The 72,089-nt window shown below is 38.2% G+C and overlaps 1 protein-coding gene across 1 annotated transcript; it reads right to left on the reverse strand.

Moving 5' to 3' along the window:
• Positions 1-48,052: 48,052 nt before the first annotated feature.
• On the reverse strand, positions 48,053-54,745 carry LOC118837022 (protein Wiz-like). The gene is made up of 2 exons (XM_036744060.1): positions 54,232-54,745; positions 48,053-52,371 (listed from the first exon to the last, which is right to left on the reverse strand). Exons 1-2 carry the CDS (start codon positions 54,743-54,745, stop codon positions 49,208-49,210), a joined length of 3,678 nt encoding a protein of 1,225 aa, XP_036599955.1. The 3' UTR covers positions 48,053-49,207.
• Between the last annotated feature and the right edge of the window lie 17,344 nt (positions 54,746-72,089).

A 72,089-nucleotide genomic window follows, 5' to 3' on the forward strand; every position in this document is an offset into this window, starting at 1 on the left:
CCTGTGTCTGCTCTCTCTCTTTTACATATATATATATATATATATATATATATAACCACACACATATATATATATACATACATACACATACATACATATACACATAGATATATACATACATACACATTCACTTATATATATACATGAACATGTATATATGCATAGTCCCTTCAACTACCCTAATACTGAGGTCTCATGAATCATACACATCATCTTTCCATGTAGGAATGTAAACAAAACAGTTCAACTTTAGTAAGTCCCTTGCAATTTCCGTTTCTTGATTACCTTTTCATGCTTCTCTTGATTCTTGTGTTTGAAAGTCAAATTTTCTATTCAGTTCTGGTCTTTTCACTGAGAAAGCTCTTCTATTTTATTGAAAATCCATATTTTGCCTTGGAACATGATACTCAGTTTTGCTGGGTAGGTGATTCTAGGTTTTAATCCTAGCTCCACTGACCTCTGGAATATCACATTCCAAGCCCTTTGATCTCTTAATGTAGAAGCTGCCAGATCTTGGATTATTCTGATTGGGTTTCCACAATGCTCAAATTGTTTCTTTCTGGCTGCTTGAAGTATTTTCTCCTTGATCTGGGAGCTCTGGAATTTGGCAACAATATTCCTAGGAGATTTCTTTTTGGGATCTATTTGAGGAGGTGATCAATGGATTCTTTCAATTTCTATTTTGCCCTGTGGCTCTAGAATATCAGGGCAGTTCTCCTTGAAAATTTCTTGAAAGATGGTATCTAGGCTCTTTTTTTGCTCATGGCTTTCAGGTAGTCCAATAATTTTTAAATTATCTCTCCTGGATCTATTTTCCAGGTCAGTGGTTTTTCCAAGGAGATATTTCACATTGTCTTCCATTTTTTCATTCCTTTGGTTCTGTTTTATAATATCCTGATTTCTCATAAAGTCACTAGCTTCCACTTGCTCCAATCTAATTTTTAAAGTAGTATTTTCTTCATTGATCTTTTGGACTTCCTTTTCCATTTGGCTAATTCTGCCTTTCAAGGCATTCTTCTCCTCATTGACTTTTTGGAGCTCTTTTGCCATTTGAGTTAGTCTGTTTTTTAAGGTGTTGTTTTCTTCAGTGTATTTTTCAGTATTTTTTGGGGTCTCCTTTAGCAAGTCATTGACTTGTTTTTCATGGTTTTCTCGCATCCTTCTCATTTCTCTTCCCAATTTTTCCTCTACTTCTCTAACTTGCTTTTCCAACTCCTTTTTGAGTTCTTCTATGGCCTGGGGCCAGTTCGTGTTTTTCTTGGAGGCTTTTGTTGTAGGCTCTATGACTTTGTTGTCTTCTTTAGGCTGTATGTTTTGGTCTTCTTTGTCACCAAAGAAAGAATCCAAAGTCTGAGACTGAATCTGGGTGTGCTTTCGCTGCCTGGCCATATTCCCAACCAACTAACTTGACCCTTGAGTTTTTCAGTGGGGTATGACTGCTTGTAGACTAATGAGTTCTATGTTCCATGTTTGGGGGGGAGGTGCCAGCTCTGCCACACCAGCACTGCTCCTTCCCCAACCCCCAACCCGCAGTGGGCTTAGATCTTAGGCAGGCTGTGCACTCCTGCTCTGATCTGCCACTTAATTCCTCCCACCAGGTGGGCCTGGAGCCGGAAATAACAACAGCTGTAGCTGCCCTACCTCCGCTGCCCCTGGGGCTAGAAGCTGAACCTCAAACTCCTTCCACTCCTGCAGCTTTTCCCACTAACCTTCTTCGCAGTCTTTGGTGTTTGTGGGTCGAGGGGTCTGGTAACTGCTGAAGCTCACATATTCAGGGCGCTAGGGGCCCCATCCGCCCGACTCCAAGTTTGGTTGTTCCACACCGCTCAGGCTGGGCTCTGCTGCACTCCGTCCCCAGCTCCCAGCTCCCAGCTCCTTGTGGAATAGACCTCACCCAGAGATCATCCAGGCTGTCCTGGGCTGGAGCCCTGCTTCCCTCTGCTGTTCTTTGGGTTCTGCCATTCTAGAATTGGTTCAGAGCCATTTTTTATAGGTTTTTGGAGGGACTTGGTACGGAGCTCACTCTAGTCCCTGCTTACCTGCTGCCATCTTCAGGGAGTTCTTTTTCTAAGATGGTTTTATTTAGGCATACCTGATCTGATTATTTAAATAATTAATATTTTGTAAATATTCATTGACTTCACCCAGATTATCAGATTTATTGACACATAATCAGGCAAAATATTTCCTAAAGATTGTTTTAATTTCTTCTTCATTGGTGGTGATTTTACCCTTTTAATTTTTATACTAGATATTTGGTTTTCTTTTTTTTAATCAAGTTAACCAATGGCTTACATATCTTATTTTTTTTTCATAAAACCAGCTCCTATATTTATTTATTAGCTCACTAGTTGTTTTTACTTCCAATCTTATTAATCTCAACTTTGATTTTCAGGATTTCCAATTTGGTGCTCAACCAGGGATTTTTAATTTTAATTTCCTGATCTACTTATTATTTTGTTGATGTAAGAATTTAGAGAAATAAATTTCCCTCTAAGTATTGCTTTGGCTGCATCCCATAAATTTTGGCATATTGTCTTATTGTTGCCATTCTTTTTAATGAAATTATTGTTTTTATGATTTGATTTTTGCTTATTCTTTAGTGTTAGATTACTTAGTTCCCAATTAAATTTTCCTCTATTTTTCCACTGTTCCTTTGTTGAATGTATTTTTTTTATTGCGTTATGTTCTAAAAAGAATACATTTAATATTTCTGCCTTTCTACATTTGATTTTGAATTTTTATGCCCTATTACTTGGTCAATTTTGGCTTAGATGCCATGTGTGGCTGAGAAAAGTTATATTCCTTTCTGTTTCCATTCAGTATTCTTCAAAGGTCTGTCATATCTAACTTTTCCAATATTCTGTTTACCTCCTTAGCTTCTTTCTTCTTTTTTTTTTGGTTTATTTGAGTTTATTGATTTATTGAGTTCTGAGAGGGGACCATTGAGGCCCCCCACTAGTATAGTTTTGCTGTCTATTGCTTCCTGTTATTCACTTAACATTGCTTTTAAGAATTTGGATGTGAGAAACACCTAAGACGACTTAGCACTTAGTAGGTGGGTAGGAAAATTCTGTTGGACTTGGGTGAGAGATGGTGCTGTCCAGCCCCAGTGCAAGGGCAGTGGAGGTGGCTATGGCAGCTGCAGCAGCAGCAGTGGAGGTGGCAGCAGCAGCAGTGGTGGCACCTACTTCTGGAGCTCCATACCCACAGACTGTGGGGGGAAGCAAGTGGCTGATCAGAGCAGGAGTGCAGGGATCTCTTTGCTGGCACTGAGGCAGTATTCTCTTGCTTTTCCCTGCTTGGATCTGGGCCCTAGTCCTCGTTGATGGGTGGTCCTGGGGGAAGACTTTGGTGTGGCAGAGCTTGTGGTGGCTGTGGAGAGAGAGTCCTCCTGGTAGTTATGAGGAAGAAAAGAGTGCTCTAGCTCTAGATCACTCATAGACCACAGCACAAGCCAGGAGAGGACTAAACACCTCTCATTGGATCATACCACCTCAGAAGAACTGAAAATTTACAGGTGCCTAGAAGTAGCTCTGAAAAAAGCAGCACAAAAGCCCTGAAGCTTGAGACAGAGCACTCTCCACTCTGGAAGCTGAGTTCTACCTTGGCAAAGAGCTAAAAAGCCAAGTAATAGGCTGGGAAAATAAGAAAAGAGTATAAAAGGACTCAGACCATAGAATCTTACTTTCATGACAAAGAAGATCAAAACATACAGTCAGAAGAACACAAGAAAGTCAAAGATCCTACATCGAAAGCCTCCAAGAAAAATATGAATTGGTCTCAGGCCAGGGAAGAGCTCAAAAAGGATTTGAAAAATCAAATAAGAGAAGGAGAGGAAAAATTGGGAAGAGACATGAGAGTGATGCAAGAAAATCGTGAAAAATGAGTCAACAGCTTGCTAAAGGAGACCCCAAAAATACTGAAGAAAATAACACCTTAAAAATAGACTAACCCAAATGGCAAATGAGGTCCAAAAAGCCAATGAGGAGGAGAGTGCCTTAAAAAGCAGAAGTGGCCAAATGGAAAAGGAGGTCCAAAAGCTCCCTGAAGAAAATAATTCCTTAAAAATTAAAATGGAGCAAGTGGAAGCTAGTGACTTTATGAGAAATCAAGAAAGTATAAAAGAGAACCAAAAGAATAAAAAAATGGAAGACAATATGAAATACCTCATTGGAAAAACCTACCAGCCATATGAAGTCAATTAGTTCCACTCAAAGCCTACTTATCAGTGCTTTTGAAAGCCCACAATTGTTTATTGTGGACCTGTAAGAGAAAAACTCTAGATCTGGTATAGGTATAAGATAAAAGGAAGTGTAGTGAGAGATTCAACTAAACAAAGTTATCACAAAGGCACTTAATAATGAAAATGTAAAGACAAGATACAGAAGAAAATTTGAAAACATTTGCAAATATTTTTATAAAATAAAACTTATTTTTTACCACCAGAGATAGTAGATCCATTGTCCTTGGTTTTAAATGTCAGTTTCTTATATGTATGATCATAGATTTAGAACTAGAAATAACCTTAGAAGCCATCAAGTCCAATCCTCAGGAAACTGAGGCTGAAAAAGATTTGATGACTTGCCCAGGGCCATACAACCAATAAGTATCTGACTTAGGGTTTAAATTTTTTTCTCCTGATTCCAAGTGAGATATTTCATATATTGTGCCACCTATATGCTTCTCTTTAAAGAATATGGTGATATTAAGTTGAACATAAGCAGATGGATTAGATTAATTATGCATAGAGAAAATTCATTCTAGTGGTAACATAGTCATTACAGCACCAGGGGATTGATTTACAAATTTCTTGAAGAACTGAAAAAAATTGTGGACCTTATTAAAACAAAAAAAGTTATTGAGAGACTATCAAAAAACTTTCAACTAGAATATCTACTTTCCCATCTAAAGGAAATTTTTAAGAGAATTAACTATATAAACACAGAAGACATTCTTGGAAGTTGGTGGTATGGAGCAAATACACTTTCAAAAATTATGTTCCATAAGACACTACATCTTTGCCATCCCATACTTGACTGAAAATTATAGAGGTCACAAGATCACCCCTTGCTTATTGTTTATCGATTATTAAAAAAAATTTTGGAATAATAAAATGTAGTCTTAAATATTTTCTTACAACAAAATGGCTATCTATGCAGTGAAATTGCTTAAGTTTCCTTGAAAGATAAAATAAGAGAGATAAAGTGGTTAAATAGAGTTCTGACCATAAATGTGCAAGATGAGTGAATTCCTCAACAAAGATATTCATCATTATGATGGGGGATAACCAGCACATGCTACCAGTTGGAAAGGGATTCTATAGGTATAGCTATTTACTCCAAATGCTATTGGGTGTATATAAAATCACGGTGTCTTGCATGTAACCCTAGAACATTGTAAAACTTTTAAGAAAAGAACCATAACCACGCAAAAAAGTTTTACCTGAGCAAATTGGCACAGAATAGAAAGAGTGGAATGACTACTGGATTAAGAGTCAGATGATCTGAGTTCAAATTACAACTCTGACACTCTGAGACCTTGCTATCAACCTATCTGGCCCTCATAATTAAAATTGTGTTTGTATGTGTACATATACACATTTTTGCATGTGTGCATGTGTGAATTAGATGGCCTCTAAGGTTCCTTGAGCCTATAAATCTATGATTCTATGATTAAAAACTTTAAAGTTTGGATTCTATCTTTAAATCTATGATACTGTGATCTACACTTATATACATTTATACAAGCAACCTATATAAGAATAAAAATCAATATACACATTAAACAATAGAAGTAACAATGAGATGGGCCTAGAATTGAGCAAGAGGAAAAATGTAGAGTAGAACACCTTTGGGAAGTTGTGGAGCTCACTTAATAACTCCAAAATTCTTCAAGAAACACAGATCCAGCATTTGAATACAAATATTTCATCAGTATTATATACCTATGAGACATGGAACATGACAGTCCATGAAAATTAGAAATGAGCATACTCAGAAGACAATGTTGGGACATATGGTGGGTATGAACATAGTACAATATGTAACAAATGAAAACTTTGAAGAAAATGAGAGGAAAGGATGTCATTGGGGAAATACATGATTGACAAAGATAGGCTAGTTTTGTAGCAACGGTGGGAGGTAGCCATTGTACAATTCATGTGCACCATTGGTACTCGGACAGCTTGATGGTGCAGTGAATAGAACACTAAGCCTGGAATGAAGAAAATCTGATTCCAAGTATAGGCTAAAATATTTACTAGTTGTGCAACTTGGGTAAGTCACTTAACCTCTCTTTTTCTTAGTTTCCTTAATTGTAAAATGGACAATAACAGCACCTACATACCAGGCTTGTTGCAAGTACCTAGCAGAATCTCAGACACATAGAAGGTATTTAACAAATACTAGCTGCTATCAGCATCATCATCATCATCATTGTCATCAATCATTATTACAATGCCAGAAGAAAGAATGGAAGGCTCCCTTCCTGTGTGAATATCCTTTGGTGAATTTTTACAGGTAAACATGGACAAGACTGAGAAAGGATACTCAGACATAGATATGTTGGAATCTACACCACCAGAAAGAACATCCATATTGATGGCCATGTATCTATATTACATGTGCAGAATTAAGGATGATATACATCATATGTGCATATAAATGCATATGTAGTATACATACATAAATATGCATAAATATTTAAGGATTATCAAAAGTCTGGATGAAGATGTGCTGGTCAAATGATGAGAGTTAGGAATGACCATTGTACAGCCTGTGTACTCCATTAGTATCCTCATGACTTCAAGAGGAAAAGAGTAGAACTCCTAGTACACTGAGAGGTTGCAAGCCATGGATGGTTTATGATCTGCATAGTTGGAGGTAATTCTTACATTCTTAAGATCCACAACCATTTTATCTGAATAATATAGAACATCTAGTGTAATTTTCAGGGATTTCAAAATTTTTCCCTGAGGGAGAAATGAAGGATGTTCTAGATACTCTTCCCCCTTTTCTATGACTTTGATTTGAATAACTAGGTATAAATAAGGTACATACTCAAGATATGCAAGATTATGATTAGGGCTGGTAACTGCAAGAAACTAAAAAAAGGTGAGGAGGCAACTGCCAGAAGAGTAAGAGGAGGGTAACGAGAGGAGAAGAGAAAAATTCTGGAGGGTTTTGTCCTTTTTCTTGAATGGGAGGAAAGAGAAAAGTTGCCTGAAAAGCTGGTTTAAGCAGATGGCAGTGCCATGGAACTTGGGAGCATGTTGATAACTTTTGGGAGGAAAAACTATATGAAAATTCAATCATGCCTACCCCTTCAACTAGCAGGAGTCAGTTAACCATTTGAAACAGTGCCAAGATGGAGATGAGGAGCCTTATAAGTTGCATACTCACAATTGGGAAAAGTGACTCTGGAGGCTTACATATATCTTTCAGACTAATTGCTGCTTTTAAAAGATCTCTAGGAAACTTAATTTAAATCCCAAATTTGCTGTTGGTCTTGAGAGAGACCAATTAACTGCTTTGTAAGACTCATTCTTCTGATCTTTGAACTATCTGCAAATGCATAGTCTATTTGACTCTTATAAGGATGGAATCTAGAGAATTGTAATAATTTCAATTTTAGCCAACTTTCAAGACCAGCTTTAGTGTTATCTCCTCTACAAAAGACTTCTCTGATCATGTAAAGCCAAAATGATTTCTCCCTCCTCTGAAATCCCATAGTAATTATGATTGGCAACATCTATTGACTATTTATAATCTACTCTTCTATTTTAAATTATCTCTTTAAAGTATATAAGTCTTTCCAGTTCTCAAAAATTAAAAAAAAAAGATTTAGAAATGAGTAGGTGGATAAGAGATGATAAGTGATGAGGTATTCCTGTAAGACAAAAGGGCATTGCAGTATGGATCTGAGATCAAAATAAGTACACTTTCTAATCTTGTACTACTGGAAAGAGAAGAATTGATAGAAAGCTCAGTTCTTCTATTAGAGAGGCAGTATGTTAGAGGGCAGATGCCACTAGACTTATAGTCAGGAGGAGCTAGATTCAAATCCTATCCTAGACATTAGCTATGTGGCCCTGGGCATATCAGTTCCCCTCTCAATGCTTCAACTCCCTAATCTGTAAAATGAAGATATTCAACTCATTGATATCCAAGGTCCATTTTGGTTCTAAATCTAGGATCCTATGATTTTATTTAAAGAGAGCAACAGAAAAGGTAAAGCCACTGTAAACCTGTACAATGTTCTACCCATAAGCTCAACAGTGATCAAAATGGAAATACAGGACTTCTGGTGCCAAGATGGAATAGTGAGGAAGTAACCCTCTGAAACTCTCCCAAATTCCCCTACAGACAACTAGAAAACCACCCCAAATTGGTCTAGGAGCAGGGAAGCAGCTAACCAGTCTAGAAAGAAAGGTCTGGCTCATTTGGGTGAGAAGGGAGAGAGGACCAAAAGCAGCAGCAACAACAGCAGTGAGCCTCATAGCAGGCAGCCTGCAGCAGGATTGCAAGCAGGGTCAATTCACCATTGAGGCCCCACTCTCTAGCAAACCAATAGTATCTTAGGCAAGTAAATACTCTGCTCAGCGCAGTAAGGCCGTACCCCAGTGACCCCACCCCCAGCACAAGTAAGGCCTTGACACCTTTGGGACCAGCAGTGAAGCTTAGCCCCAGGGTTGGCCAATAGTGAAACCCCACACCTGGGCCTACTAGCAGAGAAAACCTGTTTCCATAGCAACCCAGCAGAAGGTGCCCTCCACCCCCAGCAGGCCAGCAGCTAAATACCACATTCAGCAATGACCAACAGGGAGGTCCCACCCCACAGCAAAAGCAAGAAGGAAAGGCTTCCTTCCTGAGAAAGCAATCAACTGCCTCTGAAGGCCAGTAAAAGTCAACAGTAAGAACAAGGAAAAAAGCATGGGACCAGAGCAGGACCAGAGTCCAACTCTCATATAAAAACATCAAGTAACAATAAAAAGGCAGAAAAAATGAGTCCCCCCAAAATAAACTTGACTATAGAAAGTTGCTATGGTGATAGCGAGGATCAAGGCATATATTTAGAAGAGGACAATGGTGTCAAAATGGCTACATGTAAAGCCTCAAAGAAAAAAAAAATAATTTGGTCTCAGGCTTAAAAAGAATTCCTGAAAAAGTTTAAAAAGGAATTTAAAAATAAAATTAGAGTAGTAGAAGAAGAATTGGGAAAAGAAATGAGAGTAATGCATGTGAATCATGAAAACAAAAAGAGTCAATAGTATGAGGAAAGATATACAAAATTTACCAAGGGGGGAAAAATAGTACCTGAAAAAGTAGAACTCATTAAGTGGAAAAAGAAGTATAAAAGCTCACTGAAGAAAATGATTCCTTAAAAATGAGTATCGAGCAAGTGGAAAATAATGATTCTATGAGACATCAAGATATGATAAAACAAAATAAAAAAACAAAAGTTAGAAAAAAAATGTAAGATTTCTCAATGGAAAAACAACTGACCTAGAAAATATATTACAGGGGGGTGGAGCCAAGATGGTGGCTGGAAAGCAGGGACTTGCTTAAGCTCTCCCCCAAATCCCTCCAAACACCTGTAAAAAATGGCTCTGAACAAATTCTAGAGCTATAGAACCCATGAAGTAGCAGAGGGAAACAGGTCGCCAGCCAGAACAGAGCCTTGGGGCTATGAAACAGTGAGCTGTGGCAGTTACCAGACTTCTCAACCCACTAATGCCAAAGAGCAGATTAGGGAGAAACTGTGGAATCGAGTTCAGAGCGGTCCAATCACCAGCCCTGGGGGTGGCGGAGGTGGTGCAGTGGTGGTGGTGGCACCAGTGGGAAACTCCTGAGGCTGCTTCCAGAGCTATATCATCAGCTGCTTCCCAAAGTCCCTGGCTCACACGGAAGCTGATCTGAGTGGGAGTGCAAGGAGTGCTTTGTGGGCACAAAGGCAGATTTTCTTGCTGTGACCTGCTTGGATCTGTATTGTGGTCCTGGTTGGTGGTTCTTGGGGGAGGAGGAACACTGCGGTGACAGAGCCTGGGGCAACGGTGGAGTAGAAGTAGCTCTGAAAACAGCAGTGCTTGGACCCTAAAGCTTGGGACAAAGTACTCTCTACTCTACAAACAGTCATATCATGACAAAAAGCTCAAGGGTCAAGTAACTAGCTGGGAACATGAACAGATTCAAACGCAGACTCAAACTAAAACTCCACATTCCTCTTTTGGTGACAAAGAAGATCTAAACATACAGCCAGAAGAAGCCAACAAAGTCAAAGAGCCTACATCAAAGACTCCAAGAAAAATATGAATTGGTCTTAGGCCATGGAAGACCTCAAAAAGGATTTGGAGAAGCAAGAGAAGCTGAAGAAATGTGAGCGATGCAAGAAAAACATGAAAAACAAGTCAATGACTTGCTAAAGGAGACCCAAAAAAATACTGAAGAAAATAACACCTTAATGAACAGATTAACCCAAATGTCAAAAGAGCTCCAAAAAGCCAATGACAAGGAGAACGCTTTGAAAGGCAGAATTAGCCAAATGGAAAAGGAGACCCAAAAGACCACAGAAGAAAATGTTACCTTAAAAATTAGATTGGAGCAAGTGGAGGCTAGTGACTTTATGAGAAATCAAGATATTATAAAACAGAACCAAAGGAATGAAAAAATTGAAGACAATGTGAAATGTCTCATTGGAAAAACCACTGACCTGAAAAATAGATCCAGGAGAAATAATTTAAAAAATATTGGACTACCTGAAAATCATGATCAAAAAAGATCCTAGACATCATCTTTCAAGAAATTATCAAGGAAAACTGCCCTGATATTCTAGAACAAAAGGGTGAAATAGAAATTGAAAGAATCCACTGATTGCCTCCTGAAAAAGATCCCAAAAAGAAAACTCCTAGGAATTTTGTCACCAAATTCCAGAGTTTCCAGGTCAAGGAAAAAATACTACAAGCAGCCAGAAAGAAAAAAATTTGAATGTTGTAGAAACATAATCAGAATAATAGAAGATCTAGCAGCTTCTACATTAAGGGATCAAAGGCCTTGGAATATGATATTTTGGAAGTCAAAAGAGCTAGTATTAAAACCAAGAATTGCTTACCCAGCAAAACTGAGTATAATACTCCAAGGCAAAATATAGATTTTCCATAAAATAGAGGACTTTCAAGCTTTCTCAATGAAAAGACCAGAGCTGAATAGAAAATTTGACTTTCCAATACAAGAATCAAGAGAAGCAGGAAAATGTAAACAAGAAAGATAATTCATAAGGGACTTACTAAAGTTGAACAATGATGTGTGTAATTCAAGAGACCTTTCTCAGTATTAGGAGAGTTGAAGGCAATATAGACAGAGGGCACAGGATGAGTTGAATATGAAGGGATGATATCTAAAAAAATAAAATCAAATTAAGGGATGAGAGAGGAATATATTGAGAGAGGGAGGAAGGAAGAGATAGAATGGGGTAAATTATCTCACATAAAAGTGGCAAGAAAAAACAGTTCTGTTGGATGGGAAGAGGGGGCAGGTGAGGGAGAATGAGTGAATCTTACTCTCATGGGTTTCAACTTGAGGAGGGAATAATATACAAACTCAATTGGGTATCTTACTCTACAGCAAAGTAAAGGGAAGGGGATAAAAAGGGGGGGTGATGATAGAAGGGAGGTCAGATAGGGGGAGGAGGTAATCAAAAGCAAACACTTTTGAAAAGGGACAGGGTCAAGGGAGAAAATTGAAAAAGGGGGACAGGATAGGATGGAAGTTAACATAGTTAGTCTTTCACAATGTGAGTATTGTGGAAGTGTTTTACATAATGATACATATTTGATCTATGTTGAATTGCTTGCCTTCCTAGGGAGGGTGGGTGAGTGGGAAGGGAAGAGGGGAGAGAATTTTGAAATCAAAGTTTTAAAAGCAGATGCTTAAAAAAAAACATTGTTTTTTGCATACATCTGGGAAACAAGATATATAGGGAATGGGGCATAGAAATCTATCCTGCCCTACAATAAGGTAAGGGGAAAGGGGATGGAGGGGAGTGGGATGAAAGGAAGGAAGGCTGACTGGAGAATGAGGCAATCAGAATACATGCCATTTGGAATGGGGGTGGTAGAATTGGGGAGAAAATTTGTAACTCAAAATCTTGTGGAAATCAATGTTGAAAACTAAAATATTAAATAAAAAATGATAAAATTAAGAAAAAGAAAATATACACAGGAGAGATAATATAAGAATTATTGGATTACTTGAAAGCCATAATTAATTAAAAAGCCAGAAAAAACATCTTTCAAGAAATTATAGAAGAAAACTGCCCCAATATTTTAGAACCAGAAGGTAAAATAGAAATTGAAAGAATCCGTCCATCACAGCCTGAAAGAGATCACAAAATGAGAACTCCCAGGAACATCTGTAATGGTAAGAAGGGTGGGACTTTTTTTAATTGTTTTCTCTTTTGGAATGATAAAGTAATCAAGTACTTTTGAGTCTTGACTTTCAAATGTAATGGCAAGCAAAGTGGGACTTTTTGCTGTTTTTTGTTTGAGTGTTTCTCCAAGGTAATCAAATGCCTTTGATGAGTCTTGCCTTTGTTTCTTTGATTGAATCAAGAGTCTTTGATGACCTGCTTAAGAAACAAGGAAGCCTAGTTCACATGGGTTTGAGTGTCATGTTTGTGATGCCATCTGACGCTGAGAAGGGTACATAAGATTTGAGGTTGGCATTTTGTTTTGGGGCTCTGACTCACTGGAAGAGTGCCATGTGATTTGACCACACAAGACTTTGGGTAGCCGTCACAGGGTCCCCCAGCTTTGAAAACCCAGGTGTTGATGCTTCTCTCTTTGGTAACTATGTTGTATTGCTATAGGTAGACTGTTTTGTGTTTATTTGCTCTGTTTATGTAATGTATGCTTGTAATTTCCATTTGTATACTCTCTGAAGTTCAGGGTGCTGACTTTTTCCCCCTGAACTAAGTGAATGATATATGTATGTTTAATTAAAGTGAGATTGTAAACCCCTTAAAGTTGCTTTCCTTAGAAAAGCAGATCAAATAACCTGTGCTAGCAGCTGTCCAGTGTGCTGGTGTTATTGATCTTTCACCTCCACAGAAGCTGTTAGCAACATTGTTGTTACAACATCATAGCCAAATTCCAGATCTCACAGATGAAGGAGAAAGTATTGCAAGCATCCAAAAAGAAACAATTCAAATATTGTGGAGCCTCAGTCAGGATTATACATTATTTGGCAGCTTCCACATTACACAACAAGAAGATTTTGAATATGATTACAGAGTTAGGATTACAACCACCTACCTAGCAAACTTGAATTTAATCTTTCAGGGGGAAAATGGACATTTAATGAGATAGAGGATTTTCAAGCATTTCTAAATAAAAGACCAGAGCTGAATAAAAAAAATGTCCTCCAAATACAAGACTCAAGGGAATCATAGGAAGGTAAAAAAAAAAAAAACAAGGAAGAGAAAACAAGAATTTCAATAAGGTTAAACTGTTTATATTTCTATATGGCAAGATAATATTTGCAACTCTTAACAACTTTATTACTATAGGAGCAATTAAAACAACCATATATAGACAGAGGGTAAGGATATAAGGTGACTTTGATGAGATGATACATCAAAAACGAAATAAAGGGGTGAGAAAGAAAAAAAATCACTGGAGGAAGGAGGGAGGAGATTGAATGCAGTAAATTATCCTACATAAAAGAGGCTTTAAAAAGCTATTATAATGCAGAAGATGATGGGGAGTAGTGGCAAAGCTTTAACCTTATTCTCATCAAAATTGACTCAAAGCTGGAATAATATACACACTCAGTTGGATATGGAAATCTATCTTACCTTCTAAGGAAGTAAAAATGTGTGGGGATAATAGAAGGGGTGGGGGGACTGATAAAAAGGAGTATATACTAGGAAAGGTGGTGATCACAGATAAAACACTTTTAAAGAGGGAAAGGTTTGAGTGTGTGTGTGGGGGGGGAGGGGGGCAGGTGGAGATAACCAAGCAAAAATAGCATAGAGGGAAATACATAGTCAGTTATCATAGCTATAAGTGTGAATGGCATGAACTCACCCATAAAATAAAAACTGATAGAAGAATGGATTAAAAACCAGAATCTTACAATATATTGTTTACAAGAAAAATACCAGAAGCAGAGATGCATATGGGATAAAGGTAAGGGCCTAGAACAGAATCTATTATGCTTCATCTGAAGCAAAGAAAGCAGGGGTAGCAATCATGATCTCAGAAAAAGCAAAAGCACAAATAGAACTGATTAAAAGAGATAAAAAAGGAAACTATATCTTGCTGTAAGGTACCATACACAATGAAGTCCTAACAATACTAAAAAGATATGCACCAAATTGTATAGCATCTAAAGTTTTGAAGGAGAAATTGAATGAGTTAAAGGATGAAATAGATAATAAAACTATACTATTGGGGGACCTCAAATTTCCTTTCTCAGAACTAGATAAATCTAACCAAAAATAAACAAGAAAGAAGTTAAGGAGGTGAAGAAAATTCTGGAAAAATTAGATATTATAGATCTCTGGAGAAAACTGAATGGGAATAGAAAGGAATATACCATTTTATCAGTGGTACATGGCACCTACACAAAAAGTTGACCACGTGTTAGGGCATAAAAAACCCTCAAATCAAGTGTGGAAAGGCAGAAATATTAAATGCAGCCTTTTCAGCTCATGATGTAATAAAAATTACATGTAATAAAGGGACATGGAAAGATAGATTAAAAATTAATTGGAAAATAAATAATCTATTCCTCAAAAAACCAAGTCGCTCAAAGAACAAATCATAGAATCATTTGATAATTTCATTTAAGCAAATGACAACAGTGAGACAACAAACCAAAATTTATGACATACAGCCAAGTGGTACTGAGGAGAAAATTTGCATCTCTAATTGCTTACATCAGTAAAATAGAGGAAGAGGAGAACAATTAATTGAGCATAAAACTAAAAAAAAAAACTAGAAAAAATAAATTAAAAATCCCCAATTGAAAACCAATTTATAAAACCTGAAAATCAAAGGAAAATTAATAAAATTGAGAATAAGAAATCCATTGAGCTAATAAATAAAACTAGAAGCTGGTTTCATAAAAAAGAAACAAAATAGATAAACAATTAGTTAATTTGGTTTTAAAAGAAGGAAAGACAAAAACCAAATTAGTAGCATAAAGAGTGAAAGGAGTGAACTCACCACCAGTTAAAAGGAAGTTAAGGAAGTTGTTAGGAGTTATTTTGCACAATAACATACAAATAAATTTGACAATTTAAATGAAATAGATGCATATCTACAAAAATATAAATTACCCTGATTAACAGAAGAAATAAAATACTTTAATAACCCAATCTGAGAAAAGGAAATTGAATAAGCCATCAGTGAACATCCTAAGAAAAAAAATCCCCAGGACCACAAGCATATTCTATCAAATATTTAAATAATTAATCTCAATACTGTATAAACTATTTGGAAAATAGGCAAAGCTAGAGTCCTACCAAATTCTTCTTATGACACAAAAATAGTGCTGACACCCAAACCAGGAAGAGCCAAAACAGAGGAAGAAAATTATGGACCAATTTCACTAATGAATATTGATGCGAAAATTTCAAATAAAATATTTGCAAAGAGATTACGGCAATATTTTACAAGGATCACACACTATGACCAGATTTGGATTTACACCAAGATTACAGGGCTGATTCAGTTTTAGGAAAACTATCAGTGTAATTAACCATACCAATACCAAAACCAACACAAATCATATGATTATCTCAATAGATGCCCAAAAAGCCTTTGACAAAATAAAGCCCCCATTCTCATTAAAAACACTAGAGAGAAGAACATAAGAATAAATTGAGCTTTCATTTAAATAAGTAGCACCTATCTAAAACCATTTAGCAAGCATTTTCTAAAATGAGGATAAGCTAGAAGCCTTCTCAATATGATCAGAGTGAAGCAAGGAAGCCCATTATCACCTCTGTTTTCTAATATTGTACTAGAAATGTTACCTATAGCAACAAGATAATTAAAAGAAATTAAAGGAATTAAAATAGGCAAGGAGGAAACAAAACTATCACTCTTTGCAGATGACAGGATTTTATACTTAGAAAATCAACTAAAAATATTTGAAAAAAACTAACAAATTTAGCAAAGTTGCAAGATACAAAATAAATCCACATAAGTCATTAAAATTTCTATATGTTACCAATAAAGTCCAGCAGAAAGAGCTAGAATGAGAAATTCTATTTAAAATAACTCTAGATAATATGAAATATAATATTGAGCATGTAATGCATATAATGTAATATAAATATAAAATAACTATAGACATTATAAAATACTCCAAAGCTAAAAGTCGACTTGCCAAGAGAAACCCAAGAACAGTATGAAGATGATTACAAAAATCTATTCACACAAATAAAGTCAGATCTAGACAATTGGAAAATATTAATTGCTCATGCCTAGACCAAGCCAACATACAAAATAAAACAATTCTACCTAAATTAATCTATTTGTTCAATGCCACACCAATTATACTGTCAAAAGTTATTTTATAAAACTAGGAAAAATAATAACAAAATTCATCTGGAAGAACACAGTCTCAAGGATATCAAGAGAACCAATGAAAAAAATGCAAAAGAAGGTAGTCTAGCTATATCAGATCACAAACTGTATTAGAAAGCAGTAATTATCAAAACAATCTAGTACTGGATGAGAAATAGAGTGGTGGACCAGTGGAATAGATGAGGTACACATTACGTTATAGTAAATGACCATAGTAATCTAGTGTATGATAAAGCCAAGGATCCCAGCTTTTGGAAAAGAAACTCATTATTTGAAAAAACTGCTAGGAAAACTGAAAAACAGTATGACAGAGACTAGGTATCAGCCAACATCTCACACTGTATCACAAGATAACATAAAAATGGGTACATTATTTACACATAAAAGGTGATACTGTAAGCAAAGAGAGCATGGAATTAAGAGAGCAGGGAAAGGACCCACCCACATGTACAAAAATATTTACAGCAGCTCTTTTATGGGGGAATGGCTGGACAAGTTGTGGTATATGAATATAATAGAATACTATTGTACTATAAGAAATGAAGAGCAGGCAGATTTCAGAAAAACCTGAAAAGACTACATGAACTGATGCTGACTAAAGTGAGCAGAACTAGGAGAACATTGTAAATAGTAACAGAAACATTGTGTGATGATCAGCTCTGATAGTCTTAGTTCTTCCCAGCAATACAGTGATCTAAGATATTCCAAAAGACTTGTGGTAGAAAATGTTAACCACATCCAGAAAAAGTACTATGGAGTCTGAATGCAGAGCAAAACATATTATTTTCACTTTTTTCTCCTCTTGGTTTTCCCCTTTTGTTCTGGTTCATCCTTCACAGCATGACTAATGTGGAAATGTGTTTAATATGATTGTACATGTATAACCTATATTAGATTGCTTGCTGTCTTGGGGAGGTGGGAAGGGAGGGAGAGGGGAAAAATTGGAACTCACAATCTTACAAAATGAAACATTTAAAACTATCTTTACATGTAATTGGAAAATACTAAGAAAAAAAGAAATGACAAGCCGGATGATTTTAGAAAAAACCTGGAAAGATTTCCATGAGCTGATTCATAGTGAATTGAACAGAGCCAGGAGAATATTGTACAGTGTAAGAGCAATATTGTTCAATGAAGAACTGTGAATAACTTAGCTATTCTCAATGATACAATGGTCTAAGACAATCCCAAAAGACTAATGATGAAGCATACTATCTACCTCCAGAGAAAGAAATGATATTAATACAGACTAAAGGATGCTATTTTTCACTTCCTTTTATTCGAATCTTCTGGTACAAAATAACTAATATGGAAATGTTTTATATAGTTGCACATGCATAACCTACATCTGGTTGTATACTGTCTAAGGCATGGGGAGTGGGAGGAAGGGAAGAAAAGAAATTGGAGCTCAAAACTTTAAATTTTTAAAAAAATATGTAAAATGGCAACAGAACTTATTAATCAATGCCTTTTATTTCAACAATACATCATAACTTGATACTTCATTAATTCCAACTTAAGCAGTCACTAAAATTTGGTGCTGAACCTGCTTTCAAGTTTGCTGCCACTGAATAATCTTGTGCTCCAAAGGATGCGATTTTCAGGTTCAGTCACATAGGATATAAAACTCAGTCTTCATTTTCAAGAACTGCATTTGCATATGGTAGCATCCCTTGTTGCAAAAATAATTGGACGGGTCTGCCAAAAGTGTATTGTGCAATCAATTGCTTTCACAATTGCCTAATTGTGCTTGTATGTATCCAATTATCAGTGTGATTGGCCACTTGCCCCTTTATTTGACAGCACAAATGGTTAGCCCCATGTGCAATTAACTGCATGCTCAATTCTGAATACCGAGCGTTCCTTCCCATCAGATTTCTTAAAGCTGTCACCTAAAAGGCAAAAATGAAGCACAGATTATTAGAAGCAAAGCTCTAGCAGTTATCACAAAAGAAGCCTTAAATTTGGTTCAGTGATTAAACTCACTTCAAAAACAGTGAAAATAGTTTGCACTTATCCTTGAATTACATTAAATAATCAGTTCAATTAAATTCTTGTGATCAATTAAGTTTCAAACCAGCACATGAAAACAGATTATACTTAAATGATTGGAGAGAGAGGAGAAGGCATGAGAGTGAATTTAGAGATCATCTACAGTAGTCCCCCCCCCACCCTGATTTAAAGATGAACAGAAGTCTAGATCACTTAAATAACTTGACCAAGGTCACTCTAGTAGCAAAGCCTTGGTATGTTAAGTAAAGTTTAATATTTATGGAATATCTACTCCATGCACCATGTTGACAAAACCAAGAACATGGTTGTTTTTGTTCTCAAGGAGCTCACAGGTTAGACACCGAAAAAAATAACAACCAAGGAACAGCAAATCAATAAATGAAATGGGCATATGATTATACCCTAGATGATCCCTATTAGATGTGTGAATAGCTGGGTATAGGATACATGCTTTGGAAGGGATAAGTGGCAGCAGGTTGTAATGAAGAAAAGTAGGCCTTCCTCAGAGGCAGAAAGATCCAAGTTCGAGTTCTGCTTCCTACACACACTAGCTATATGATTGGGGGAAAGTCATTTAATTGTTCAGTGTCCCCTTGCAATTTTCTAAGAGTAAAACTCATAGATGATTTGCAAAATGGAGGGATTTTCTGCACTGGGAGTTTACCACATTAATGAAAAATCAAAAGGCAGGGAGTGGGGAAGTTGCAAATCAATAGAGGAATGACAGAAAAAAATTCCTTGCAAAGCATGTAATCTATACAGAGGAGAAGACATGGGAGTAAAAAAGTCCAGTATGTTACAGATGAAGATGATGATATCTTTGTGGCACCAGTTTTCAGTCACTTCCCCAGCTGAGCAGTAATAGGTTTGCTTGTTGGGTCTGTCGATGTGGAGAATCCCCCCAGGTTCAAGAGTTACACTGTGGCTCCCTTTCCTAAAACTATAGCTCATAAACTTCAACTAGTGAGTTTGCCTTTACTAGTCAACTGGCACAATTATCTCAAAGCAAATATGTTTATGGCAAATAAGAATGATAGCTCCCCACGAACTTGGAGTGTATTCTTTTTACAAATATACATGACATTTCACAGCAAAGTAGGAACAAACTTAGAATATACCGGTAGTAAGGCACACACAAAAGGAACACATGTAACCAAGACGACATGTGCCTACACTGACCTGAAAACTTTTTTCTCCTGGTGAAATCCTTATACTGCTCTATGATAAAGGCAGCATTTCTGCTGGATGTGACACTCTCTTGGACTCCCTGGGCCTGCTTCTCTCTATATCTCTGCTCTTAATTGTCTCGGTTAGTTGTTTCTGGAATCTAGTTGGCTTACTTCTCTGCTGCCAGAGTTTAAGTGTCTTAAAGCTGCTTCAAGTCTGTAATGCTGCTCCTCTATGTCTATGTCTCCACAAAGAGGGTGTTTTCTGTTTCCTCCTGTGTATATCTCATTTATGCCACAAACTCTCAAATTGTCCAATTGTCTCTAGGAGTTAATAGGTATAGTTCTGTTAAATGTCTCTATGGGTACAGCAAATCTACTACCTAGACAATTGCCCTTCCAAATAACTCAGAAAATTACATACTGCTAGGTAGGGCAGTAGTTAGAGTACTGAACCAGAAGTTAAAAAGACTAAATTTTTAGCAATCTATCCTGAGTTATTTATTAGGTGCATGACCCTGGGCAAGTTGCTTAATGCATACCTGCTTTAGTTTCCCCATATTTAAAATAGGGATTAAAATAATAATACCTAACTCACAGGGTACTTTTGAGGATCACATGAATAATATTTGTAAAGTATTTTCCAAACTTTAAAGTACTATTAAATGATCAATAATATACAGGAGAGATGGGGTATATGCACACACACATATACATGCATATATACATACTTGTGTGTGCCTTTCAATTCATTAGCCATTAGTAATGCTTTGCAAGTGCCCCAATGTGTCCCTTCTGTTGTTCTTGGATTACTTCAACTAGTTATTGAGTGGAACTAAGTCCCTCCCTCCCCCTATCAAAACCACCATAACATCTTTAAAATTGCTGAAGTTGGCAAAATGATCCAAAATGGACTCTTGAATGTTTGAAGGAAATATCCCAAACTCCTAAATTGAATATTAAAGAAGAAAACCATAGCCTCTGAGACAACTTCCTTTTGTCATTTTGTCACAATAACTACTTGACTGAAGGAACCATGATCTGGTCTATTTTGACAATCTCAATTTTCAAAATGTTCCATTGTTAGGTTCTCATGTTGGCTCAGCTAGAGCAGAAAGGCCATGTAAACATAGATGAGAACAATAAAATAATTGTGGAAAATCTTGAATGTTTATCAGATTTTGGATATTGTTATGATAGGCAATAAGATATCACTTTGTTTTCTTGAGCAGGGGAGTGGCATGATGAAAATTGTCAAACTAAAAACAATACACACATATACTAACTACATACCATATATAATATTTGTATATGTGTATATATGCTTGTGTATATGATTTCTGCTGTGTAGATTTATATATATATGGAAAACTATATACAGTTGAATATATAGTAGAAAGTTAGAGATACACATTATATATACTATTCTAGATATTATATATCATATATATGAGAGGTGAAGATTCAGATATATCATATAAACACATACAACCACACACATATATGTGTCTATGTATGTCTACATATACACAACCAGGCACACAGGCATACATAGACAAATATATGTATATATATATATATATATATATACATACATACATACATGTGTATGTGTATGTATATACGTGTGCATGTGTATAAAATTGTGAATCTTGGACTTAAAATGTATCTTCTTTTATTTGGGAATGAAAATAGAGGTTCAAAAGATATCTAGACTACGAATACCCATTTGAAAACAATTCTCCTTCCCCTATATCCATTAGAGATAAAATCACCCAAACAGATTAATGGGAAAGATGTAGATTTAATTATTCTCCCATGTGCATTAGCAAAAGCTATAAACTATACTTTATTTATTGGGAGTGTTTTGCAGTGTCACAGCTCTGCTGAGGAATTCTACTCATCAGCATTCTCTGCTGGAGAAGAGTGATGACTTTTCCACTGGAGTTAGGTAATTCTAAAGCTTGGCTTTAGCAAACACCTCTAGCACATTAATGAATAATATTTGTGCATTAGCAAACATGCTCCAGAGACAAAATCAAATCTAATGGGCTTGGGTGCTCATAAATTCTGACACTTCTAAGTTCTTAGTAAGATACTGCTATATAATGAATTACACAGGATGTATACATTCTACCAGGAGACCTGAGGTACTTCTCTCCTTGGGTGCATGGAGCTTAAGGTAGGAGGAAAACAGCAGTAACCTTTAATTCAGCCATTCTGTGGAGTCATAAGAAGTCCTAACCAATTATACTTTCATCTGCAATTGGCTTTATATTCTTCAAGTGAATTTCTGTGATACCTAGAATAAATACATAACCTTTACCTCTGTTCACTTGTAGCTAGGCAATACAATGGATAAAGTGCTGGACCTGGAGTCAGGGAAACAAACTTAAATCATACACCTTTGATTCTTGTTACCTGTGTGCCTACTGAGGCCTCTTAATCTCCAGTCTTCAATTTCTTCATCTCTGAAATGGTGATAATAATAACTATAGGTTTGCATACTGACAGGCAATATTACATCTGGGTTTTCAAAGCCAAGGGGCTCCTTAATAGGTAACCAGAGTTTTATCTGACCAAATCACATTAACACCCTTCAAATGAGTGAGCCTCAAAGCAAAAATGGTAACCTCAGAGTGTGTATATATATATGCCTCTATTTTTCTAGGATGCAGGGCCATTTAGACTATAAGGTCAAGGATTCTGGACAGGTAGAATGTTAAGGGCAAGCAAAGTGGAACTTTGTTCTTTTTTTTCTTTTCGAGTTCTAGTTCTCAGCACTAAGGCAGTCAAGTGCCTTTGATTAAGTCTTGCCTTTGATTGAATTGAGTCTTTGATGACCTGCTTAAGTCACAAGAAAGCCTAAATCACATGAGTTTAAGTCATGTGAGCCTGGGTCATGAGGGTTATGCTGCTCTCTGACCCTGAAGAAGTGTATATATACTCCGAGGTTAGCATTTTGCTTTGGGGGCTCACTCATGGGAAGAGTGTTTATGTGATTCGGCCAGATGAGACTCTGGTTAGCCGTAAAGGAGCCCCCTGTATTTAAAAACCCAGATGCTGGTGTTTCTCTCTGGTAACTACGTATGTATTGTTTTTGATCACACAGAAACTCTGTTGATTTGTGTTATTTTCTTTGTAATTTCTGTTTGTATCTTCTCTGAAGTTCAGGGTACTGACTTTTCCCCCTGAAATAAGTGAATGATATATGTATGTTTAATTAAAGTAAGATTGTTAACCCCTTAAAGTTGCTTTCCTTTCAAAAACAGATAAAAGAAACTATGCTAGCAGACTTCCTGTGTGCTGGTGTTATTGGCATTGCATCTCCTCAGCAGCTGCAAGCAACATTGTTATTACAATAGTGCTGGCCTAGGAATCAGAAAGATTTGGATTGGGGTGGAGTCAAGATGGCGGCTGGAAAGCAGGGACTAGAGTGAACTCCCTGCCGAGTCCCTCCAAAAACCTATAAAAAATGGCTCTGAACCAATTCTAGAACTGTGGAACCCACAAAACAGCAGAGGGAAGAAGGGCTCCAGCCCAGGACAGCCTGGATGGTCTCTGGGTGAAGTCTATGCTGAATGGAGCTGGGAGCAGAGCAGAACTGAGTGGAGCAGAGCCCAGCGTGAGCAGCGCAGACCAAGCAGACCAGGAGCCAGGCAGAACAGGCCCTAGCACCCTGAATCAGTGAGCTGCAGCAGTTGCCAGACTTCTCAACCCACAAACACCAAAGACAACAGAGAAGGTTAGTGGGAAAAGCGGCAGGAGTGGAAGGAGTTCGTGGTTCAGCTACCACCCCTGGGGCAGCGGAGGTGGGGCAGCTACAGAACTACAGCTGCAGTTGCTTCCAGCCCCAGGCGCACCTGGTGGGAGCAATTAAGTGGTGGATCAGAGCAGGAGTGCAGAGCCTGCTGAAGATCTAAGTCCAGTCTGGGTTGGGGGTTCTTGGGCAAGGAGGAGTGCTGGTGTGGCAGCGCATCTGCCCAAGCTTGGAACATAGTTCTCTAAACTCTAAAAGCAGTCATAGCCCACTGAAAATCTCAGGGGTCAAGTTGGTGGGCTGGGAATATGGCCAGGCAGTGAAAACACACCCAGATTCAGTCGCAGACTTTGGATTCTTTCTTTGGTGACAAAAAAGACAAAAATATACAGACAGAAGAAGTTAACAAAGTCAAAGAACCTACAACAAAAGCCTCCAAGAAAAACAGGAACTGGTCCCAGGCCATGGAAGAGCTCAAAAAGGATTTGGAAAAGCAAGTTAGAGAAGTAGAGGACACCAAATTCCAGAGCTCCCAGATCAAGGAGAAAATACTGGAAGCAGCCAGAAAGAAACAATTTGAGTATTGTGGAAACACAATCAGAATAATCCAAGATCTGGCAGATTCTACATTAAGAGATCAAAGGGCTTGGAATATGATATTCTGGAGGTCAAGGGAGCTAGGATTAAAACCAAGAATCACCTACCCAGCAAAACTGAATATCATGCTCCAAGGTAAAATATGGATTTTCAATAAAATAGAGGACTTTCAAGCTTTCTCAGTGAAAAGACCAGAGCTGAATAGAAAATTTGACTTTCAAACACAAGAATCAAGAGAAGCATGAAAAAGTAATCAAGAAAAAGAAAAAGAAAAAGAAATTGCAAGGGACTTACTAAAGTTGAACTGTTTTGTTTACATTCCTACATGGAAAGATGATGTGTATGATTCCTGAGACTTCAATATTAGGGTAGCTAAAGGGAATATGCATATACATACATATACACACACACACATATATACATATATGTTTATGTATATATATGTATGAGTGAATGTGTATGTATGTATATATATGTGTGTGTATGTATATATACATATATATATATATACATATATGCAGAGAGAGAGAGAGAGAGAGAGAGAGAGAGAGAGAGAGTGCGGGAACAGGGTGAGTTGAAGATGAAGGGAAGATATCTAAAAGAAATAAAATCAAATTAAGGGATGAGAGTGGAATATATTGAGAGAGGGAGATAGGGAAAGATAGAATAGGGTAAATTGTCTCGCATAAAAGCGGCAAGAAAAAGCAGTTCTGTAGGAAGAGAAGAGAAGGCAGGTGAGGGGGGAATGAGTGAATCTTGCTCTCATCAGATTTGACCTGAGGAGGGAATACCATACACACTCATTTGGGTATCTTACCCCGCAGGAAAGAAGAAGGAAGAAGATAAAAAAGGGGGCGGATGATAGAAGGGAGGGCAGAAGGGGGTGGGGGTAATCAAAAACAAACACTTTCGAAAGGGGACAGGGTCAAGGGAGAAAATTCAATAAAGGGGGAGGAAGGAGAAAAATATAGTTAGTCTTTCACAACAGGAGTATTGTGGAAGGGTTATACATAATGATACACATGTGGCCTATATTGAATTGCTTGACTTCTTAGGGATGGTGGGTGGGAAGGGAAGAGGGGAGAGAATTTGGAACTCTAGGTTTTAAAAACACATGTTCAGAAACAACAAAAAAAGTTTTTGCATGCAACTAGAAAATAAGATACACAGGAAATGAGGTGTAGAAATTTATCTTGCCCTACAAGAAAGGAAGGGAAAAGGGGATGGGAGGGGAGTGGGGTGACAGAAGGGAGGCCTGACTGGGGAACAGGGCAACCAGAATATTTGCCATCTTGGAGTTGGGGGGATGGTAGAAATGGGGAGAAAATTTGTAATTCAAACTCTTGTGAAAATCAATGCTGAAAACTAAATATATTAAATAAATTTTAAAAATATATTTAAAAAAAGAAAGATTTGGATTTAAGTCCTGCTTTTGCCTTATGTTGACTTAACCTCTATGTGTCCAGGCAACTGGCTAAGACTCTAAACTGCCAAGTGGTTATCTATCTGTTTTGGTTGAAGGAATTTGCTTATGAGAAGTTTCTTTCACCAATAAAAGGATTGAATTGATACAAAAATAGTTTTAGTTGCTACTTCATAGGTTTGTTGTGAGACTGGTGAGGTAATGTATGCAAGGTTTATGGTCTGAAAATCTTAAAGCCCTATATAAATGCAAATTATTATTATTATTATCACCATCACTGTGATGATGATGATGATGTTGATGAAGATTTTGATGATGATGATGATGTAACTATGGTGTGTAAGGCACTGAGTCCCTATCTCTGACAGAAAAGAATGATAGAGTCAGGCTGTATAGAAGAAAAAAAATGTACTTGAATGCCATAAAAATTAATTAATTAATTAATCATTTCTAGGAAAACTATACTTTAGGGAAAATGATGTTACAAAGATAGTTACTATCATAGAGAGAATGCTTCTATTTGGAGTTATGTTCCTGGGAATATTGAATAGATGTTATATATGGAATGTGTATGTGGAAGGGAAATATTAAGAAAGGAAGGCTTGGGTATGATAGCAGTAGATTCAGAGGCTGCAAGATCTGGGTATAGATTTCAAGAATGGATGCCACTGATTATATACATACATACATACATATGTATACACACATATACATACATATATATGTGTATGTATATTATCCATCCATATAGATATAGATATGTATTCCTATATGTATGGAGACCTGCTAGGCTGAGAAGGGTCAAGTTCTCCAAGTGGGGAGATATGTGGGGAGCAGGATAAAAGCAGCTGTGGGAAACTTAAATATAGGTAATGAAGAATAGTTTGGAGCTCATCTGAATTTAGATTAAACGTGCTAGAGTAGAGCCTGATAGCACTGCTTTACGATCAGTGGTAAAGTGGGAGTTGGGGACTTCAGGAAGTAAGATAAACTAGCTAGAATGGAGCTAGGTACTTGGAATGGTGGGAGAAATGGGGTGGACCACAGTGGAAGTAGGCATGAGCAGATCTGGGATAATCTCCAGTCACAGAATTAACTGTAATGGTTATAATGGTATTTCCAAAAGTTAAAATGGGAATGTGGTTATTGGCTGTTATCTATTTATGGCGTTTTCGTGTTAAGGAGTATTAGGGAAAATAATCATAATACAAAGTAGGATATGGTAAGTGTCAAATGATTCAATTAAAGTCTATTAGCCTATAAGGCCAATTAAAGCAGAAAATCATGCCCTTCTCTTTTGGGTATCCCAACTATTGCATCTCCTTAGCATCAGAGGAGAGGAGAAAACATCAAGAGCTAGAAATCAAGTGGTGAATTGAGACTAAATCTGCTTGATACAACAATGTCTTATGAACAGTAGATGTTTAATAACTTGTTGCAAACGAAATATAAAAGAAGGAAGGGAAGAAAAAAAATAGAATGCAAACAAAGAAGGACAGGAAGGGAAAATGAAAGGGAAGAAAGAGAACTGTGTGCAAAGGGAAATTAATAAATGTAAAAGCATTTAGTAAGTACTAAGTATATGCTATGTACTAAGTGTTGGAGACACTAATAAAAGCAAACAAGACGGTCCTTGCTGTCAAAGTGCTAATATTCTAAAAGGGGAAGACAACACATATAGGGGAGTGGTCACCAGAGAGGAATGTTTTGGACAAGGAATTAAGATGGAATGGTGATTGGAATCATATAGCAATTGTAATTGATACGAATTTTCCAGGAATGGTATTATTGATTTGATTATTGTTACTGAGGTGGGGGCGGGGGCAAACAATGTGGATGATAGTATTATAAGAAATCACAGAAGAGAGAGCATAATGCCAGCTGGTATGGTCGTGTGAGGCTGTCTAGGTAAAGCAAGATTAGAGATCAAAATTATATCATGGGAGTTAATTTTGATTTGTATCTCTTAAAATAAACAGGTGGAGGAAGAGGTTGATGTCATTGAATCATATTGAATAATTTACCCATGTTACTCCCTGCCTGCACTAAATTTCCAGTCTAATGTTTCATAGCCTCATGGAAGTGACTCTGAATTTTCAAGGACTATTCTAGTATAACATAAACTCTGGAAGTTCATACCAACTTGGAAATGCTAGACATAAAGGCAAAGTTGTAATGGTAAATGTTTAACAATAGGCTCTCTGAAAAAGAAAAAAAAAAGCACAAGATACTTTTAAGTTTAATTTGCATCATACACATTTTCCCCATCACTTTCTTAAGTATAGACAATCAACAAGAATTCAAGTCCTGATTTGTAGCATTTGCCAATTTCTAGTGTACATATTCCTATCAAAAATTTAATAATCTACTCTTATGAGCCAGTATGACCCAGCAATACAGGCATCATAACAGATTGTGTACCTTTTGTATGAAGACCAGTTCCACTAAGTTTACAGAAGCTCATGACTAGTTTGGCTTTAGGGAAATAGATATTTTAGACAGAAAATCTTGAAGACCATCTATGAATATACAGCTAGAATGTGAACTGTGTTGCTGGTGGAAGTATCTACACAAATGAAATCACAGAGCTTTGTAGTACCGAAGTGGGATTATGAGGATCTTGGGATCATACATTTAGAGCTAGAAGGGGCCTTAGGGGTTACTGAGCCCAGTCCTCTTATTTTTTTAGATGAGGAAACTGACACCCAGGGAGGTTAAATGATTTTTTCTCCAGATCATTTGCAGAGCAAATGGCACAGCCAGTATTTGAGCCCAATTACCCTTTCCAGATGCAAAACTCTCTTTCAATTAAGTGTCTTCCCATTCCCCATTACCATAGAACACTGAGAATTGATAGGAATTGTCATATGTGAATATGTTTTGGCTTGTGTGTGTTTGTAATTTTATGTTTTTTCACCCATCTCCAGTGTTTTTACCATGCCTCTCTGAAGAAACAATTGCAGTATTCTCCAAGAACAAATAGAATTTATTGATATCTGTCTTAATCAGCAGGCACATGGACTCCAGGGCATAGGAAAGCTCTTAAGAGCCCATAGTAGTAGATTCCACTCATATACTCTAAGCAGACAGCTAGGTGGCACAGTGGATAGAGTGCCAGGCCTGGAGTCATATTCCTGAGTTCAAATCTGGCCTCAGACATGAGCTGTGTGACCTTGTCCAAGTCACTTAACCTTGTTTGCCTCAATTTCCTATTGTCTAAAATGAGCTGGAGAAAGAAATAGCAAGCCACTCCAGTATCTTTGCTAAAATCAAACCAAACCAAATCAAAAGAGGTCATCAAGAATTGGACAAGACCAAAAACAACCAAACAACAACAACGAGCCAACATATCAACTACATTTTATCTAGCCTGAATTATAAATGCACATATTCATTCTATAGGATTAGAAAGGTTCATATGTTCCAGAAACATCCCCAGCCTCAATTAACTACACCTCTCCCCTCCTCACAGACTAAAGTAACAGAAGTATCACCAACTCATGTGACCATTGTTTTAAAACCTACAAATGATGAAACATTCTAATTCAATACTTGAGGACTGTACCACCATATAATTGGGCTGGGTGTTTAAAAACCAAGTTTTCTGACAGCTCTTAGATCAAGAAGTCATATGGATATAATTTGTTCTGTTAAAGTGGTATCTCTTGCAGCATTTAACAGTTTCCAACTTTCCAACTGTCAGACACTTTTCATTGTTTTCTCCACAGGAAACAATGTACATGCCAAAATGAACACCCAGTCTACCATGCTATCATGTTAGTAGGATGAAGCATGAATTGCAAACAAATGGATAAGCAATTGGTTCTTAATTGGTAGCATGTTTTGTGTCAGTTGCCTGTCAATTTATGCTTTATTTAGAAAAGAAAATTCTATTACACATCAAATTCCAGTGAAATAGAATTTAAGTATATGCTAATTTGTTAAGTGCCACACATTGTGTTGGCACTGGGGATACCAAGCTGTAATGGAAAAGTCCCTGTCTTCAAGGAGTTTACAATTCAGTGAGAAGAAACCACATGTATGCAGGTAAGTAAATATAAAATATAAACAAAGTACATATGAAGTAATGGACTGAGGGTGTTGACAGTTAAGGAGCATTAAGAAAGATCTTATGCAAAATGTAACATTTGAGTCTTGAATGGAACTAGGGATTTCAAGTGGAGGAGGAGAAGAGGAAGTACAATACTAGCTTGGGGAAGATGAAATATCCCACAGAAGGGGAAAATGGTATGTTAGGTATAAGGAAGGCAAAAAGTAAAATATGGCTGGTATATAGAGCGCATGGCTGGGGTGGAGTGAGATTAGTGGAAAATAGATCTTGAACATAGTTGAAACTAGGGTTTTGAATTTCCTACTTTCTGGAGCAGCAGAAGTCCCAGGGTGGGGCGTGGGGGGTGGAGGGGAAGAGGATATAACATGAAGACAGTTTTTCTTAATCTGTAGCTATTACTAATAAGGGCAGTTAGGTGGCACAGTGGACAGAGAGCCAGGATATTCCTGAGTTCAAATCTGGCTTCAGACACTTACTAAGTATATGACACTGGGCAAGCCACTTAACCCTGTTTGTCTTAGTTTTCTCATCTGTAAAATGAGCTGGAAAAGGAATCAGCAAACCACTCCAATATCTTTGCCAAGATAATCTCAAAATGGGGTCATAAAGAGTCGCACATTACTGGATATGACTGAACAACAACAATAATGTGCCAGAAAAAAAAAAAAAAAACAGTCCTGGTCAACTGTCCCAAGAGACCTGGGTTCAAATTCCACCTCTAACATTCACTAAGTGACACCTTTAAGTCTCATTTTTCTCATCTATAAAAGACAGATAATTATATCATATTTTAATTCCTTCCTTTGATTCCTTTCATTCAGGGATGAAATGAGACAATGTACGTAGAGTATTTTACAGTACTATATAAATGTTAGTTATTATATATTAAGTGCCTAGTACATGAAAGATATTATACTGGTGTTTGTTTCTAACGATCCAAAGGAAAAAAGAAAAGTAAGCAAGGGATTCTATTTGTTTGAGAAGTATGTGAATTCATCTTATTTTATTTGAAGTTCTGGTTAAAAGGAATGATTATTTTTTCCATATTAGGGTTTTTCAGATAAAATATTTCTAATTGGCTGATGGCCCAAATATGAGACCCATTTATTTGTCTTGTTTTTAGTGCCTTCTGCAGGTTTTTCTTTGGTAAATGATCAATGCAGTGGGTAAAAACGGTGTGTGAGAGAGACAGTATGGTATAATAGGAAAAGGGGACGTTGGCCCAGGAGTCTAGTAATGTGGATTTGAATTCCAGATATAACATTAATTCATGTATAAACTTGATCAAGTTCCTTCTAGGTTTTAGACCTCAGTTTTCTAATCTGAATAATGAGGAGGTTGAATAAAGTCTCTAAAATCCTTCCCTGTTTGAGATTCCATGAAATGCTTGCAAGTACTTGCCTTTTGTATACCTAGTCTGGGATATATGGAAAACAGTTCACATATGGACAAACAGAACAGTGATCTCTCACAACAATCCTGGGAATTGATTTTCTTTTTATACATGAAGAAAAGAAGACCCAGAGAGCCCTTAAGCAAAGAGTTAATAAGTAAATCTTTCTGACTTCTATGTTCAATGTGCCACTTTCAGGTTGATGGTTATTCACTGGTTCACTAGTGTATGGAGAATGTGTCATTGCTCCTTCTCTAGTTGAATTTTCAGTATTCCTCCCCATACCTTTAGCACCTTCAGTATGCGTTAGCCATACAGAAACCTCTCTTACCTTAGTCCACACTATTTGAGAATGCCCCATAATCTGGGATCTTTATCACTTCATTTTTTTAAAATATAAAATGTTGCCCATAATTGTGTCCCATTCCCTCAGGGTCTTCTGTTTTCCTGATAAAGTAATTTATGATAATAGTTATCAGTGGCATAATGTTGTATCCCTTCTGGGTTACATATTTGCATTTATATGGGAGCCTTTTGTAGAAATACTTCAGAGAAGCTCCCCTCAAAATAATAATGGCAAAATTTTCAAGCACTGTGGGAAACCAATAAGAGAGAGTTCTCAGAGCACACACTTCAAATTTGTGTTCTTTACTAGAAAGCTATTTCCTACTCTTTAAAATTCTCCCTAGAGAGGAGTGGTATTAACTGATTCAAAAGAATGTGAATGATCATTAATGATTAAGAAATTTAGCAATGCATATATTGGGAAGGCAGCTATATTGTTAACTTGTTATCATAGTTTTGCTATTTCTATCAGTAACAGTTTTTCACGGTTGAACCTTTGGTTTTATTATTAACTCTTTTTCCTCCTTCATCTCACAATGCATCAATTACTAAGTCTTATCACTTCCCCCTTTGCAATATCTCAAACTCCTAAGCCTCCTCTCTATCTGCATTGTGGACATCCAAGTACAGGACTATAACTGTTTTCTAACAGGTTTCTCCATCTCTATCCCCCCTCTCAGCTCTCAAATCCCTAACTCTTAACTTACATAACTCCCAAATTAATCTCTTTTATGTAAAGTTTGTGATATGCTAACCCTTTACTGACTCCCTATTGCCTATTGTGTAAAGCTTCAACTTTTCTTTAATTTATTTAATATATTTAGTTTTCATCATTGATTTTCACAAGAGTTTGAATTACAAATTTTCTCCCCATTTCTACCCTCCCCCCACTCCAAGATGGCATATATTCTGGTTGCCCCGTTCCCCAGTCGGCCCTCCCTTCTGTCACCCCACTCCCCTCCCATCTGCTTTTCCCTTCCTTTCTTGTAGGGCAAGATAAATTTCTATGCCCCATTGCCTGTGTATCTTATTTCCTAGTTGCATACGAAAACTTTTTTTCGTTTGTTTTTGAACATCTGTTTTTAAAACTTTGAGTTCCAAATTCTCTCCCCTCTTCCCTCCCCACCCACCTTCCCTAAGAAGGTAAGCAATTCAGCATAGGCCACATGGGTATCATTGTGTAAAACCCTTCCACAATACTCATGTTGTGAAAGACTAACTATATTTTTCTCCTTCCTAACTTATCCCCCTTTATTTAATTTTCTCCCTTGACCCTGTCCCTTTTTGAAAGGGTTTGCTTTTCATTGTCTCCTCCCCCTGTCTGCCCTCCCTCCTATCACCCCCCCCTTTTTATCTTCTTCCTCCTTCTTTCCTGTGGCGTAAGATACCCAATTGAGTGTGTATGGTATTCCTTCCTCAGGTCAAATGCTATGAGAGCAAGATTCACTCGTTCCCCCTCACCTGGCCCCTCTTCCCTTCCTACAGAACTGCTTTTTCTTGCCACTTTTATGCAAGATAATTTACCCCATTCTATCTCTCCCTTTCTTGCTCTCTCAGTATATTCCTCTCTCATCCCTTAATTTGATTTTATTTTTTTAGATATCATCCCTTCATATTCAACTCACCTTGTGCCCTCTGTCTATATATTTATAGAGACACATACATATATATATGCATACACATACATATATATGTATATACACACACATACACATATACATATACATATATATATGCATATTCCCTTCAGCTACCCTAATACTGAGGTCTCATGAATCATACACATCATCTTTCCAAGTAGGAATGTAAACAAAACAGTTCAACTTTAGTAAGTCCCTTGGGATTTCTTGTTTACCTTTTCATGCTTCTCTTGATTCTTGTGTTTGAAAGTCAAATTTTCTATTCAGCTCTGGTCTTTTCACGGACAAAACTTGAATGTCCTCTATTTTATTGAAAATCCATATTTTGCCTTGGAGCATGACACTCAGTTTTGCTGGGTAGGTGATTCTTGGTATTAATCCTAGCTCCATTGACCTCCGGAATATCGTATTCCAAGCCCATCCATTAGAAGCTGCTAGGTCTTGTGTTATTCTGATTATATTTCCACAATGCTCAAATTGTTTCTTTCTGGCTACTTGCAGTATTTTCTCCTTAATCTGGGAGCTCTGGAATTTGGTAACAATATTCCTAGGAGTTTTCTTTTCACGATCTTTTTCAGGAGGCAATTGGTGGATTCTTTCAATTTTCTATTTTACCCTCTGGCTCTAGAATATCAGGGCAGTTCTCCTTGATAATTTCTTGAAAGATGATATCAAGGCTCTTCTTTTGATCATGGCTTTCAGGTAGTCCAATAATTTTTAAGTTATCTCTCCTGGATCTATTCTCCAGGTCAGTGATTTTTCCAATGAGATATTTCACATTGTCTTCCACTTTTTCATTCATTTGGTTCTGTTTTATAATATCTTGATTTCTCATAAAGTCACTAGCTTCCACTTGCTCCAATCGAATTTTTAAGGTAGTATTTTCTTCAGTGGTCTTTTGGACCTCCTTTTCCATTTAGCTAATTCTGCCTCTCAAGGCATTCTTTTCCTCATTGGCTTTTTGGAGCTCTTTTGCCATTTGAGTTAGTCTAGTTTTTAGGTTGCTGTTTTCTTCAGTATTTTTTTCAGTATTTTTTTGCTTCTCCTTTAGCAAGTCATTGACTTGTTTTTCCCAGTTTTCCCACATCACTCTCATTTCTCTTCCCAATTTTTCCTCTACTTCTCTAACTTGCTTTTACAAATCCTTTTTGAGTTCTCCCATGGCCTGAGACCAGTTCATTTTTTTCTTGGAGTCTTTTGATGTAGGCTCTTTGACTTTGTTGACTTCTTCTGGCTGTATGTTTTGATCGTCTTTGTCACCAAAGAAATATTCCAAAGTCTGAGACTGAATCTGAGTCCATTTTCGCTGCCTGGCCATGTTCCCAGTCAACTACTTGACCCTTGAGTTTTTCATGAGGGTATGACTGCTTGTAGAGTAAAGAGTACTTTGTTCCAAGCTTGAGGGGATGTGCTGTTGCTTTCAGAGCTATTTCTATACAGCCTGCTCTGCCACATCAGCACTCCTCCTTCCCCAAGAACCGCCAACTAGGACCTGACTCAGATCTTAAGCAGGCTCTGCACTCCTGCTCTGATTCGCCACTTAATTCCTCCCACCAGGTGGGCCTGGGGCCTGAAGCAACTGCAGCTATAGTTCTGTAGCTGCACCACTCCTGCTGTCCCCGGGGCAGTGGCCGAACCAGGAACTCCTTCCACTCTGTCCCCACAGGTTTTCTCACTAACCTTCTCTGTTGCTTTTGTTGTTTGTGGGTAGAGAAGTCTGGTAACTGGCACAGCTCTCTGATTCAGGGTGCTAGGGCCTGTTCTGCCTGGCTCCTGGTCCAGTTGGTCCTGCCGCCGCCCATGCTGGCCTCCGCTGAGCTCCGCTCACCTCCATTCCCCTTTGCTCCTAGCTCGGTGTGCAATAGACCTCACCCAGCGACAATCCAGGTTGTCCTGGGCTGGAGCCCTGCCTCCGACTGCTATTTTATGGGTTCTGCAGTTCTAGAATTTGTTCAGAGCCATTTTAATAGGTTTTTGGAGGTACCTGGCAGGGAGTTCATGCAAGTCCCTGCTTTCTGAGGCCTATGTTGGTTCCACCCCCCCCCCCCCAAGCTTCAACTTTTTAATATAGCTTTGCAGTCCCTTAACAATCTTGGACTACCCTAAATTTTTCACACATTTTAACTTCTTAAGCCCTTACTTCAACTAATGACTTATGGCTTTTATCAAGGTCTCCTTCAAGAGGAAAAAATGAAAGAGGTACTCATTGTGCAGTATGTGTCAGGATAAGAAACATTTCTGCATACAAAAGGAATGATAAACATAGAGCTTTATGGAGTACTCATTAACAAAAAGAATTAAACAGGATTCAGTAACTTATAACTACTCTCAGAATTTGCTGGGAGGCTGGTACTTAACCTCATCAGAACATAAAGAAGTTTATGGTACTTGTAATTATATATTTTATATTTCACCTTAGCTCAACACTGTCTTTGCAAATTAGCCATGATCAGTTCTTTTCATGTCAATTACCATCTACTTCGAGATTTCTAGAATAGTTGCTAAGGACTCCCTACCTTCCTCCATTTAGGTTGAACCACCTGTGTACCCCTTCCCCCACCAAAAAAAAGTTTTCAACTCACAAGAGCACACTTCTAATGTCACCTTGGTAAACAAACTCATTCACTTAAGATATGGGTACAACAAACACAAAAGAAGCAGAGGCGACAGAGTTGTCTGTACAAAATTACCTAATTGCAGCTTTCCGTACCGGCTTGGAAACTAACCTGGAAAACTAACAGGTCTAATTCAAGGGCCTGATTCTTTTTTTGTGGCAATGACACCTAGCAGGCTGGTGAAGCCTATGACATCCTTCTCAGAGTAATGGTTTTTAATGCAAAAAATACAAGGGATTAGAAAGGAAACCAATATAGTGAAATATAATAATGAAAATAATTTTTAAAAGTTCACAACTCTCCAGAGGTAGGATCATTTGGGATTGTTCCTGTTCCAAACTCCATGGATGAGTGCAATACAGTGAATCATCCCCTGTAGGACCAGCCAAGTGACACCTTAAGTTTAGATTAGGACAGATATAGACAAGGAGAAATGGGTAAACAGCACATTAAAACAATTTAAAATACAAGGCTCATTTGAAGGTGCTAGTATTTTGATTAAAGCATTGATGAACTTGTCATGGTGAAATTAGACTTCTGCTTAGTAAGATACAGGCAATGGCTAGAATGTTAACCAAGTAGACTTAGTGTCAAGCCAATTTTTTTTTAAAGTTCCTAAAAATTAGGGCTATCCAAAAGTGGAATGGGCAGTCATGGGGAGGAGGGAGGCTGGAGTGGGGTTAACAGATTGACCCTCATGGAGGTTGTCTAGTGGAGGCTGAATGACTAATTAATAGAAATGTAGGGAGAATTGTTGGTCAGGATAGATTGAACTAGGAGGGCTGAGGTTGCTTTCGGTTGAATTGTTCTGCTACTTGTTTACTTTGCAAATCTGTCCAAGTCATCTATTTCTCCCTCTCTGTGATTTCTGTTGCTTTTAAACAAAGTGGAAAAAAATCCTAAGTAACCATTTACACGTGTCATACTTGATTGCTGTATAAATGTTAGTTGATTTTTTCATAAGGTGTTGGCAAGCCTTAAACTAATTAGGCATTTATATATATATTTTTTTCCTTTTACTGATACTTCAAGGGTTGGGAAAGTGAGGAGCAAGTTTAAAGCTTATATCACTTTCTGCTTGATAGCAAGCTATCTTTTTTTAAAAAAAGAATTTTTATTAAGATTTTTTATTTTTAGTTTACAACACTTAGTTCCTCATGATTTTGAGTTTCAGATTTTCTTCCCCCGCCTCCCCTCTTCCCACCCCAAGATGGAATGGAATCCAATATGTCTTCTACATATAACTTCACATTGAACTTTTTTACACAATAGTCAAGTTGTAAAGAAGAATTATGACCAATGGAATGAATCATGAGAAAGAAGAAACAAAACAAAACAAAACAAAACCAAAACCAAAAAGAAAAGAGAAAAAAAAAACAAAGGGAAAAAAGGGCGAGCATAAAGTGTGCCTCAATCTGCATTCAGACTACGTAGTTCTTTCTCTGGATATAGATAACTCTCTCCCTCATGAGTTCTTTGGAGTTGTCTTTGAATCTTGTATTGCTGAGATGAGCGAAATCTATCAGGGTTAGTCATCACAGAATCCATATGTCTGTGGTTGTGTACACTGTTCTCCTGGATCTGCTACCCTCACTCAGCATCATATCACGGAGATCTTTCCAGGTTATTATGAAGTCTGTATCTTCCACAGTATATTCCATAGTATTCCATTACATTCATATACCATAACTTGTTCAGCCATTCTCCAATTGATGGGCATCCCCTTGATTTCCAATTCTTTGCTACTACAAAAAGAGCTGCTATAAATATTTTTGGACATATGTATCTTTTTCCCACTTATATGGTCTCTTTGGAATACAACACTAGAAGTGGTATTGCTGGATCAAAGGGTATGAACATTTTTATGGCCTTTTGGGCATAGTTCCAAATTGCTCTCCAAAATGACTGGATCAGTTCACAACTCCACCAGCAGTGTAACAGTGTTCCAATTTTCCCACATCCTCTCCAATATTTATCATTTTCCTGTTTTGTCATTTTAGCCAATCTGACAGGAGAGATGTGGTATCTAAGAGTTGTTTTGACTTGCATTTCTCTAATCAGTAGTGATTTCGAGCTTTTTTCATATGCCTATAGATATCTTTAATTTCTTCCTCTGAAAACTGCCTGTTCATATCCTTTGACCATTTCTCAATTGGGGAATGACTTGTATTCCTATATATTTGGCTCAGTTCCCTGTATATTTTAGAGATGAGGCCTTTCTCAGAGACACTAGTTGTAAAGATTTTCTCCCAATTTTCTGCTTCCTTCTTAATCTTTGTTGCATTGGCTTTTTTATACATAAACTTTTCAAATTAACATAATCAAAATTATCCATTTTGCATTTTGTATTGTTCTCCAATTCTTGTTGTGTCATGAATTCTTTTCTTTTCCATAAATCTGATAGGTAAACTATTCCTTGCTCTCCCAAATTGCTTATAGTATCATCCTTTATTCCTAAATCATGAATGCATTTTGACTTTATTTTGGTCTATGGTGTAAGATATTGGTCTATACCCAGTTTCTGCCCTACCATTTTCCAATTTTCCCAACAGTTTTTGTGAAACAGTGAATTCTTAGCCCAGAAGCTGGATTCTTTGGGTTTATCAAAGAGTAGATTGCTATAGTTGTTGACTACTGCATCTTGTGTACCTAACCTATTCCACTGATCCACGACTCTGTTTCTTAGCCAGTACCAGGTAGTTTTGATGACTGTTGCTTTATAGTGCAGTTTAATATCTGGTATGGCTAGGCCACCTTCCATGGCATTTCTTTTCATTAATTCCCTAGATATTCTAGAGCTCTTGTTCTTCCAGATGAATTTTGTTATTTTATCTGGCTCTGTAAAATAATTTTTTTGTAGTTCAATTGGTGTGGCACTTAATAAATAAATTAATTTAGGTGAAATTGTCATTTTTATTATGTTAGCTCCGACTAACCATGAACGACTGATATTTTTCCATTTATTTAGATCTAACTTTATTTGTGTGAAAAGTGTTTTGTAATTACGTTCATATAGGCCCTGCGTTTGTCTTGGCAGATAGACTCCCAAATATTTTATATTGTCTACAGTAACTTTAAATGGAATTTCTCCATCTCTTGCTGTTGGGCTTTGTTAGTAATGTATATGAATGCTGTGGATTTATGTGGGTTTATTTTATATCCTGCAACTTTGCTAAAGTTGTTTATTATTTCAAGTAGTTTTTTACTTGATTCTCTAAGATTCTCTAAGTAAATCATCATATCATCTGCAAAAAGTGATAATTTAGCTTCTTCTTTGCCTATTCTAATTCCTTCAATTTCTTTTTCTTCTCTTGTTGCTACAGCTTACATTTCTAGTACCAAATTGAATAATAGAGGTGATAATGGACATCCTTGTTTCCCCCCTGATCTTATTGAGAATGCATCTAGCTTAACCCCATTAAAAGTAATGCTTGTTGATGGTTTAGTTAGATGTTATTTATAATTTTAAGGAAGGTTCCATTTATTCCTATGCTTTCTAGTGTTTTTAATGGGAATGGGTGTTGTATTTTGTCAAAAGCTTTTTCTGCATCTATTGAAATGATCTTCTAGTTTCTGCTAGTTTTGTTGTTGAGAATTATGCTGATAATTTTCCTAATATTAAACCAGTCTTGCATTCCTGGAATAAATCCTACGTGGTCATAGTGTATTATTCTCAGGATAAGTTGCTGCAATCTTTTTGCTAATTTTTTATTTAAAAATTTTGCATTAATATTCATTAGAGAATGAGTCTATAATTTTATTTCTCTGTTTTGACTCTTGCCGGTTTAGGTATTAGTACCATCTTTGTGTCATAAAAATAATTTGGTAGGAGTCCTTTCTTCACTTATTTTCCCAAATAGTCTATAAAATATAGGAATTAATTGTTCTTTAAATGTTTGATAAAATTCACATGTAAAGCCATCTGGCCCTTGAGATTTTTTCCTAGGGAGTTCATTGATGGTTTGCTCAATTTCTTTTTCTGAGATGGGGTTATTAAGGCATTTTACTTCTTCTGTTAACCTGGGCAATTTATATTTTTGTAGATATTCATCCATATCCCCAAGGCTGTCAAATTTGTGGGCATACAATAGGGCAAAATAATTCCCAATTATTGCTTTATTTTCCTCTTCATTGGAGGTGAATTCACCCTTTTCATTTTTGATACTGGTAATCTGTTTTTCTTCTTTCTTTTTTTTTTCATCAATTTGACCAAAGGTTTATCAATTTTATTGTTTTTTTTTTTCATAAAACCAGCTCTTGGTTTTATCTTTTAATTTAATAGTTTTTTTGATTTCTATTTTATTAATCTCTCCTTTGATTTTCAGTATTTCTAATTTAGTATTTAATTGAGGATTTTCAATTTGTTCTTTTTCTAGGTTTTTCAGTTGCATGCCCAATTCATTGATCTCCTTTTTCTCTATTTTATTCATGTAAGCATTTACAGATATAAAACTTCCCCTAAGAACTGCTTTTGCTGCATCCCATAAGTTTTGGTATGTTGTCGCATTATTGTCATTCTCTTGAATGAAGTTATTAATTATTTCTCTGATTTATTCTTTGGTTCACTCATTCTTTAGAATTAGATTATTTAGTTTCCAATTAATTTTTACCTAATTTTTCCCTGGTTCTTTATTACAAATGATTTTTATTGCATTATAATCTGAAAAGGACGCTTTGGCTACTTCTACCTTTCTGCGCTGGATTGTGAGGTTTTTATGCCCTAGTACACGGTCAGTTTTTGAGTATGTGCCATGTACTGCTGAGAAGAAAGTATATTCCTTTTTATCCACATTCAGTTTTCTCCAGAAGTCTATCATATCTGCCTTTTCTAAAATTCTATTGACCTCCTTAAGTTCTTAGTTGTTTTTTTTTTTTTTGAGGTTAGACATATCATGTTCAGAGAGGGGGAGGTTGAGGGCCCCACTAGTATGATTTTGCTGTCTATTTCTTCCTGTAACTCCCTTAACTTCTCCTCTAAGAATTTGCCTGCTATACCAATTGGTGCAGATATGTTAAATAATGATATTGCTTCATTTTTTATGGTGTCTTTTAGCCAGATGCCATGTCCTTCCTTATCTCTTTTAAATAGATCTATCTTTACTTTTGCTTTGTCTGAGATTCGGATTGCTACCCCTGATTTTTTTACTTTAGCTGAAGCACAATATATTCTATTCGATCCTTTTACATTTACCCTGTGTGTATCCCCCTGTTTCACATATGTTTCTTGTAAACAGCATATTGAAGGATTATGGTTTTTAATCCATTCAGCTGTCCACTTCCGTTTTATGCAAGAGTTCATCCCATTCACATTCATAGTTATGATTACTATCTGTGTCCTTTTCTCCATCCTATTTACTCCGTTTATGCTTTTATTTCTCCCTTTCTCCTTCCATTCCTCAACAGTTTTGCTTTTGACTGCTGCCTTCCTTAGTTAACCCTCCCTCTTGATTCCCCTCTCTTACTGTTTTCCCCTTGCTACTTCTTCCCGGTCTTTTGACCAACCCCCTCCCTTTTTTCCCCTTTCCCCTCCTACTGCCTGTAGGACAAGTTAAATTTCTATACTTATCCGGGTACGTTATTCCCTTCTTGAACAAAATTCGATGAGAGTAAAAATCAAATACTGCTGTTCTCCCTCCCTTCTTTCCCTCTACTACAATATGTTTTTGTGCCTCTTCATGTGATGTAATTTACCGTTTTCTACTACCTCCTTACCTCTTCTCCCAGAACCATTGCTTTATATCTCTTAATTATAATTTTTATCATTATATCAGTTATTTTACACTGATATCCACAGTCCATGAATATCCCTTTGAATTGACATAACAAGTATACTATTCTCAAGATTGACATGTATATATATAAAGCATATATAAAACAAAATCTTCCTATATAAGGATGTTACTAATTAGCCTTATTAATTAACTAGGAGTTTTTTCCCCTGTTTACCCTTTTATGTCTCTCTTGAGTTTTGTATCTGGAGATCAAATTTTCCATTGAGCTCTGGCCTTTTCATCCTGAAGGTCTGGAATTCTCTTTTTTCACTGAATATCCATCTCATTGCCTGGAAAATTATGCTCAGTTTTTCTGGGTAGTTGATCCTTGCTTGTAGTCCAAGCTCCTTTGCCTTTAGGAATATCATATTCCAATTTCTCCTGTCATTTAAGGTAAAAGCTGAAAGATCCTGAGTGATCCTGACTATAGTTCCATGATGTTTGAATTGTTTCTTTCTGGCTGCTTGCAGTATTTTCTCCTTGACATGCTAGTTCTGGAATTTGGCTATAATATTTCTTGGAGTTTTCAATTTGGCATCTTTTTCAGGGGTGATCGATGGATTTTTATGAGGGTAATTTTACCTTCTGGTTCTAGGACCTCCGGGCAATTTTCCTTAAGGATTTCAGGGAACATACTGTCCACGGTGTTTTTTTTTTTATCATAGCTTTCAGGTAGACCAATAATTCTTACATTGTCTCTCCTGGATCTATTTTCCAGGTCACTTGTTTTTCCAATCAGATATTTCACATTTTCTTCTATTTTTTCATTCTTTAGATTTCGTTTGACTGATTCTTGATGTCTCATAGAGTCATTAGCTTCTACTAGCCCAATTCTAATTTTTAATGTATTCTTCCTTTATCTTCTCTATCTCCTTTCCCATTTGGTTGATTTTACTTTTCAATGAGACATTTTCTCCATTTATATTCTTATTTTCCTTAACCATTTCACATATTTTATCTTTTAAAGATTTGTTTTCCTCATTGAATTTTTTTTCCATTTTTTTCAATTTTTCTTTTACCGCCCTAAATTGGTTTTTAAAGTCCTCCTTGCGTTTTTCCAGGAATGCTTTTTGATCTGGAGACCAGTTCACTTTCCCTTTTGAAGTTTCAGATGTGGGTATAGTGTCCATGCTGTCTTCTTCTGAATTGGTATTTTGGTCTTCCCTGTCTCCATAATACGAATCAATCGTCTTTGGCTTCTTAGCATGTTTTTTCATGTTTTTTTTTTCCCCTCCTGGCTTCTAAAGTAGATCTCTGTTTCTGAGCCTCAGGGGGTTCTGTCTCAAGTTTCTTGTGTTGGAATCTGTGGGTCTGCTCACTGGCTTAATGTTCTATTGCCTCTGGTTTTGTGAGGTGTAGGACAGGTGTGGTATGGCTGCTGGGGGTCTCCTCTTTCCCAGGATTGTTTGACAGAATGGGTGTTCTCAGCTCTTGTCTGTGCTGGTGTCTGCCACTTCCCCTGGCTGCGCAAAGCTCTGTCTGGGTTCCTAGCATTGACGTTTGTTAGCTCCACCCCCTAGGGCTCAGTTACTCTCATTGTTCTGCTGAGGTGAGGGCCTCTGGGACACCTCTCTTGCTGCACTTGTCTCCTTCTGCCACCACAGGAAGGGCCCTCTCCTCCAAATCTCTCGCTACTGAAGACCCTCTTCTGCCTCCTCTGTTTCTCCTGAGGTATTATTCTCTGTTGTTATTCAAGGGAGGGATAAAAGCCATTTTACTACACATCATGGCTCCCAGGAGTTCAAGAAAGCAAGTTTCAAACCTTTAGACTGTGGTTTGGAGGCCTCTGGGGTAGCTGCTCCCATGGCCACAGGCTCTGTGCTCTGTTTCATCAGAGTCCAGTCCTTAGCTGAGAGGCCTGAGGCTTGCTGGCAGCCATAGCTGGTACTTCTGCCTGGGGCCTGTTCCTGCTGCAGCGTTTTCCTCAGCCAGTGCTCTCCCAGACCGCTGTGCTGGCTGGATTCCTCTACTGTTCCTGGTTGGTTTGATCTGGTGTCATTCTGCATGCCTGGAGCTCCTACCCACCTCAGTCTACTAGTGGTTTCTAACTCTCTGAAATCTGCTCAGATTTACTTTTTTAGATGTATCTGACAGAATTTGTGAGAGAGCTTGGGTAGCTCCTTCCTTTCATAGAGCCATCTTGGCTCCACCCTGCGCTACCCCCCGCCTCCGACAACAAGCTATCTTAATGATAGCTCAAAATCCATTAGTCTTAAAATAGGAGAGTCAAAAAGGACAATCAAATGAGTTTAAAAAATGCAATGATATCCAATGCTGAAGTCAGATCATTTTTCATAACTCATTCTCATCTCTTAGTGACTCAAATAGGAAATCAGAGCCTCCCTGTCATAGAAACTTCCACATGAAACCCTATAAGCTTGGGTTTATGAATATGATAAATGCTCATTCTTTACTTTTAAAAATAGCTAATATTCATATAATATTTTAAGATTGACAAAACAATTTACATCCTTTCTCTTTTGAAATTCACACCCAATGTATGAAGTAGGATTTTCACTTTAACAAACCATGAAGCTGAGACTCCAGTTAAGTGAATTGACATTATCAAATACCAAGAAAGTGTCTGAAGATTCAAACTCAGGGTCTTAAACTCACATTACCTTATCCCACAGTAAGAATAACATCATTTTGCTTTAATATATATTTTATTTTGTTAAATATTTCCCAATTACATGTAAAATACTTAATATTTATTTTTTCAAAACCTGATTTCCAAATTCTCTCCATCCCCCCTATACCTCTCCTTCCTTGAGAAGAGAAGCAATTAGATAGCAATTATAAATGTGAAGTCATGCAAAACATATTTGCATATTAGCCATATTGCAAAAGAAAACAAATACACACACAAAGGGAAAATAAAGTTTCAAAAGTATGCTTCAATCCGCACTTAGAATTCAGAAATTTTCTCTCTCTGGAGATGGACAGCATTGTTCATCATGGTGCCTTTGGAATGGCCATGGATCATTATCATGATCAGAGTAGCTAAGTCTTTCACAGTTGATCATCCTAAAAATATTGTGGTTACTATGTTTGTATTATGTTCTCCTGCTTCTGCTCACTTTACTTTGCATCAGTTTATATTAGCTTTCCCAAGTTTTCTGAAACCACCCTGCTTGTCATTTCTTGTTGCACAATAGTATTCCCCAGTAATTATTTCTTCTTCCACAATTTATTCTTCCATTCCCCAATTAATTAGCATGCCCTCAATTTCCACTTGTTTGGAGGGTAGAGGCAAGATGGCCGCTGGAAAGCAGGGAGGTCCCTCAAAAAGCTATAAAAATGGCTCTGCAGAACACATGAAATTCTGGAGTTGCAGAACCCATGAAATAACAGAGGGAAGCAGGGCTCCAGCCCAAGAAAGCCTGGATGGTAGTGGGAAACAGTATATCTCACAGAGCTGGGAGCACAGCTAAGCGTGGGCTGCGCCAGGACCAACCAGAGCAGGAGCCATGCAGAACAGACTCTAGCACCCTAAATCAGGGAGCTGTGGCAGTTACCAGACTTCTCAACCCACAAACACCAAAGACAACATAGAAGGTTAGTGGAAAAGCTGGGGGAACAGAGTGAAAGGAGTTCATGGTTCAGCCACCACCCTGGGGGCAGCAGAGGTGGTGCAGCTCTGAGGATTGAACTACAGCTGCAGTTGCTTCAGGCCCCAGGCCCACCTGGTGGGAGGAATTAAGTGGCGAATCAGAGCAGGAGTGCAGAGCCTGCTTAAGATCTGAGTCATGGTCCAGTTTGGTGGTTCTTGGGGGAGGAGGAGCACTGGTGTGGCTTGCTGTGTAGAAATAGCTCTGAAAACAACAGCACAGCTCCTCAAGCATGAGACAAAGTACTCTCTAATCTACAAGTGGTCATACCCCGACAAAAAATTCAAGGGTCAAGTAGTTGGCTGGGAACATGGCCAGACAGTGAATACAGATTCAGATTCAAACTCGGACTTTGGAATCTTTCTTTGGTGACAAAGAAGACCAAAACATACAGCCAGAAGTCAACAAAGTGAAAGAGCCTACCTCAAAAGCCTCCAAGAAAAACATGAACTGGTCTCAGGCCATGGAAGAGGTCAAAAAGGATTTGGAAAAGCAAGTTAGAGAAGTAGGGGGAAAATTGGGAAGAGAAATGAGAGTGATGTGGGAAAACTGGGAAAAACAAGTCAATGACTTGCTAAAGGAGACCCAAAAAATACTGAAGAAAATAACACCTTAAATAGACTAACTCAAATGGCAAAAGAGCTCCAAAAAGCCAATGAGGAGAAGAATGCCTTGAAAAGCAAAATTAGCCAAATGGAAAAGGTCCAAAAGACTACTGAGGAAAATACTACCTTAGAAATTAGACTGAAACAAGTGGAAGGTAGTGACTTTATGAGAAATCAAGATATTATAAAATAGAACCAAAGGAATGAAAAAGTAGAACACAATGTGAAATATCTCATTGGAAAAACCATGGACCTGGAAAATACATCCAAGAGAGATAATTTAAAAATTATTGGACGACCTGTAAGCCATGATCAAGAAATGAGCCTTGATATCATCTTTCAAGAAATTATCAAGGAGAACTGCCCTGATGTTCTAGAGTCAGAGGGTAAAATAGAAATTGAAAGAATCCACCAATTTCCTCCTGAAAAAGGTCCCAAAAAGAAAACTCCTAGGAATATTGGCACCAAATTCCAGAGCTCCCAGATTGAGGAGAAAATATTGCAAGCAACCAGAAAGAAACAATTTGAGTATTGTGGAAACACACTCAGAATAACACAAGATCTAGCAGCTTCTACATTAAGGGATTGATGGGCTTGGAATATGATATTCTGGAGGTCAATGGAGGTAGGATTAAAACCAAGAATCAACTACCCAGCAAAACTGAGTATCATGCTCCAAGGCAAAATATGGATTTTCAATAAAATAGAGAACTTTAAATCTTTCTCAGTGTAAAGATCAGAGCTGAATAGAAAATTTGACTTTCAAACACAAGAATCAAGAGAAGCATGAAAAGGTAATCAAGAAAGAGAAATCATAAGGCACTTACTAAAGTTGAACTGTTTTGTTTGCATTCCTACATGGAAAGATGATGTGTATAATTCATGAGACCTCAGTATTAGGGTAGCTGAAGGGAATATACATATGTGTGTGTGTGTGTGTGTGTGTGTGTGTGTGTGTGTGTGTGTGTGTAGACAAAGGGCACAGGGTGATTTGAATATGAAGGGATGATATCTAAAAAAAATAAAATCAAATTAAGGGATGAGAGAGGAATATATTGAGAGAGGGAGAAAGGGAGAGATAGAATGGGGTAAATTATTTCGCATAAAGGCGGCAAGAAAAAGCAGTTCTGTTGGAAGGGAAGAGGGGGCAGGTGAGGGGGAATGAGTGAATCTTGCTCTCATAGGATTTGACTTGAAAAGGGAATAACATACACACTCAATTGGGTATCTTATCCTTCGTAAGAAGGGGGAAGGAGACCAAAAAAAGTGGGGGATGATAGAAGGCAGGGCAGATATGGGGAGAAGGTAATGAAATGCGAACACTTTTGAAAAGGGACAGGGTCAAGGAAGAAATTTGGATAAAGGTGGATAGGATAGGAAGGAGCAAAATATAGTTAGTCTTTCACCACATAAGTATTGTGGGAGGATTTTGCATAATGATACACATGTGGCCTATGTTAAATTGCTTACCTTCTTAGGGAGGGGGTGGGAAGAGGAGAGAGAATTTGGAACTCAAATTTTAAAAGCAGATGTTCAACAAAAAGGTTTTGCATGCAACTAGGAAATAAGATATACTGGCAGCAGGGCATAGAAATCTATCTTGCCCTACAAGAAAGTAAGCGAAAAGGGGATGGGGGGAAGTGGGGTAACAGGAGGGTTGACTGGGGAATGGGGTAGTCAGAATATATGCCATCTTGGAGTGGGGGTAGGGTAGAAATGGGGAGAAAATTTGCAATTCAAACTCTTGTGAAAATTAATGCTGAAAACTAAAAATATTAAAGAAATACTGATTTTTAAAAAATTTCCACTTATTTGCCACCACAAAAAGGCATTATAAATATTTTTGTATGAAAAGATGCTTTTCCTTTTTATTTGATCTCTTTGGCATACAGACCAGGAAGTGGTATTGCTGGGTATGCAGTTTTATAGTTCTTGGGGCATAGAACAAGTTGTACTCCAGAATGGTTGGATTAGTCCAATACTCCACATTAGTGTCCCCAATTTTCTCCACATCCCCTAGCATTTGTCATTTATTTTTTCTGTCACCTTAGCCAATCTTATAGGTGTTAGGTTATAACTTAGAGTTGTTTTAATTTTCATTTTTTAATCAGTAGTGATTTAAAATTTTTTCATATGGTTATTGAGGGTTTTGACTTTACTTAAAAACTGTCAGTTCATATCCTTTGACCACTTATCAATTGGAGAATGGCTTGTATTCTTATAAATTCAACTCAGTTCTCTATATATTGAAGAAATGAAGACTTTATCAGAGACACATTCTATAAAGATTATCTCCCACCTTTCTACTTTCCTTCTAATATTGGTTGCAATGGTTTTGTTTGTACAGAACCTTTTTATTTTAATATAATAAAATTATCCATTTTATATATATATATATATATATATTTTTTAAAGTTAAAAGGTCAATTGCCTCCCGGCTTACTTGGCCCAGGACTCCAAAATAAAAATCAATGCTCCTTATTCTCTACACAAAACTAGTTTAAAAAAGTGGAAGGTCTAGGAAGCTATACATAAAAAGCAATAGTGAAAGGGGATGAGATGGGGGAAAAACACAATCCCATCCCAGAGTGGGGGAAGGGGAGGGGGCCTCTAAAGTACCCCCTGCTGATCTTTGGGGACATGACTTGGCAGGAGAAAGCTGTCAGCTCTGAGCTTAATTCTTCTCAGAGAGAACCCCTCTCAGGGCCTCAGGCTGCTTGGGGGGCCACCAGTGATTTCCGTGGCATTGGAGGCTGTCAGTGCTCCCCAGCCTGGGCATTGTGGAAGGTCTGAGGCCAACGCTGACCCCCACACCAGGCATCAGAGGGCCCTGGAGCAAGCACCGTGGGCATGATGCACTCGTTTGAGCAGGCATCTAGTAGGACAGAGAGGGAAAAAAGGAAGGAAGAAGGGAGGAAGGTAGGGAAGGGCAGATCCCCCCGTGAAACAAGATGCCCTTGGGAGTGTGTGGAGGGTGGGTTGTGTCTTGGGGTTTGAGGAGAGGTCAGAAGTAGTGAGGACTATCATGCAGCCAACCTGGGGCAAAAGAGGAACCAGGTGGTTATTATTAACCACCTGGTTCCTGAGGCAGCAAAAAGACAGGGGCTTTGGGATTCTACACACAATTAACAGAGTGGAGATTGACTGCCTTGCTCTGGCTCCAGCCCTTGGGGTCCCAACAGAGGAACTATTCTCCATGGCTCTCTGCAGATTTCTCATCTGCTTGGCCACAGACAGAAAGAAGCAAGCCACCTCTCTCACTCCTAGCATAAGCAAGACTCAAGTGCTCATAGGTATGAGTTTTGCCCTAAAAACCTGTGGGGAGAAATGTCCTCTTTGCACTATCACACCCTGGTTAGGGTAGTTTCCAAGCCCAAGGAAGAGAGGAAGGAAAGGAGGAAGGGAAGGCTAGGAAAATAACTCATCATCATCTGTAGTGTTCACGCTTAGGGCACCAGGGCCTGGGCCTGGGCCTGAGTGTTGAGGTTGTGACTTGCTCCTTTGGAAACGGAACAGAAGAGTTTGGTGAAGAGAGAAAGGGTGAAACCAACAGAGAGAGAAAGGAAGAGAGGTGGCTCTGGAATGCTTCGCACTGCCTCCCATTACTGAGCCTCTGCCACTGTCTGTGCCTCGGGGGCCTCAGGCTCCACTGGCCGGGGCTCTGCTTTGGAGAAGTTCATTTCCAGGATGTGCCTCTGGAGATGCCGTACCCACTTCTCCTGGATGGAGAGGGGACCCTGGAACTCCACTTCGCAGAACCTGCATTTCAGAGTGTAGATGTTGCCCACAAACTTCACCAAAGATGTCTGGGGAGGGCGGGGGACCAGTGAGGGGACAGGCCTTACTCTAGGAGGTGGCTGTCGCACTTCCTCCAGCTTCTGCTGAAAGTCACTGGCTTCTTCACCCCGAGATGAGGTTGTATCCAGAGGCCGGGCTTGTCTTCGCTCAAACTTATTGATATTCTGACGCTGGTGTTCCTCTGCCTTCACCAAAGCCAGAGGTGAGGATGTCAGGGGTCGCTCCCCACCATCTCCAATCCGGCCAGCTTCCCCAGGTCCTAGCTCACCCCCCAGGTTCTTGTTCATCAGGGTGAGGCTGTTGGGAGCCAAGGTGAGGGGCACTCGTTTGTCCCCATCTCGCCCATGGCCTGAGTTACGGAACTTCTTGGTGAAGGGCCGGCCGCCCTGGATATAGCTTCGGTAGGCCCCCACCTTCTGGGGTCTGTGCTTGATCCACTCACTCAGGGTCTCAATTGGGGAGCCATTCACACACCATTCTGTCACCCCAAACTGTCGCAGGTGAGCCCGAGCGTGGCTGGCCAGTGCCTTACGATTCTCAAAATAGAGGCCACACAGCTCACAACAGGCCTCGCTGGAAGTGTGTGAGCTTTTGTCATGAATGGTCTTGGTCTTGAAAGGCAGCTCCGTCTGTATGTAGGTCTTAGGCTTCATTTCCCCAGAGAGAAGTCGGTCTTCAGGCAGCGGCCGCTTTGCCGTCATGGGGGTGAGGAAACCAGTAGATGGCTTGGTGGCAAGAGGCGAGAGGCTCATCTCCCGGGGCACGTTGGCAGAGCCAGGCCCAGGTTTGCCAGGACGACCAGCCAATGGGGTAAGAGACAGGGCCTGAAGCACCTTTCCGGGGGATTTGGGCCCATCTTCACCCAGGGGTAAGGGCAGGTCACCTGCAGCAGGTTCCTTCTTAATGAGACATGGTTTGGCCTTCTTCTTCAGGATCTCTCGCAGAGTGTCAATGGGTGAACCATTAACTGACCACTCAGTCACCCCCATCTGCCGCAGGTGGGAGCGTGCATGGCTTGACAGGCCCTTGCGGTTCTCAAAGAACTCACCACAGAACTCACAGCGGATGTCCCTGACTGGCTCTGCCCGGGAAGACAGATTCAGGGGTGCCATGTCCTCACGAGGTGACCAGGGTCCATCAGATGGGTGGCCTTCACTGTGCAGGCTTCCAGCCAACATCTCTCGTTTGATCTCCATCCGCATCTGGTCAGGCTTCAGTTTCTTCTGGAGGGAGGGAGGTGGCAGACCAGGGAACATCTTACGAGCAGTTGGGGGTGGAGAGGTGGTTGGTGAGTGGCCCAGGGGGCTGCCAGATGGCTGCAGCTTCTTAGGGTGGGGAGGTACATGCAGCTCTGAAGCACTTCGGGCCTCCAGGGAGCCACCAGGGCCCCCAACCATTGCCTTGGCCAGTCCCTTTGGGCCTGGCAAGGTTGGGTTGGGAGGTCCTCCAGCCCGAGGGTGGGTCCGGCGCTTTAGGATTTCTCTCAGGGTGTCGATGGGAGAACCATTGACATACCACTCCGTTACTCCCATCTGCCGCAGGTGGGAGCGTGCGTGACTTGACAGGCCTTTGCGATTCTCAAAGAACTCACCACAAAACTCACAACGGATGTCCCTGACTGGCTCTGGGCCTGATGAGAGATTGAGAGGAGACATCTCCACGTCTGAGGCCCAGAATATGCTGGCAGAGAGATCCTGCTTCCCCCGAAGGCTGGCCTCACCCGATGCCCTCGGTTTGGGCTTCTTGGCGGGCGGGGGGGAGAGCAGTGAGAGAGCCGTGGCCGAGGGCCGGAGGGCCGAAAGGCCAGACCGCCCAGGCTCTGCCAGCACCTCCCGCTCTGCTGGGAGGCGGGTCTGGAAGCCGTCGCTCTTGATGAGCTCGTGAAGCACGTCTATGGGGGATCCCTTGGCATCCGGGTCGCTCACCCCCAGGTGGCGCAGGTGGGCTCTGGCGTGACTGGACAGGCCCTTTCTGGTCTCAAACCAGGCCCCGCACAACTGGCAATCAAGCTCTCTGCCCAAATCACTATCTAAAGTGAGGTTCAGGGGCCCCCCATCCTCTGGCTGGGGCCACTGCGCCTTCGGGGAGCCTGACAGGGGGCTCAGGGGCAGCTTGGGGCTCTTGTCCTCAGGGTTCTTGGGTGGGGGGGACCCGGACAGGGCAGGCGGCACCTTCTTGAGGAGAGGGGAGCCTGGTGGGTGGGAAAGGCCCTTAGATGAGAAGCCAGGGGGTGACTTGATGGCTTTGTTGATGGGGGGATCAGGGGCTCTGTCAATTGCCTTGCTGAGGGTCAGCAGGCCTGGGCGGGGAGAGGCAGCAGCTGCCTCCTTCGGGGAGCCGGATTTCTTGGCCAAGGGTGGGGGCAGGGGGCTGCTGTCAGGTTTTCCTTTCTGTTTCATCAGCTCGTACAGCAGGTCGATGGGAGCTCCACTACTTTCGGACTCAGCCACACCTAGCTGCCGCAGGTGAGAGCGCGCATGGCTGGAAAGGCCTTTTCGGGTCTCAAAACAAGCACCACACACCTCGCATGTTGTCAGATTCTGAGCCTTGAGATCTGGGGGCTCTTGTTTGCTCCCATGGGGGATCTCTGGAGACATCTTGTTACCCAACCTGTTGGTGGTGTGCTCTAGTTGCCCAGGTGGAAGAGCACTCTTCTTTGGGAGCGGGGGTGAGGCCAGCTCCACAGCCACCATCTCTTCTTCCTCAGAGGCCAGAACCGGTGCGATCCCCGGGCCCGGGCCCGGGCCTGCTCCAGCTCCAGCTCCCGGCCCCGGCTCGGGCCCGTCCCTCGGCGGCGGCGGCGGCGGCGGCAGAGGCGGCGGCGGCGGTGGCGGGAGCAGCGTTGGCGGCGGCGTAGGCCCGCGGGGAGGGGAAGGGGACGGGGAGAGGGACGGGGGCGGCCCCCCCGCGGGCGCGCGCTCCCGGGCCCCCCCGCGCGGCCCCGCCGCCGCCGCCGCCCTCCCGTCCGCTTTTGTCCATCCATTTTATATTTTGTAATACTCTCTATCTCTTGTTTTGTCATGAGTTCTTCCCTTTCCCATATTTCTGACAGGTAGACTATTCCTTGTTCTTCTAATTTGCTTATGGTGTCACCATTTATGTCTAAATGATGCACCCATTTTGACCTTAACTTGGTATATGGTGTGAGATATTGGTGTATACCTGTTTGTGTCCTATTGTCTTTCAGTTTTCCCAGCAGTTTTTGCCCAATAGTGAGTTCTTCTCCCAAAGGCTGGGGTCTTTGCGTTTTATCAAACACTAGGTTACTATGGTCATTGACTTCTATGTCTTGTCCACCACTCTGTTTCTTAGATAATTTTGATAATTACTGCCTTATAATGTAGTTTGGTATTGCTAGGCCACCTTCCTTTGCATTTTTCATATTTTTCGTAATCCCCTTGATATTCTTGACCTTTTGTTCTTCCAGATGAATTTTATGGTTATTTTTCCTAGCTCAATAAAATAATTTTTTTGGTATTTTGATTGGTTTGGCACTGAATAGGTAAGTTAGTTTAAGCAGAATTATCATTTTTATTGTATTTTCTTGGCCTACCTATGAGCAGCTGATAACATTCCAATTATTTAAATATGCTTTCATTTTTGTGAAAAGTGTTTTGTAATGGTGTTCATATAATTCCTGGGTTTGTCTTGGCAGGCAGACTCCCAAATATTTTGTTTTGGTTGCAATTATTTTAAATGGAATTTCTTTTTCTATCTCTTGCTGCTGGGCTTTGTTGGTCATATAAAGAAATGCTAATGATTATTGTAGGTTTATCTTATATTCTACAACTTTGCTAAAGTTGTTAATTATTTCAAGTAGTTTATTTTTTATTTTTAAAATTTATCTGTATATCTATCTGTCTATTTATATCTATGTTCATTTTCAACATTCACTTTTATAAAATTTTGAGTTCCAAATTTCCTTTCTCACTCTCTCCCTCTCCCCCTCCCCAAGACAGCAAGCAATCTCATATAGGCTACACATGTACAGTCATGTTAAACATAATTCTACATTAGTTATATTGTGAAATAAGAATCAGAACAAAAGGAAAAAACCATGAGCAAGAAAAAGAAAGAAAATTGTGTGCTTCAATTTGCATCCAGACTCCACAGTTCTTCCTCTGGATTTGGATAGCATTTTCCATCATGAGTCATTTGGACTTGTCTTAGGTACTTGTATCACTGAGAAGAGATAGGTCTGTCAAAGTTAGTCATCATACAATGTGGCTGTTACTGTGTACAATGTTCTCTTGGTTCTGCTCACCTCACTCAGCATCAGTTCAGAGAAATCTCTCCAGGTTTTTCTGAAATCTGCCTGCTCATAATTTTTTATAGCACAATAATATTATATTACCTTCATATACCACAGCTTTTTCAGCCATTCCTCAATTGATGGGCATCCTCTTAATTTCCAAATTCAAGTAGCTTTTTAGGTGATTCTCTGGGGTTCTCTTAGTATACCACTATGTCATCTGCAAAGAGTGTTAGTTTTGTTTCCTCATTGCCTATTCTAATTCCTTCTATTTCTTTTTCTCCTCTTATTGCTATAGCTAACACATCTAGTACTATATTGAATAACAGTGGTGATAATGGGCACCTTTGTTTCACCCCAATCTTATTAGGAAGGCTTCCATCTTATCCCCATTACAGATAATACTTGCTGATGGTTTTAGATAGACACTTCTTATCATTCTTTTTTCTTATGATTCACCATTTCCTTTATTTGTACAAAACAGTGAATAATCATACCCTGCCTAGGAAAAAAACAATGGTTTAGGGTTTAAAAAAGTCCTTCTGTCCTGAAACATCTATTTTGAAGGCTTGGGACTAGCAGCTTTAGCCCCAGCATCTTTGGGTTTGGACTCAGTGCCCTTGGGGTCTGTAGGCTTAGCAGCCTTGGAATCACTGGGCTTTGTGGCCTTACACTTAGACTTGGGTACCTTGGGACTGGACTTGGAGGCCTTGGGGTCAGACTTGGTGGCCTTGGGGCCAGACTTGGTAGTCTTGGGATCAGACTTACTGACTTTGGTGGCAGACTTGGTAGCCTTGGGGTCAGTGAGCTTGGCAGCCTTGTGGTCAGTAGTTCTGGCAGCCTTAGAGTCAGGCTTTGTGATCCTGGAGCCTGGACATTTGATGCTGACCCTAGGACCTGGACACTTGCTGGCCATCTTGTGGCCAGCATGCCAGGCACAGGCCTTCGGGATCTTGGGCCTGAGGAGCTTGGCCTTGGAGGCCTTGTTGCTCAGGGCCTTGATGGCCTCTGCTCTGGCCTTGATGGCTTTGGCATTGTTGGCCTGCATCTTCTTCAGCCCCTTCTTGTTGTATTTCTTGGCAAAACACATTTCTCAGAAACTTGGGGTCACCTCCTTTCAGAGACTCATATCTCTGTGACCTAGGTTTCTTGATGCCATTTGTGTGCCATTTTTGTGATTGGTTGTGGGTGGTATGGTTCTTAGACTTAGCCATTTTTACACCACAGCCTACGCTAACAGGCACTCCACCGACTGGAAGAGGCCAAAGCGAGAGCCACTGCTTATCATTTTATAGAATGCTCCCTTTATTCATATGTTCTCTAGTGTTTTTTTTAATAGGATGTTCGATTAAGCTAGGTTAGGTTCGGATTTGGATTTGCACTGGCAATAAGGCACACTCTCAACAGAATAAAGTTTTTATTGAGAGACAGGGGGAATATTCTATCAAACTTACAACCACATTAATCAACAATTCCTCAAATCAACAATTCCTAACAAACATGGTTAATGCAGTGACCACAACAAAAGACACACGCACAACATACAACATACACTTCACATTCAGCACCTGCCCCAAGGCTTTTCTCAAACTGGGGAACCCCTTACAGCTACCTTGGTTTGTCTGAACGCAGTCCCAGGCAAAGCGTCCTTTCTGTGGGTGAGGTTCCAATGTGCCTGTCCTACGTGGTGACTTTTATAGGGTCCTGAGCAAGGAAGACTTACTGCTAACTGTCCCAGATGTTCTCCTCCAGAGAGGGTACCCACTCCCCTCGTGAGGGGTAGATCTTGTCAGTCATTTTGTTTTTGAGAACTGGCTAGGTCCTCAAAAAGCAGTTTCAGAAATATTTCCTGTTCTTTGTTCAGGACCTCTTTATGGGAGTGTATTCTATTCTTTCAGAGAGGAATGTCTGAGAGATGCATTCTTATTCGGGGACTCTCAGTCTCCTAGCCGGAAAGGAATGTCTGATTCTTTATTCTAAGTCAAAGAGTCAGGAGCTGGGGGGTGGGGGGAAGGGAGAGCCAGGGCTTACACTGTAATATGGAGGATCTTCTATAATGATTTATCATTCACTGGAATGGATGGCATATTTTGTCAAATACTTTTTCAGCATCTATTGAGATAATATAATGATTTCTGTTGGTGTTGTTATTGAAATGGTCAGTTATGTAGATAGTTTTCCTAATATTGAACCAACCCTGCATTCCAGGTATAAATCCCACCTGATCATAGTTTATAATTTTTGTGATATATGGCTGTAATTGCCTTGCTAGTATTTTGTTCAAAATTTTTGCATCAATATTCATTATGGAAATTGGTCTATAATTTTCTTTCTCAGTTTTAGCTCTTCCCAGTTTAGGTATAAGCACCATATTTGAGTAATAAAAGGAGTTTGGTAGGATTCCTTCTTTGCCTAGTTGTCCAAAAAGTATATATAGTATTGGTATTAACTGTTCTTTAAATGTTCAGCATAATTTACTTTTGAATCCATCGAGCACTGGGGATGTAGTTTATTTTTTTAGGGAGTTCATTAATGGCTTGTTCAATTTCTTTTTCTAAGATGGGGTTACTTTGGAATTTTCTTTCCTCATCTATTAATCTAAATAATTTATGTTTTTGCAAATTTTCATTGATTTTATGCAGATTATATTTATAGTATATAATTGGGAAGAATATTTCTTAATGATTGCTTAAATTTATTTTTAATTTGTGGTGATTTCACCTTTTTCATTTTTGATAATGGATATTTGGTTTTCTTCTTTAATCAAATTAACCAATGGCTTATCTACATTGTTGCTTTGTTTTTTTTCAAAAAACAGTTCCTATATTTATTTATTAGCTCACTAGTTTCTTTTTTAACTTTTAATCTCATTAATCTCAGTTTTGATTTTCAGGATTTCCAATTTGGTGCTCAATTGGAGACTTCTAATTTGTTCTTTTTCTAGTTTTTTTTTAAGTTACGTGCCCATTTCATTGATCTATTCTTTATTGTTTTCTTGAGGTAAGAATTTAGAGAAATAAAAATTCCCCTAAGTACTGCTTTGGCTATATCCCATAAATCTTGGTATATTGTCTTATTGTTGTCATTGTCTTTACTGAAATTAATGGTTTTTGGTTTTTTTTTTTACTTATTCTTTAGGATTAGATTATTTAGTTCCCAATTAATTTTTAATATATCTTTCTGTTATCCTTTGTTGAATGTAATTTTTGTTATGTTATGTTTTGAAAAGAATACATTTAATATTTCTACCTCTCTACATTTGACTTTAAGGTTTTTATCCCCTAACACATAGTCAATTTTTTGTATGAACCATGTGCTGTTGAGACAAAGGTAAATTCCTTTCTGTTCTCATTCAGTTTTCTCCAAAGGTCTGTCATATCTAACTTTTCTAATATTCTAATTACTTCAGTTTTTTCCTTGTTTATTTTTTGGTTGGGTAAATTTGATTATACTCTAGCCCTTTATTTCAACTCTCTATGCGAATCTCTATTTCAAGTGTGTTTCTTGTAAACAATGTATCATTAGATTATGCTTTCTACTCTATTCTGCCTTCTACTCTATTCTGCCATCCACTTCCCTTTTGTGGATGAGTTCGTTTCATTCACATTCATAGCTAGGATTGCTAACTGAACATTTCCTTCTACCCTGCTTCCTTCTGTTAATACTTCTAATTCCCATTTTTATCTTTTTCCTCCTCTAAAGTCTGTTTTGCTTCTTATCTCTGCCATCTTTTATCCATACTCTCTTTTTTCATCTCCCCCTTTGTCTTATCCCCTTCCCTTACTACTTCCTTGTCAGAAAAGAGTATTATGATATCAGGAAAGTACTCTATGACAAACATTTATATATATATATATACACATATATATATACACATATATATACACATATATATGTATATCTATATGTATATATGTATTATGTATGTATATGTACGTATGTGTATGTATGTGTATATATATGTATAGATACGTATATGTATGTTTATATATACACACATATATACATACACATACATGCATACATATGTGTGTGCATACACACATACACACATATATATGTATCCCCCAACATATATGTACATATGTATGCATACACACATATACACATATATATGACGTGGCCAAAACTCAAAGCAACTTTTCCTCAAGTCTCTGACCCCTCATTATTCACCTAAATATATCTTTAAGTCCCAGACCTCATTTGAATAGTCCTACTGGAGACATTCTCAATCTATGGGAACAAAAGTAGTTTTGATAGGACTTATTATAGATAAGTGTTGAAAGTCTGGCATGTCAGTGGCTAAGCCAGTGGTTCATTTTGCCATGGGACAGGTGAATCACCCAAGATCTTACAGCTTAACACCCCAAACAAAAGGTAATATCTGAATTATGATACTGCTCTATCCTCTTCTCAGGGCTAAGATCAGCCTCACAAGTCCACCAAAGTGTCACCTCATCAGCTCTCAAAACCATTGGTGATGATGGAAATTGTCAATCACTACAATACCCCTATAGCATTGGGTGACAATGTTGTGGTGGCCACATCTTCTGCTTCCATCTTTTTATTTCTGCCCTCTTCCTTAACCTTGGTACTTCTTGCTCTTCTATTTCCCTCAACAAGTTTATGATTGCTCAATTTGTCTCTCCTCTGTTGTGCCAAAACAAGTGCACTTTAAACATCCACTGATGGCAGCTGGTGAACATCTCTATTTGGACACACAACGTATATCCAGTAAATTTAATACTGAAATGAAGAGGAAGATTAGTTCAGCTTTCAGTAGTGGAAAGATAAAGGATAAGTTTGTTTAAGAAAGCTTTCTCGGTGAGGTAGCTTTTAAGGAAAATACTATAGCAAACAGGGAAAAATGCTTATTCTATTCAAATCCTGTCAAATCCTATCTTCTTCACTGACAGTTAAAAAAGTCATATACAAAATGAATTATAGTGAGTCCTAGGAAGTGAAACGTTTCGTTAGGAGTGAAGTTCTCATCTGTATTGTTTAAATGAAACCTTCAGAGATTAGCTACAGCTGAAACCATTAAGCTAGTATGGCAAGAGAGTCATAAAATGAATCCTGAATTTCTGTCAAGTTTAATCTTTGCATTTCTGTACCTTAAACTAATAAAACATTGCCCTTGACTATTCTCTTTGAAGGGTACTCATCTAAATGACACTGAGGCAGACTCAGACAATATAGATAGTCACTTAATATTTAATATCTCTTTCTTGCATACCCTTTCCTTGAATGTTTAGCATATTTCCTTCCTCTGTTCTTGAAATAGGGTTAAGGATTTAGACTCCCTCAAAAGTCCTACAAATGAGGCATTATATGTTACAGCACTTTATAAGTCTTAAAGTATAGGGACTATATCTGTTATTTCATTTATACAAGGAAGTTGGAATAAATGAACTGGTTGTACCAATGCAGACCAATATCTATCCTGCCACTTAGAGAGTTGTCTTGATCCTTGAAAGGATAAATGACTTCACCAGGGTCAAAAATCCAACATGGGTCAGGGACAGAACTTGAACCCAGTTCTTTCTTGACCTAAGGGTTATTCTCTATCCACTTTGCTGTATTGCTTCTCTGTGTAAGTGTTGGCTATAATTTGTTAAATTGGATATGATTCTCAATCAATAAATCAGTAAAGATTCATTATATGTCCACTATGTGCCAGAAATTGTGCTAAGTGTTTGGGAAGTAAAAGAGGCAAAAGACAGTCCCTGCCCCTCAAGGAGCTTATGATTGAATTATCAAGGATCATAACTCAGAAGGAGAGAGTTTTAAAGTTTGTGCTTGTGATGTCAAACATTCAGATGTTTGCAATCTCTCAGATGCTTCAGGGTTTTGTTTTTATCCAAAAATATTGGCATCATGTGACTCTAACTTGTGGATGTGTTTTATAATTTACAGCTCTGTGCCATATAAAGGTTTAATTTGAAACAGACAGTTTCATATCCTGGAAAACAATAGATTTGGAAATTGCAAAAATATTTAATGTAGAACACATTTAACATCTGAAGGAAGGGTTTCACCAGAGCACTAGAATACTAGAGAGGGGCTCTAAGATCAAAATATCTGTGCAATAGAGATTTGGAAGAAAGAAAGTCAAGAGAAAAGTTGATTATACCCAATGACCACATTAATGCAAGTGAAAACACTAAAAGGAATCAGAATTCAGATTAAATGTAATGATTAATATTGGTTTCAGAGGGCTAATGATGAAACACTATTCCCTCCTGCTAGTAGAGATATCACGGATCATAGAATCAGAGATTCAAAGCTGAAAGGGACAATATACGAAACATCTAGTGCAACTACCTACTTTTACGGATGATGAACCTGAGGTCCACAGAGGTTTGTTAGCCTGTTCAGGCTCACACAACTATTAAATATCTGAGACAGAATTAGAACACAGGTCTCTCTGACTCCAAATCCAGCATTCTATTCAGTATGCTGTATAGAGAGGTCAACAATCTTGCATACGCGATTGTGTGGGCTTGTCTGGCTGAGCTGTTTCTGATGTTTAAGGAAGGATTCTATTTCAAAGTAACCCTAAGATTATAATAACAAAAGGGAAAAATTCATTAATATATCTGGTCTCTTTTATTGGGGAAATTACCGATGAAAATTAATGTTATGTATATTATTTCAAAATGTTATTAGAAGCATCGGATGACTCATAGAGGAAAAGCTTTGGTAAACTTTAAAGAGTTCTATTAATGTTAGCTATTATTATCATTATTGGACACACACACACACACACACACACATATATATATACACATATATCACACACACACACACATATATATATATACACATATATATCACACACACACACATATATATACACATATATATCACACACACACATATATATATACACATATATCACACACACACACACACACACACACACACATATATATATACACACATATATCACACACACACACACATATATATATACACATATATCACACACACACACACATATATATACACATATATATCAGACACACACACATATATTATATATATATATGTATATATGTGTATATATATATATATATATATATATATATATATGTAAAGAGAGTCTCCTCCCTCCTTCACAGCATGTCCTTCAAGAATTTAGTTCTGAGATGACAGTTTTAAGCTGAAATTCTGACAAGAAATGTGAATTGTTCTTTGGTTGGGAGTGACTGAAGGAAAGGAAAAGAACTCAGCTCCATTAGAGTGTTAACCCTTGCCTTGTAGGCCTTTTGGGTAAATAGTGAGAGAGAGTGTCACCTCAGGGGATGAAATGTATCCATCACAATAGCCAAATGCTGGGGATAGCAGCCAGTGTAACAGAGACTTTGGAATGGCTATTTTAATTTAGTTTTAAAGAATATGTCTTTTCTGGGGCACAACTTAATGAGGGGAAAGTAAGCCCAAGTCCCTTCAGGATCCAGCAGTGTCATCATCCTTAAGCAGGCAGGAGGGCACAGACAGGTGACTGGTTACAGGTGTTTGTCTCTAGGAAGCCACTATCTGCCAACACAAATCAGAACAATATCCCCAGGAGTTTAAATTAACCTGCAGGAACCTTTCAATAATAAGAGTATTTTTATGACAGCGAGGCGACATGTCACTGATTTATAACAGTCATTTATCTATCTCACTCCCCCCCTCCCCAACTCACGTACCCATGTGATGAAGTCAATAGAGAAAAAATGTTCAGGTCAAATCCTTAAATCAATCATGCATGTAGGTGTTTTTTATTTAATGAAATTGTACCTCCATAGTTTTTGTTATAATAATAGACCTTGTGGCAATCATGGCATATACTTTCATGATATTTAATAAATTAGCATTATGATATCAATTGGGAGTAGTATTGAAATATGGAAAAAAGAAGTTAGTGAATTTTGTGAGGGATATATTATTAGATTTCTTCAAAGAATAATCAGACACATACACGGCTAAGTCACCATAAGAAATCACACAAGTATCTGATGTCCTTTTGACTGTGTCTATTTTACAGGTAAAGGAGGCATTTGGAGGGAAAACACACCCACATAGACTGATTCATATACATTGAATATTCTTTCTTACCTTTGCTATAGGAAACCTTTAGAGTCGCTAATAAAAATAGTCCTTTGTTAATCTAAAAATAAATACCTCTCCAGTAGTGTGGTGCGCCTCCTTTGAGAGACTGAGACAACTTTGGCGCTAGAGCTGTTCTTGAAATTTTGCATATAAATCAAAATTTTGTCAATTGAAATATATTTTAAATGCCTTAGGGAAGTAAGCCCTCTTTCAGTTTGAATAATCATTTCCTAATAAATCTGACTTTGGAATTAGAAAAGTTGTAGGACAAATATGCATTTACTAATACCTTTTCATCTCTTTCTACCTTTTCCTGATTGCCATTCTATCTGCTTTGAAAGTTTTGTGTATATATGTTGGATCTCCCATTAGAATGTAATCTCTTTGAAAGGAGGTACTGTTTTCACCTTTGTTTGTATGTCCAGCATCCAGCACATTGTCTGACACTGAATAAACCTTTAATAAGTACCAATTGGTTAATAATTGACTGTTTGTTGATTCTGGTGTCCAGTGGAAATGTACTGTCTTCTGAGAAACCTAGTCACCTATTTCTTGCTTTTCCTACTTGTTCTCCAATAGGCCAGACAGGGAGAGGCTTAAACCTTGCTAATACTGCTGCTCACCACCCAACAACTTCTCTACACTTCAGGTGTACTCCATGTATTTCTATCACTGTGTCTAATTTTTTATTGATTTTTATCTACAACAATCTCTTCACTCTCCCTTTTCTTTTCAAGGAATACCTGGCTCAGATGTTAACTCTTCAATCCAGTCACTATCCTAATAAATAGTTGGGGGCTTCACTGTTCATGTTAATGCCATATGTTCAACTTCCATGTAAACCTCAACTATGTATCAGTCGCCCATAGAAATAGTCATGATTTATACATTACCATCTTCCAAAACTCTTGCATTATCTTGATGTCTGAAATTCCCATCTTTGATTGTAATCATAGCCATCTCTCTCTCCATCTCATTCATCCTAAATGGATTCTTACTATTCATGGTAACCTTCAGTTCCTCACTATCCTTGCAGGAACACTTTCCTTGCTTCACAGCATTAGCCACATAGGTAGACAATTACCAAGTGTACCATTTCCCACCAATGAATGTATTTCTTCCTTATTCCTTCACCTTTCATTTCTTGCTAATCCTCAATCCTAGAGGCACTTCTAGTTTATGCAATTGAATCTTAACTGGGCTACCTTGCTGCTGTATGAAAATCTTTGTATTATTTCCAAACTGATTCTTTATAAAAATTCTTAATATCTTTCCAAACTTTCTTCTTTCCTCAAGTCACCCATATCTCCCTTCATTCCTTTCAGCAGATGATCTCACCTCCTACTTTATTGAGAAAATCAAGATCAGTTATTGCCATCTGTCTTTCCTAGTTGAGAATTCAAAACTCTTCTAAGAGTCACTCATTTACTCCAACCTTTAAAAAAACTTTCTCTTGACTCTACTATTCCCTATCTTTTGCCTCTTTCACTGCCAAACTCCTGGGTAATCATATAGGTTCATTGCTTTTGCTCAATACTTTCACTATCTCACTTACACTATCACTTAGTAATCACTTCCAAACACTTTTTTTTAATCAAAGATAATTTCAATTGGGGGTAGAGCCAAGATGGTAGATAAAATGCAGTGACTGGCCTGAGTATTCCCTAAAACCCTTCCAAACAACTTTAAATATTGCCATAAAACAATTCCTGGAGCAGCAGAACCCACAAAAGTATAGGGTAAAATAATTTTCCAGTTAACAATAACTTAAAAGATTGGCAGGAAAGGGGTGTCTCACCTGGGTAAGAGGGGAACATAGTCCAGTGCAGGTCAACCAGCATAGACCTGGTCCCAGAAAACTAGGAGTAGGCTATGGAAATGACTGAATTAATAGCCGCAGTTTCTGCATCCAGAAATCTCAGCCAAGATGGTAAGGGGGTGAAACAACTGGTCAAAAGGAGATTACACGGGTCTCTTTGCTGGTGTAGAGGCAGGACTCTTTTGCTTTGGCCATAATTGAATCTGGGTCACAGTTCTGGGTGCATTCCTGGGGCAAGGAGAAGCACTAGCACATGAGAGGGCACAGCCACAGTGGAGTAGGGATCTTCATCAAAGTTCCAGGGCAGTGGGGCAGCTAGGTGGCGCAGTCAGTAGAGCACCGGCCCTGGAGTCAGGAGGACCTGAGTTCAAATCCGGCCTCAGACACTTGACACATGTACTAGCTGTGTGACCTTGGGCAAGTCACTTAACCCCAACTGCCCTGCCAAAAAGCAAAAAAAAAAAAAAAAAAAAAAAAAAGTTCCAGGGCAGAAAACAGTACTTATGCTCACTCACAGAACAGAGCACAGGCCAGGAAAATAGTAAACACACATCTCCTTAGATCATAATGTCTGGGGAGAACTGAAAACTTACCAGTCCCTAGAAGAATCTCTAAAAACAGTACAGAACCTCTGAAGCTTGTAACAATGCCTCATCCACCTTGGAAGAAGAGCACCATTTTAACAAAGAGTTAAAAATCAAGAAATGGGCCTGGAAATGAGCAAGCAACAACAACAAAAAATTTGACCATAGAAAGTTACTATGGTGTCAAGGTAGATCAAAACACACTCGAAAATGACAACAAAGCCATAGCAACTACACCCAAAGCATCTAAGAAAAATATGAATTGGTCTCTGGGCTTTGGGAGAGCTTGAAAATGATTTTGAAAATCAGGAAAGTGAGGAGGAGGAAAAATTGGGAAGAGAAATGAGAGTGATGAAAGAAAATCATGAAAAAAGAGTCAACAGCTTCATAAAGGAGACACAAAAATATTGAAGAAAATAATACCTTAAGAAACAGACTAGACCAAATTATAAAAGAGGTAGAAAAAGGCAAAGAGGAAGAGAATGCCTTAAAAAGCAGAATTGGCCACATGGAAAAGAAGGTCCAGAAGCTTCATGAAGAAAATCATTCCTTAAAAATTAGAATTGAGCCAATAGAAGCTAATGACTTTATTAGAAATCAAGAAACAATAAAACATATAAAATGAAAAAAAGAAGACAATGTGGAATATTTCATTGGAAAAACAATGGACTTGGAAAATAAATCCAGGAGAGAAAATTTTTAAAAAAGTTATTGGACTACCTGAAAGCTATGATCAAAAAAAAAAAAGAGCTAAGACATCATCTTTCAACAAATTATCAAGATAAACTGCCCTGGTATCCTAGAACCAGAGGGTAAAATAGAAATTAACAGAATCTATCGATTTGTGCCTGAAAGAGATCCAAAAATGAAAACTGCCAGGAAGGTTATAGCCAAATTCCAGGGTTCCCAGGTTAAGAAGAAACTATTGCAAGCAGCCAGAAAAAAAGAATTCAAATATTGTGGAAACACAATCTGGATAATACAAGATTTAACAGTTTCTACATTAAAGCATCAGAGGGCTTAGAATATGATATTCTAAAGGGCAAAGGAGCTAGGATTACAACTAAGAATCCCCTACCCAGCAAAATTGAATATTATACTTCACAGGGAAAAATGGATATTCAATGAAATAGAGGACTTTCAGGAATTCTTGATGAAAAGGCCAGAGCTCAATAGAAAATGTGACTTTCAAATACAAGACTCATGAGAAGAATAAAAAGGTAAACAGGAAACAGAAATCATAAAGGACTCAATGAGGTTAAACTGTTTACATTCCTACATGGGAAGATGATACTTGAAACATAAGAACTTTCTCATTATTAGGGCACTTATATAGAAAGGGCACAGGTGTGAGTTGAATATGAAATGATGACATCTAAAATATCAAATTAAGGGGTAAGAGAGGAATGTACTGGGAGAAGGGGAAAGAGAGGTAGAATGGCACAAATTATCTCACATAAAAGAGGCAAATAAATGCTTACAGTGGAGAGAAAGCAGCGAATGTGATGGGGAGTAAGTGAACCTTACTCTCATCAGAACTGGCTCAAAGAGAGAAGAACATAGACACTCAATTGGGCACAGAAATTCATCTTACCCTACAGAAAAAATAGGAAGGGAAGGGTGGTGATAGAAGGGAGAGTAGATTGAGATACGGGGTAATCAGAAACAAAACACTTTTGAGGAGGGGCCAGGTGAAAAGAGAGAGAGAGAGAGAGAGAGAGAGAGAGAGAGAGAGAGAGAGAGAGAGAGAATAGAACAAATGGGAGGAAATAGGATGGAGGGAAATACAGTTAACAATAGTAATGTTGAAAAAAAATTTGAATCAAGTTTCTCTGATAAAGGCCGCATTTCTCAAACATATAGAGAACTAAGTCAAATTTATAAAAGTATTAGCCATTCCCTAATTGATAAATGAATGAAAGATATGAACAGTTTTCAGATGAAGTAATCAAAGCCATCTATAGCCATATGAAAAAATGCTCTAACTCACTATTGATTGGAGAAATACAAATTAAAACAATTCTGAGGTACTACCTCATACCTATTAGATTTGCTAATAGGATAGAAACAATAAATGACAAATGTTGGGGGAGGATGTGGGAAAAATGAGACATTAATGCCTTGTTGGTGGAGTTGTGAACTCATTCAATCATTCGTTAGGACAATTTGGAACTGTGCCCAAAGGGCTATAAAACCATGCATACCCTTTGCCTAGAAGTATCACTACTAGATACCAGATCACTAGTATCCCAAAACAGTTAAAAAACAAAAAAGTACCTACATGTATGAAAATTTTTATAGCATCTCTTTTCTTGTGGCAAATAATTGGGAAATGGGGAGATGCCCATCAATTGAGGAATGGCTGAACAAATTGTGGAATGCGATTATGGTGGATTACTATTGTACTATAAGCAATGATGAGCAGTGCTTTCAGAAAGACCTGGAAAGATTTACATGAACTGATGTAAAATGAAATGTACTGTGTACAAAGTAGCAACAATATTATAAGATGATCAGCTACAAATGACTTGGCTATTCTCAGGATTACGATGATCCAAGGTAAACTCTGAAGGACTTATAATGAGAAATGCTATCCATCTGCAAAGAAAGAAGTTATGATGTCTGATTACAAATTGAAGCATGCTTCTTTTACCCTTTTTTGAGAGGTTTTGCTTTCACAACATGACTAACATGGAAATATTTTGATTATGTATTTTATACATGTATTATTTATAATATGTAATATAATATGTAATTTGTGACATGTAATATTTTACACATGTATAACTATATCAAACTGCTTGCCTTCTCTATGGGGGTGGGGGTAGAGATGGAGGAAGAAAGAGAATTTGGAACTCAGTTTTGAAAACAAATGTTGAAAATTGTTTTTACATGTAACTGGAGCAAATAAAATACTAAGTAAATTTTTGAAAAGAAAAAAAATGATTTCAACCTACTGAGAATCTACTAGCTCCAAGCTGGTCTGGAAACAGGAGACAGCTACTTCTTTAGCAATCTTTTTTAATGGTCTCATGAAAGATTTCTTTCCTTTTACAGTTTGGAGCTGACCATGGCCAAATTTGGAGGTGATCTTGATAAACCTCAAATAAATCTTTTCCAGAGTGCAACATTTAGTCTATAACAACAGATTTTCATAGGATGAGGATACATTTCTTGGTCACGATCACACAGCTTTTCACCAAGATAAAGTCACTGGTCACTTTACCATAGTGAACAAATTCTCCTAGAAGTTTAATGCGCTTGTCAAGTATGTTGTAATCAGTTGAGTCATGGTATTTTTTTTTCTTTTTAGTCAGTTTCCCATCCTTAATCTGGCAGTTTTGACCAATCTTGTAGATATTTTTTTGTTTATCTTTATGTGATGGTGGTAGCCTATTGAGTTAGCTTGGGCCTCAGAGAATGTTACATGGGTAATTTGCCAGACTCCAATATAGACCATCTAATTCAGGAATTGGTGGGTTTCGTGAGGTAGATTTTTGTGTGTCAGCAGTTGATGACAAATTTGTAATCCTTGCCCTTGGTCACTCCAATGATGTCAGTCATATTTTCCTGCCCAAACACACTGGACACGAGTACCTGCTGCTTTGACTTCTCACAAGCCCATTCCAGATGACTCTGCCTCAAAGCGAGCAGGTGCATGAGGAATCTCCACAATGGGGACTGTTTCAACCATATCAACTTGTTCACTTTAGAATCAGGTCTGTAAACTTACTCAATCATGTGGGTCATGCCTAACTTTTAGCCCAGAAAGATTTTGAGGTGAATGGGTTTTGTTGAAGTTCTTCACTTTTCCTTGGTGTCTGCTGCTTCACTTTCTAGCCAGGAAAGCTCAGAGACCTGGAAATGGAGAACTTCAGGTAGGACATTCCCTGGTTACTATGACTGTTGCCAAGGTGAGTTAGGAGAGTGCAATCCACTTTTAATGCCATTAAAATAAAATATTTTGAATGCTTTAAATGTTGAGTGAAAATCTTACTGAGGACACTAATATACTGCCCATCCATAGTGTTGGTATTTGAACTTTTCCTCTCTTGCATTGCCACATCCAGTCAGGTTCCAAAGTGTGTTAATTCTACTTCCGCAAGATTTCTTACATCCATTCTCCTTTCTCCAATCCTCCTGTCTAAAATCTCATTCAGGCTCTCATTACCACTCACCTATAGTATCCACTTTTTTTTTCACTGCTAATAATTGTTCCCTATCATAAGCAATTGTCTGCACAGCTGCCAAAATAATCTTCCTAAGATTTGGTATCGCTATTACATTCCCATTCCAAAAAAGTGTCTCATTATCTCTTAGGATAAGATACAAAATTTTCATTCTGGGTGTTAAGAACCTTTATTATCAACAATCTATCCATTCATCTATCTATCCATCTATCTATCTATCTATCTATCTATCTATCTATCTATCTATCTGTCTGTCTATCTTTTTTAAAGACCTGTCTATTTCTCCCAGGCTGGCAATTTAGGTGATACCCACAGTTCCACTTTGATTGGCATGGAAGCTCAGAACTGCTCTATGTTCAGAGCAGGGTTGTTTAATCCCTTCCTTAGGTACCTATGTGCCCCCTACCCCATTTTCATGGGCTAACCACATTAGTGCTTAAATTAGTAAGGATACCTGATAGGTTTAGTTCTCTGTGGCTCAGAATTCCCCAGATTTCTAGCCTCAGTCTCCTCAAGAGCAGGAATTACAGCCTTTAAAAAAAAACTATTTTCCTAATCTTATTTCTCATTACTGCCATTCAAACACTCAGCTTTTTCTAGCCAAATTAAACTACTATATAAGCACTGTACTCAGCTTTTGATATTCTCTTTGTGTGTATTCACACAACCTTTTCTCTTCGTCATCACTATTTAGAATCCTTATGTTTCTTCATAGGCCCAATTTAGGAACTACATTACCCAAGAAGTCTTTTTCATTCCTATAGTTATAATGCCTCCCCCCTCACCCCACCCCTTTAACTATTTTGTATTTATTTGTGTAGATGTTATGCCTTTGCAGTACAACATAAACTTATTGAAAGTAAAAATTGTTTTCTTTTTGGCTTTGTACTCCTTGTTCCTAGTAAAATCTCTTAATATTTTTATGGCATTAAATAGAATTGAATTCATAATTATTTATCTGAAAAAAAATTCAAAAAGCAACTGCTGCCCATCAGTTGAGGAATGTCTGAATAAGTTGTGATTTACTATTGGGATGGAATACTATTATGCTATACAAAATGAAAAGGGGGATGGTTTCAGAAAATCCTGGGAAGACCTATATGATCTGATGCATAGTGAAATGAGCAGAACCAGGAGACCGTTGTACACAGTAAGAACAATAATTTAATGATGATCAACTTGGCTACTTTCATCAATATAATGACCGAAGATAATTCCAAAGGATCCATGAAGAAAAAATTCTCATCCATCTCCAGAGCAAGAACTGATGAACTCTGAGTCCAGATTGAAGAATAGTTTTGTTTCATTTTTTCACTTCCTTTATTTTCTTGCTTTTTTCCTTTTTTGCAACATAGCTTCTATGGAAATATTATTTTTTGCATGACTTCATATGTATAATGAGTATTTCCTGCCATCTCAATGGATGAGGGAGATTCTGGAGGGAGGGAGAAAATTTGGAACTCAAAATAGACAAATGACTGTTACAAAATGTATATAATAATAAAAAATAAAAAGCACCTGCTCTACATCTGCTTAGTAGCTGTCTAATTTCTTAGTAAGTCCCATGTTGTTTTATATAATCAAACTCTCTCTTATTCCTTTTTCACTGATAGTTTTATTCTCAAATGAAATTGGAGGGCAGATAAATATATAAACAGCTAGGTCCTGGACTACTCCCATCCTGGAAAAATATTTTTAACCTTTGAGATTTTCACATTTATTTGCTAAAGAAACATATGTTCTATGTAGTAGATGCTTAATAAATGTACTGAATGGAATAGCACAGGTATACAACAATCATGGACAGAGCTCCTAACATTTCTACTTTAGTTAGTTAATTTTTAGTGCTTAGAAAAAGAAACAAAAACCACCACCACCAATTGCTTTAAGAGAAATTGCAAGGGTGTCTGTGGGAGAGAAACAAAGAAAAAGAGACTACAAATGTTCAAGGAAATGAAATATTTTTCTTTCAATTTTCTATTTTGGAGCTTAAGTGTCATTAGATTTCAAAGAAAGGACCAGGCAACTGTGGCAACTGCAGAAAACTGTTCTAGCCCCTTCAGAGGTTTGGAGAGAAGTTGAGGAGGCAACAGTTTCACAGTACTAGCTCCAGGTAAGTGTGAGGCTGAGGGAAATTCAAAATGCAACATATACCTAGGTTAAGATGAGGGGTAAGTATTAACTAACTCTTTATTCCTCACACTCTGTCCAATATCTAACAGTGCAATGGCTCTTGAATCTAATTTTTATCTTGTAAGGGAAAATACCCTTCTTCTTTGAGAGACTTCTCTTTGATGCAATAACTTCTATTCTAAAACATAAAAGTCATATGTTTTATGAAGTTACTTGGACACTATTGTATATAATGCATATATCTTCATAAATACTTGGCATGTTGGATAGAATTCTGGAATTGAAGTCAGGATGATCTGTTTAAATTCTGCCTTAGATACAGTGTGGGAATCTGGAAAAGGCACTTAATCTTTTTCAGACTATTTTATCATCTATAAAACAAGGGAGTAGGATTTAATGGCCTTTAAGGTCTCTTCCAACCTCTAAATATATGATACTTTTTCCCCCTGGGCTAGCTCAGGTGCTGGATTGGTGATCCCAGAGTCTGGGTTTGAGAATCACCTGATGGAGAAGTGGCTCTAGTTGGATTTCAGGGTAGAAATGCTTTCAGGTAATTTTCTTGGGCGTATAAAGTCTATAAGCTTAAATTCCATTTTGCTTTGTTTCTTAAAATTGTACTTCATTTTACCCTTCCATCTTTATCACCATGTAGAATTGACTTTCTTTTTCTAATCTATTTTCTCTAATATTCTTCTTCAACACAGAGCAGAAATAAAATGTAACTGCTATTGCATTGCAAGTATCTATTTTAGTATATGACAATAACAAAAATTCTTTTAAGTTTATCACAGAAAGTAAAAAAAGTATGTTTGATTTAGCTTATGATTATACATCTGACCACAATAACCAAAACCATCCTGTTTAAGTGACTGTTGTGTTGTTTTTGTTCAGTCATTTCAGTCATGTCTGACTCTTCATGACCACATTTGGAATTTTCTTGGCAAAGATACTGAATGCTTTGCCAGTTCCTTCTTCAGCTCATATTGCAGATGAGGAACTGAAGCAGAGTTAGGTGACTTGCCCAGAGTCACACATATAGGAAGGCTGAGGCTAGATTTGAACTTAACAAGATAAATCTTCTTGATTCTAGGCATGACATTCTATCCACTATGCCACCTAGCTACCTTTAAGTGACTGTACTTGTGAGGAAATTGCTTGCTATAATAAGTTAAACAAAATAATATATTTTAAGCATTGTTTCATTATCATTTAGATTCCCTCATTAAAAAAAGAGGACAAAACAATGGAAATCTCATCCTGTCCTCATTTTCCACAGCAGTTTTTCCCTTTTGCCAAAATATTAGAAGTATCAAAAAGTATCTGACATATAATATTTATTGATAAGTGCCTGTTTAAGTTGTTCATCAGCATCATGGAAGAAACCCTTTGAAGACCACAAACCAAAAAGAATATTCTCTGTCGATGACAAGGCTCTTTCAATGCTCCTTTTCAAAAGTGAATGTCCCAATCAAACTGAACCATAAAATCCTACAAAGCCTCTTGAAAGAAATGTTTTGAAATATGAAAGAGATTGGTCTTAACATCTACCCAAGAAAAATACATCTTGTACTGACTATGACATTCCCATGTGCAGCTAGATGGGAAACC

This window comes from Trichosurus vulpecula, chromosome 2 (assembly GCF_011100635.1).
Source record: "Trichosurus vulpecula isolate mTriVul1 chromosome 2, mTriVul1.pri, whole genome shotgun sequence".
Taxonomy (NCBI): domain Eukaryota; kingdom Metazoa; phylum Chordata; class Mammalia; order Diprotodontia; family Phalangeridae; genus Trichosurus; species Trichosurus vulpecula.

Excerpts from the sequence above, each read along its gene's own strand:
- LOC118837022 (XM_036744060.1), bottom strand. The coding sequence starts at position 54,745 with ATGTGTTTTGCCAAGAAATACAACAAGAAGGGGCTGAAGAAGATGCAG. Across the intron at positions 52,372-54,231 it reads TGCTGGGGCTAAAGCTGCTA|CGGACGGGAGGGCGGCGGCG; the intron begins GTCCCAAGCCTT and ends GATGGACAAAAG.